General features: G+C 33.7%; 2 pseudogenes; both read left to right on the top strand.

Annotated features, from left to right (window-relative positions):
* The first annotated feature begins 37,688 nt into the window (after positions 1–37,688).
* LOC149577396 (uncharacterized) lies at positions 37,689–40,080 on the top strand (annotated as a pseudogene).
* Positions 40,081–56,400: 16,320 nt separating this feature from the next.
* Positions 56,401–58,741, top strand: LOC149577395 (uncharacterized; annotated as a pseudogene).
* The last annotated feature ends 13,348 nt before the right edge of the window (positions 58,742–72,089 follow it).

Raw genomic sequence — 72,089 nt, 5'->3', positions numbered from 1 at the left:
ATAGAGAGAGTAAGGGATGGGAGAGAGTAGGTGGTGGGAGAGGGAGAGAGGGGTGGTGTAGTGTGTGTAAGAGAGAGAGTAGGGGGTGAGAGAGAGTGTGAGAGTGTGAGAGAGAGTAGGTGATGGGAGAGACAATGAGAGTATGGGATGGTAGAGAGAGAGAGAGAGAGAGAGAGAGAGAGAGAGAGAGAGAGAGAGAGAGAGATGGTAGTGGGAGAGGGAGAGAGAGGGGGGATGGGAGTGTGTGTGAGAGATCTAGAGAGTAGGGGATGGGATAGGGGAGAGAGAGGGGGGGGATGGGAGTGTGTGGGTGTGTGAAAGAGATAGAGTAGGGGATGGGAGAGGGGAGAGAGAGTAGCCAGAGAGAGAGAGAGAGAGAGAGAGAGAGAGAGAGAGAGAGAGAGAGAGAGAGAGAGAGTAAGGGATGGTAGAGAGAGAGTAGGCAGTCGAAGAGGGAGTGGGAGAGGGAGAGAGAGTAGGAGGAAGGGAATGTGTGTAAGAGAGAGAGAGAGAGAGAGAGAGAGAGAGAGAGTAGGGGATGGGAGAGAGTGTGAGAGTGTGAGAGAGAGTAGGGGTGGAAGAGAGAATGGGATGGGAGAGAGAGAGAGTGACAGTAGGGAATGGGAGAGTGTGTGAGAGTGTAGGGGATGGGAGTGTGTGTGAGAGATCTAGAGAGTAGGGGATGGGAGAGGAGAGAGAGAGGGGATGGGAGTGTGTGTGAAAGAGAGAGTAGTTGATGGGAGAGAGAGAGTAGGTGGTGGGAGAGGGAGTGGGAGAGGGAGAGAGAGAGGGGAATGGGAGTGTGTGTAAGAGAGAGAATAGGGGATGGGAGAGAGTGTGAGAGTGAGAGAGAGAGTAGGGGGTGGAAGAGAGAGAGAATGGGATGGGGGAGAGAGATAGAGAGAGAGTAGAGGATGGGAGAGAGAGTAGACTGTGGGAGAGGGAGTGGGAGAGGGAGAGTGAGAGAAAGAGAGAGAGAGAGAGTAGGGAGTTGGAGAGGGAGAGCAAGAGAGAGTAGGGGATGAGAGAGGAGAGAGAGAGTGAGAGAGTAGGGGATGGGAGAGGAGAGAGAGTGAGAGAGAGTAGGGGATGGGAGAGAGAGTGAGAGAGAGTGGGTGGTGGGAGATGGAATGGGAGAGGAGAGAGAGAGCGATAGAGAATACGGGATGGGAGAGGAGAGAGTAGGGGATGGGGGATGGTGGGCTAGGGAGAGATTTATTTTTCACATAGTGCATATGTGCTATAGTGTGTACGCGCTATAGTGCATACACACTATGTGAAATTACCAAAAAATGGTCATAAAGCAAGTTTGGGTCCCCATTGATCCATATTCTACTTTTTGTCTATTGTGCATTTTTTTGTTTTGATAGAAAACATGGGTTTCAAGTTTTTGGAAGTTAGCAAACACTATTTGAAGACTTTTTGAAGCTAGCAAATAGCAAATTCAATCAGTGGATACGCTATTTGAAGGCTTTTTGAATATTCTTTCTATAGAAAAGGTTAGTGTAGTCCTTTTTAAATATTGTTTGTTGGTATATAAAGACAAATTTGATTATTATTTGACATGTTGTTTAATATATAGTGAATTCATTGAAATTTGCATGTTTGAATGAATTTTTATTTTGAAATGGTTAGAAATTTGGCAAATTTTTTAATATATATTGCGTATTTATTAAAATAATTGTAATTTTTATATGTATTTGAATAATTTATAATTTACAAATTGTAAGTAATTCAAAGGTTTGAATAATTTGACATATAGAAATCATCATCATGCCAAGGAAGAAACCAAAAACTCAAACAGAGGAAGAGAGGGAGACAAATTTGGCAATTAAAAGAGATAAAATGAAACTACTACGTGAACAAAGAAAATTGCAAACCAATAATGAAGAATTAAATTTTGAAGAGGAATAAGAAACACCAATACAAAGAAACAAAGAGGAAGAACTGGAAAATCAAAGAGAACAAATGAGACTGTTACACTCAAGAACACAATTGAATTGTGAAGCTACACCATCTTCCAATGTTGGAGTCATATCATCCTCTCACATTGAAGAGACTTTAATTTATAGATTTGACGATGTACACAATCCATCATGTCATGTTGAAGGCACAACATCAACATATCAAGTAGGTGATATTCCATCTTTTGCATCTTATTGCCAAAATACATCATCTTTGGTTCAAGGTACACAAAACACTCAACCTTATGTTGATGTTCAAAATGTTGAGAGAATGGAAGAGATTATATAACACCTTCTAGAATTCATTTTAGAAGAACAAAATATTAGATTGATATTGATACTAACATTTTGAAATCAATGCTTGACAAGATTAGCAAGCATACTTTTCAAAGAAAAGTTAATCGTATGTGGAGATTATTCTTTGAAGAATTAAATATTACAGGTCAATGCAAATTATTTGTTGAAATGATGAGGAATTTGAAATTTAAGCCTATCATGAAGATTCTTGGGCTAAGAACGATGGATGATTCAAATGAAAAAAGCATTGTAAAGAATCTAATGAGTGCTTATGAAAAAGTGGGTTCTAAATCATGCACCAAAGATAGTAATATCACAAGACAAGTACTTACATCAACAATAGTAAGTACCCAAATGAAGAAAGCTCAACTCATGAGAAAGACAAGAAAAACATTGAAAACTAGTAGAGGTACTCTAAGGAAAGTCATCCTAAGGTGTGAGAGATTGGAAGACACAACAAAAAATGAGTTATGGACATTTAGCAGTAGACTATTGTGAAAGGATAAAAAAATTAGTTAAGCTTTGAAATCATTGATTGAAGAATTCTGGAAAAACAACACACGTGTTTCTCCTAATCAAAGAGATGTTGTAAGGAGGATTTCTAGCCAAAATCATGACCCACATGTGAAACATTTTTTGTACTCAACTCAGACACAATTTTTTGCAAAATTTATTGGTATGTATCCTCAAATTTGAATAATTCAAAGATTTTTTGAGATGGGTAAACCCTTTTATGTGAAGATAAATCACACATGCACAACTTGTTGTTGTAGGATACATATTAAACTTTCTAACCATTTTGATGTTTTTAGGCATATATGTATTTTTTTGCATTCTAAGTTTGTTTTGCAGCATTGTGACATGAATGAGCCACCAAGATCTTCAAGGGAATTTATATCTAACATTTTATGTGAAATAGGAGATAGCCAACAATTTTACAAGACATCATGCTTGGATGGTACATGCTTATTTTGTAGTTCTTTACAACTTTTATCAACTTGTGAACATATGGATAATACATAGGTAATTGGAAATGAAATAGTAGATTACAAAAAAATTAAGATAGTGACATATGCTCTAAAAGATGGAAAATAGGGTAAAAGATGTGATTTAGTCATTGAAAAGATTCCAGTGTATGAGTTCATAAAGATGTTTTGTGAAAAGATTATTTACAAGTATGCAAGGCATACACATAGATATCGATGGCTAGATTTGCAATTCAGGTTGTGCAAGGATACATTTCCATTGGATACCATTGTTTTAGTTGTAGACTTCTCAATGAAAATCACACTATAACCACAAAATGAGGTGCAAGTAAAGTATTATACTTCTCAACAGGTTTCCATATTTTTTCACATAACATTCATGCATTCACCTACAAGTATAGAGGATGATAGGAAGATTTTGAGGGAGTACCATTTTTACATCAGCGATGATCAATCACATTCTATAAAGTTTGTACATGATTTTTTCAACTATTTTATGGAGATTTGGCTAGCAAGGGGATACCATATCATTAGCACATTATTTGGTCAAAAAATTACTCATCTCAATTCAAGAATGCACAGATGTTCTAATGGTTGAGCAGGATGCACAGGTTGTGTAGAATTCAATATATGTGAAATTTCATAGAGAATGGTTATGGAAAGGGAGAGCACGATGGTTCAGGTGCATGCATTAAAAGAGCCTTAGCTCATGAAGAACTAAAGTACAAAGATAGAGCAATATTAACAGATGAAAAATTCATAATCTAGTGGTGTAATGCTACAATGGGTTCAGGTAAGGAATGTGAGTCTATAGTTTGTAGTTTTTTTGGTTGATAGATAATACTGACATTGCACCATATGAGGATTGTTGCACACTAATAGGATCAAGTGAGTTGCACACTTTTAGAAGCTCTGATGCAAGTTCATGGAGTATCCACACATGGCATGCTATTTTCCATCATATGCAAAAGAAAATTGGGATGACTATGAGTTGACTGAATGGGTGGGAAAATGGGATATATAGGTTGTGGACCCAATTGACACCTATCGTCCCTCACAAGCACTGGAAATGGTAGAGATGGATTCGTCTATTGAATTTGATTGCTTTCTAATCTAGTGCAACTTGGTAATGTATATAATTATATATCTTTGTAATTTCCATATGTAACTTTATAAATTTTACCTATGTATTTTCTGACTTAATGACTGTATTTTGTACATTTATAACTATAGGCCATGTTTTTGATGTTATTACACCTGAAAAAAATGAAGAAGGGACAGATTATTATTTTTGTTGTTGTGTCCAAGCCAAACAAAAATTTGATCACTCAGTCATAAGTGGTGAAGGTTTAGAGTACCATATCAGTGCTTGTAACTGGCACATGTCTTAGACAATATTCTATGAAGAACCCTAACTTGTGGTTATTCAAGGATTGGCAAACAGAGAGGAAGATTCTTCATTATTCAAACCTTGTTGTCGCATCAAATGTCCACTTGATAAAATACGATCGAAAACCACATAATAAGAATCTTTGGAAAGTTCACGAGTTAGACCATGAGGCAATACTTGAGACATTAAAATGTAGAGCAGATCCAGTTGGTTCATTAGATTGAATAGTGAGAGAGGGAGAGAGAGAAAGAGCGGTCAATTGGATCCTTGGTGTCATTATAAGCATGGATACCAAATTGAATGAAACGTCGAATTTGAGGAATTTGAGTTATTTTGTATGAAATAAGAAGTTTTTAGGTCTTTAGATAGATTTAAATGCCTTGGGGTCTTTGGGAAAAGATTTAGGTGTCTAGGAGGTTATTAAAGCAAAAATGTCAATGTTGTCATGCAAAAAAAATGCAAAATGATAACTTTTCTTACTAAATAATTGAAAAGGAAGTTCAACATTTGAATAACCATTTGAATGATGGTTATGAACATTGGAGGCAAGGAATAAATTTTTAAAAATGTTGTACATGGAGAGGGCAACATAGTTGTACGGACTGGTGAAAATTTACATGAATAAAACTCTAATTTTCCACCTTTTTCTCTATTTTCTTGAGTTGTACGGACATGTATGGATTGGTGAAGGAGATCAAGTGTCATGGTTGGATAGCCTAATGATCTAGGTATCATTTGCATTTGGTTTGAAGGTTATATCTTTTCATTTGCTTAAGTTATTGCAGTTTTTGTGAAGGTTGCTTATTTGGGCTTGAATTCAAGGGTTTCGGCAAACATGTGTCTCTAACTTGCAAAACCACAGTTAGAATTTAATGCATCTTTGAGGGATGAAATTTAGAGGAGTGTACTTTGATATGGTAGATTTTCAAACCTAGAGGAATTGGTTTGATAGTTTTACTGGCCGGCCCTAGGCTAAACATCCCTATGTGTTCAGCCAAGAATTAAAGAAGTGGCATTTACACTTCCAAATTGATTGTCTGAATCTAGGTGAAGGGTGAAATGGAGTTTTGGGAAAGAGAGGAAGATTCCCATGGGTTTGAGTTGATTCTATGAACCGATCTTGAAGCACTTCCTTTGGAAACCTAGCCTAATTAGGCCTATTAGGTCTACAGACTAAAGTGGAGTTTGGGTATGCTAGAATGGAGTCAGTCCTTGATCTTTTGGAGTATTAAAGAACTAGGTAAAAGGTATTTGAAAAGGTGATAATTTTTCCTTTTCCTTTAGAAATTTTGGAATTTTTCCAAGGAAAACTAAATTTTGACCTACTAGGATTTCTAGGCCTAAGTTAGGGATTTTGATCCTTTGAAGGTGTTGGGGCCTTGAAAGTGCATGAATCCTAGTGTTTTAGTCCTAGAAATGCTGAATAAAGTCTAAGTTTGAAGTCTTGAAACCTTTTTACTTTTTTTTTCTTAATTGGCCTAGTTGAGGGCAAGTGTCCCTAAAGTCATATTTTGATCCAAGTTTGCCAAGAGCCCTAGGAAAAGGGAAGGACCTTAGGAGAGTGGAGTCCATTTGGATAAGTAAAGTTCATCATTTGGAAAAGGCTGGTAACCAATGCTGGTAACCAATGCATCTTCTTGAAGTGGGTTTGGGTACCCTTAGAGGTTTAAGAAGCAAGTAGCAAAAGTAGGTTCTGTGCTCTCCATCAATAAGGGTCATTAGAACTAGGTGTGATAGGTAGGGTGTAGGAAGTCACAATGTATTTGTTAGAGTCACTAATTGGCCTAAAGGTCAAGGCATACCTTACCATAGGGAAATGAGAAACTTAAGGGATAAGTCTCTAGCTTAGGAAAGGTTCCCTAGCATGGAATTGCTAAGGGATAGCTCATTTAACAAGTTGGAAGTGTTAGAAAGTATTTTGCATGTAGTAGAAGTTTGAATTATATAGGTGAGGATAGACAAGATTAAAGAACATATGAAGCAAGTGAATTTAACAATGCACATATTATTTCATCTTAAATAACAAAGTATATTGAGATCTAACTTTCTTTAAAAAAGTTCAAAGGTAGATTGAAAGTCATCATCAACATTATTTTTGTTTAACATAACCTTTCAATATGTTCCTCTTGATTTTTGGTCAGTAAGAATTAAGTATAAATCTACACAAAAATCAATTTGCATTGTGGCTCATGTCTCTTAGTGGTGTAGGAGCACTCTCACATGGAATGATGAAATAAGGGTGTTTGGGCCTCTTAGGTTCATCTTTAACCCTTTTGTGTGGCCCATTAGCAATTTGCGTATATTATGAACTCATTGCTCAATGAGGTCACAAGGGAACAATTTATGTAATTTGAATGCATATACTTATAATCTAGGTTCAATTAGTTTTTTTGGGTCAATCTAGACTCATTTGATGGTTAAAATGCCTTTTAGGCTGTAAAATGTAAAAAATCCATTAAAAGTGCAAAAGTTGCAATGCAACTTTGCAACTTTTTGCACAACATAGAAAAAATGCTTCTAATCTTTCCTCCAACAGTCAAAACCTTTCAAATATGGTTGGATCAGTTTGGTAAGACCTTTATGTAGCCCTTTCAGATGGGCAGAAGGTACAATGTACATTTTTGGCATTGAAATCAATAAAAAGAACCTTGTTTTCTGCATTCTAGGATTTTTTTACATGGTACAGTCATGTACAAATTCTTGGGGATCTATGCTTGGTATGGTTGGATAGATATTTGAATCAAATTTCTAATGCAATTGGTTTGAGGTCTTTAAACACTATGGAACTCAAGTTATTCCTATTTTAGTGCTAACAGCTTGAAATTCAAGGGTTTCAAGGGTTTTGATTAAAATCAAGATATAATGTGAGATTCCATTGTAGGAAAATTATGGCCTTGGGTGGAATCCTTGTATTTTTAATGAACTTTAAGATTATTTTGGTTTCAGGTGATAAGATGCAAGGAGAAGGAAGAAACATGATGCCCTAGATGCATATACCTTGTATGCATCAATACACAAACTTGTTGTCCCGACATGTTAAGGTTTCAAAACTCTGTATTATGGTCTATAACTTGGTAATAAGAACACTTGGATCATTCTTCAACACCTCGAATTTGTCTCATGTTTTTAGCATGCATTTAAATGGTACCTCCTTTGTAAATGTGGCCTAATTAGCCCTTATGTCTAAATGTTGTCCCCATGGGTTTTGACAATTTTCTTGCTAATGGGATCTCTCCACTTTGGAATTTGATATTACATTAGAAATAGGAAGTAATATTGGTGTTAGTCTTTTATTTTCATGCTAATTGTACAAGTCGCGGTCCTAAGTCTCATTCCTTGGGCTAATAGGAATCCAAGAGGTTAATGAAGGAACTATGTCCTTTTCTTAGTTTGGGGTCTTCAAGTCTAGTCCATATGCCTATGCTGATGTAAGAAAATCATTTCTTGAGTCTAATTTCTTGGTTCTATTTTTGGTGTAGGTTTCTTGTATTAAGCAATTTTTTTTGTCAAGGTGCAAGTGTGGGGTCTTGAGCCTTGTTTGGGCTATCAAACCTTGTTAGGTTGTTCTTGAAGATTTTACTCTCCCAATCTACCTTGTTAGTACCCTACCACTTGTATCATTTAGGCCCTTTTTTAATGCCTTTTAATGCTCTTGCATTATCCTCATAGTTACTAGTGTATAGGTTGATATTTGAATCTCAACATGTGAATAGTTTGTCTTAGTTCTCATATGTAGTCAAGGTCCTTGACATCAATTACAAGTCATAATTTACATGCATTAACAAAATGAAATTGGTTCTCAAAAACTTGATTGCAATTTTTCTCATGCCTAAGTGGTTGTCAGGCCTAAAGATCCAACCAATAAGGCATCCTTCTATGTTGATAGGCATGCATTGTAATCAAGTCTCTAGGAATTGATTATAAGCTCTTTAAGCATATTCATATGTCATTGGGTTAAGTATTTCATCTCTAAAATCTAGTCTTGAAGACCTAATTGCATATCACCCTCTTAACACAATCATAGTTAAGTATTTGAGACTTGACTACATATCAACATGTATTGAACTTACAACTTGTAATGTAGCTCTAAGACCCAATTACATATTGTATCTCTTCTACACTTGCAATAAAGTCTTTAGGGTATGAATAAATATATTCTTTATAGACACTTATAGGCAAACTGATGCAAAGAAAGATGGGGCCTTCCAAGTTCTATGAGAAAATACACCAAACAATGTGTTTTGCCAAAGGTTTCCAAATGCAACCTTAAGGCTTAAGTTTCCCAAATCAGGTAAATGACTTATCCAAAGACTTCTTAGTAATATAATGCTTTTGAATACCATAATACACCCCAAATAAACAGTTTATCAAATACCAAGAGCCTATCTCTAAGGTAAACCAATCATCCTAGCCTACTAGGCCTACAAGCCCCAATTAGCCCACAAATGCTGTCCTCTTGCATTTTTCTCCACATTTTTCCATAACATTAAGAAAATAAATTAAATATTAGGATACCCATTTTTCTTCTCTATAATATATCAAAATATGAGGTATGGTTGTTTTGGACCAAGTCTCTACTGTTACACTATGGTCCACTTTTTAGGCATAAAAACCCCTCCATTTACAAAGGAACTATATGGAATAATTATCCCCCAACCATAAAACTTGGTAAAGTATCTTAATATGATCCTAAATGGAGGATTCTTCAATTTCATTGAACCCATAAACTCTCTATATGTGATTTTTATGAAATCCTCACCAAATAAGGCTAAAAACTAGGGCCTCTTCAAATCTGACGAAGAAATCCTCTTGGACCTATTAGTTGATCCTACACCTTGTTTATGATGATTAATTTGAATTTTTACATAAAAACATGGCCTCCTTTAGGAAGATCTCTTGCTGCTATAACTATACCATCAAATTTAATGCATTTTCATGTACCCAAGCACTCCAAACTTATCTAGTTGGATGATCATCTACATCCTATAACTATTCCCTAAATTAGTATGCATAATTACATATGATAAATGTTAATAATCCATCCCCAAGTCATAGCTAGAACAAAAAGTAAATGGTTACATCATTTTTCTTGAAGGAAACTAGTGCAAGGTAGCAAGGAAAATGGATAGTGGTCTTAGTTTTGGATTTGTAACATTAATAAGAATGTTGTAAGAAGACCAAAATGTAAGGTCAATTGGGCTCTAGGTGCCATTATAAGCCAGATTGCCAAATGGTACCAATGGGTCAAAAATAAGAAATTTTGGTGGTTTTTAAATGCAAATAGGATTTTTGTGATCCTGAGAAGGTTTTAATGGTCCTTAGGGTCATTTGGTCAAGTTCTAGGTGTATAGGAAGTTAGTTGTCAAAAATTGTCAAACAAAATTGCAAAAATGCTGACAACTTTGCAATATGGTTGCAAAAAATGGTTTTACGTTGGCATAACCATTTGAAATATGTTATGACCATTGAAGACATAGAGGAATTTTTTAAATATGTTGTACATGAAGATGAAAACATGAGGGTATGGATTGGTGAACATTTGTATGGAAAAACCTCTAATTTTCTACCATTTTCACTATTTTTTTGTGCTGTACAAAACTGTACGGATTGGGAGACGAGATCAGTTGACATGATTGGATAGCTTGATGGACTAGGCTTCATTTTTTTTTTTTTGAAGAATTTATCTTTTCATTTGTCCAAGTTATTGCATTTTTTGTTCAAGTTGTTTGTTTGGGGCTAATTTTGAGGGTTTTGGCAAACATGTGCCTCTAACTTGTAATCTCACAGTTGGAATTGGATGCCACTTGGAGGGATGCAAGTTAGGGGAGTGTAATTTGATATGGTAGAGTTTCAAGCCTGAAGGAGAAGGTTTCATATTTTTACCAACTGGCCCTAGGCTGAACATCCTTATGTTTTCAACCTAGCTTTGTAGAAGTGGTGATTAGACTTCCAAACCAACTGATCTAACCCAAGAAAAGGGTCAAATGGAGATGTGGCATGGCAAGGAAAAGTTCCATTTAGTTGTGCTAGTTCTATGAAACCATTTCCTAATGCTTTCTTTGGAAAGCTAGCCTAATTAGGCCTATTAGGTTTATGAACCAAGTGGGAGTTAGGACATGCTAGAGTAGGTTCAACCCAAGATATTTTGAAGTCTTCAAGAACCTGGTAAAGGGTATTTAAAAAGGTAATTTTTTTGATACCTCATATGGAAAGTTTGGAAGTTAATCATAGAAAATAAAAAATGACCTACTAGGATTTCTAGGCCTGATTTTGGGAATTTTGCCTTTTGGGGGTGTTAGAACCCTAAAAGTGCATGATTCTCTATGGTATGAACCTAGTGATGTTGATCCTAGCCTAAGTTTGGATTTTGGAAATTAGATTTCATATTTTGCCTTATTTGGCCTAGTTGAAGGCTAGTGTCCCTAAAACCTATAATTGACCCAAGTTTTCTAAGAGCCCTAAAGAAGGGCAAAGACCTTATAAAAGTGGAGTCCACTTGGAGAGACAATGGTCAGCATTGGGTAAAGGCTGGTAAGCCTGACTAGCATCTTGCAATGGGTTGAGTGCTACTAGGCACTTAGGAAGCTTTTGGTGAAAGAAGGTTGTAAGCTCTGCATCAGAAACAATGTGAAAATGACTATCTACAACATTTTGTCTAAATAAATGAAAACTTAAAAGTGGACCTAGGTGTGGTAGTATGGGTATTAGGTGCCATTTATTGCAAACTTGCAAACACGAAGAGTTTTATTGATGCATTTCACCAATCTCATTGTGTCCATGGTCATTGTTCTCTTTTCATTCATGTTTGGGGGTATGTTCTTGGTGCAGAGCACCAAGCTACTTTGTTTATATTTTGGTTTTCATTTTTTTTTAACCTACTTAGGGTAGAATAAACAACCCTTGGATGAGAAGTCCATGGTGTCAAAGAAAGACACCATTTTGTATGCTTAAGGCACTTTATGCAATTTATAAGAAAAAGTTGCTCATTAGGAAAATTTTGGATTTTTAATGTTTGTGGTCAAGAAATCCTAGGACTGAGTTGTTTTTAGTTGGTTTTAGGTATGTTGGAACCTTTTCCAAGTCCTAGAAGTGGAATCAAGTGAAAAATGTAAAAATTGCACTTTTTGTGCAAAGTTGCATTGTTGAAAGTTGTAAAACTTACTCAAATTTGCAACTTAGTGGGAAAAGGGTTATAAATATTAAAATATTAGTTCTAACCACTAAAATATACATAGGATATATATATATCTCATTTATGAGGTCTGCGGGACATTAATATATAGATTGGAAGAAGTTGCAAAGAAAGAAATTTAGTTTTTGAGTCATTTTTACTGTTGTTTTCACATTGCACAATTTTTTTGGACTTTCATACTAGATATGATGGATTTTTCAGATAGATCTTTTAATCAGCTTTCTTTTTCTTTTGGTCTCATCGTTTTACATGTTTTCCAACTCAAGTTATTGTATTTTTAGTGAAATTACATTTTTAGGATAACATTTTTGTGCACACAGCAAAAATGGGCCTCTAAATGCAATTTCCTTGGTTGAAATTTCATGGCCACTTGAGAAATGGTAGTTAGTAGGGTCCTTTTTAAGATTCTAGGGTTTCAAGATTAGAGGATATGTTTTGTGATTTTTCCAATCGAGCCCTAGGTCAAGTACCATGAAGGATTTGACCTCTTGTAGCATGTTGATTTGTGAATGTCGGGAGTTTGAGAATTGGTGAAGGCTGAACATTTGGAAATAAGTTATTTTAGTGTTGTCAAACCTTTATGAGCATTGAGTTTATTTCCATGACCTCGTTTCCTACTGGCTTCTTTGTAAATCAATCATCCACTTGATTGGGATATGTTTGGGAACTAACAATCTCCATTTAAGCTGAAGTCTCCATTTAAAGGTGGCAATGAGATTTTTGTTTTTTTTTAAGATCATTAATATATTTCAATGAGAACTTTGAGGGATCATGCCCAACTTGAGTATCCTGGCTTCCCAAGTCATGTAAATGCATAGTTGGAATGTTGCTCAAAAAGTTGCTTGAGCAACTTTTGCAACTTTTGCAAAAAAGTTGCAAATGGAAGTTTGGGAAGTTGTAACTATCCATGCTCAGGTATATGAGCATGTGAAACATTTTTTTGAAGGTTAGAAGGTTTCCAGTCAGAATTTCATTTTTAAGCAACTTTTACAACTTTTGCAATTTTTGCACATAAATTGCAACTAATGCAAAGTTCACTAGATTTCACTTCTAGGACTTGGAAAAGGTTCCAAACTATTAAAAAACAACTAAATACACCTAATCCTAAGATATCTTGACCAAAAACTCAAAAAGACTCAATTTGGCCTAATTAGCAACTTTTTTTCATATCTTGCACAAAGTGGCCTAGGCATATATATCTTGCTCATATCTCTCTCACTATTCATCATGGCATCAAATTGTCTATTCTGTTAGCTCTGGGTGGCTGAGTAAACCCTTGCCCCAATCTCATCCCATCCCATTGAGTGCTCGAACATTATCAGGCATGTCAAACTAAAATGTCCCTAAGGGTCACTAAATGCCATAGGGTAGCGACTTTGATGAGGCATATCCTTTATCTTGTGTAGGGTATGGATGTGATTCTAGGTCCTATAGAAACATGTTGCAGAGACCTACAATAACCTCTCTCACTATTTGGACATCATACTCCATTTTGATTTTGTAATACCATCTTGGGTGATGTTGAAACTCATAGTGTTGGCCAGTACAAAGTTGCCAATTGCCAAATCTCCCTCACCATTCATCATGGGATCAAACTATTTGTTCCATTAGCTCTAGGTGGCCAGCTAAACCCTAGCCCCAAGCTTTTCCAGTTCTCTTGAGCATTTGAATATTCTCAGGCACACCGAACTAAAAAGTCCCTAAGGGTTACTAAATGCCATAGGGTAGCAATCTTTGATGAGACATATCTCGAATCTCGTGCAAGGTATAGATGTGATTCTAAGTCCTATAGGACCATGTTATGGAGACCTATAATAACCTCTCTCACTTTTTAGAGATCTTACTCTATTTTGATTTTGCGATGCCATCTTGGGTGATGCTAAAACTCATAGTGTTAGCTACTACAAGGTTGCCAAATACCAAATCTCCCTCACCATTCACTGTGGGTCCAAATTGTCTATTCTATTAGCTCTAGGTGGCTAAGTATACCCTAGCATAAATCTTTTTCAGTCCCATTGTGTGCTTGAACATTCTTAGGCACATCGAACCAAAACGTCCCTAAGGGTCACTAAATGTGATAGGGCAGTGATATTTGACATGGTATATCTCGGAGCTTGTGTGAGGTATGGATGTGATTCTAGGTTCTATAGGACCATGTTTTGGAGACCTATAATAACTCTATTTTGATTTTGTGATGCCATCTCGGGTGATGCTAAAACTTGTAGTGTTGGCTAGTACAAAGTTGCCAACTGCCAAATCTCCCCCACTGTTCATCATGGGATCAAACTATCTATTTTGTTAGCTCTGGGTGGCTAGGTAAACTCTAATCCCAAGCTTGTCCAGTCCTGTTGTGTGCTCAAACATTCTTGGGCATGCTGAACTGAAATGTCCCTAAGGGTCACTAAATGCCATAGGGTAGCAATCTTGGACGAGGCATATCTTAGAGCTCATGCAAGGTATGGATATGATTCTAGGTCCTATAGGACCATGTTGTGGAGACCTAAAATAACCTCTCTTGCTCTTTGGAGATCTTACTCTATTTTGATTTTGTGATGCCATCTCAGGTGATGCTGAAACTCGTAGTATTGGCCAATACAAAGTTTTCAACTACAAAATCTCTCTCATTGTTCATTGTGGGATCAAACTATCTATTCTATTAGCTCTAGGTGGAAAAGTAAACCCTAGCCCCAAGTTCATCCAATCTCGTTGAGCGCTCAAACATTCTTGGGCATGCTGAACGGAAATGTCCCTAAGGGTCACTAAATGCCATAGGGAAATGATCTTTGATGAGGTATATCTTGGAGTTTTTGTGAGGTATGGATGTGATTCTAGGTCCTATAGGACCATGTTGCAGAGACCTACAATAACCTCTCTTTCTTTTTGGGTATGTTACTTCATTTTGATTTTGTGATGCCATATCGGGTGATGTAGAAATCCATAGTGTTGGCCAGTACAAAGTTGCCAACTACCTAATCTCCCTCACCATTTCTTGTGGTATCAAACTATCTATTATGTTAGCTCTGGGTAGATGTGTGAATCCTAGCCCCAAGCTCATCCCATCCTGTTGAGTGCTTGAACCTTCTCGGGCATGCCAAATCGAAACATTCCTAAGGGTCACTAAATGCCATAGGGTAGCAATTTTTGATGGGGTATATCTCAGAGCTTGTGCAAGGTATGAATGTGATTCTAGGTGCTATAGGACTGTGTTGTGGAGACCTACAATTATGTCTCTCACTTTTTAGTGATCTTACTCCATTTTGATTTTTTGATGCCATCTTGGGTGATGCTGAAACTTGTAGTGTTGGCCAGTACAAAGTTGCCAACTGCCAAATCTCTCTCACCTTTTGTCATGGGATTGAAATGTCTATTCCATTAGCTCAGGGTACTTCAAACATAAACAATAAAAACAAGATATATATTATGATGTTGGTACCCAATATAGACATAGTTTAAAAAAAATTAATTTATGGTTTTGAACCACTTTGAACTAAGGTTCAAAGTAGTTTGAAGTGGTTCAAAGAGGCATCTTGCAGGTTTAGTTCAAGCAAAGTTCAAAATCCAAATTTGATTTAACACCAGAATTCAGTGGTGTCAAGATTGAAGTTTGGCCTCTAGTTTCAGTCTAATTTCAAAAGGCTCAAGAGTCAATGTTCAAAAGATCAAATACACATTTTTTCTCAATTCCATGTGATGCAGGAGCATTTTGCATTTGAAATAAAGGGGGCATGTTGAAATTTAAAAAAAATTAAAAAAAATTTCTTTTAAAAATTGTGGAGGAGAGAGAAAGTGATGAAAATAGAAGGAAAAATAATAATAAAATAAAATAAGGGAAAAAGGAGAAAAAAGAATAAAAAAAAAGAATTTCTATTTTCAAGGTGCATAGGTGGCATAATAGAAAAATAAAATAAAAATGGTTGTCATTCCATTTATCAAGGTGTGTAGGTGGAATTCTAGAAGGTTGTGGATAAATCATGCATTGGGTGGTAAGTGCCTATTTAAGCAAGGCATATTAGCATTTCTAATCAAGCTTGGGAAGGTCAAGCTTCAAGGCGTGAAAGCTCTTAAGGTGTAGATCTTCAAGTAGAAGTTCTTGGGTGGAAGCTTTGGAGGTGAAGGCTCTTAGTTGGGAAGTCTTTCTTGGTGAAGCTCTTGGTGTGAAGATTCTTCTTGTGGAAATTCTTATTTGCGAGTTCTCTTATGTTGAAGAATTTGTAAACTTCTTTTTTTGTAGAAGTCATATCTATGATATCATCTTGTGGATATTGTAAGGATTTTCAAGAACAATAAAATTGTTGCTAGTGACGATAGAACTGATCATGAGGAGAGACCTATTAGAATTAGGGCTAGTCAGTTTTTCTTGACCTAGATCTTAGTTGAAGCTGAAACATAAAATGGAGGCTTCTAATTTTTTAGGTACTTTGAATCTTGAAGACCTGATTGATTGGATTGGTGAATTAGAGGACTAATTTAAGCTTGAGGGTATTGAAGATCCACCGAGAGTAAGGTTGGCACAAACTAAGTTGAAGGGACAAGTGTCTCTTTGGTGGAAGGAACTGAAAAGAAATAGAGAAAAGGAAGGTGAAATGAAGATCACTAGATGAAAATTGATGGTGACTAAGTTGAAGGCTAAGTTCATTCTTGTTGATTATAAACTTGAGTTGTTTAAGAAGTTGCAGAATTTGAAATAGAAGGATATGACTGTGAAGGATTACACTGAGGAGTTTGACAAGTTGACTATTCAGTCTAGGCATAGAGAATTACTAAAGGAGAAGGTAGTGTAGTACATTAATGGTTTGAGATTCAATATTCAAGATAAGGTTGGTATGCTAAATATTTCTTTAGTTGAGGATTTTTATCAATATGCTTTGAGAGCAGAAGAGAAGCTAAAGGGGAAGAATCAAGGTAGTTCTTGAGGGAAGGAGAAACAAGATAGTTTGGCATAAGCTAAACCAAAAGCAAAAGGTGAACCAAAACCTATTGAACAAAGAAGAAGGACAAGTAGAGGTGTATTCAGAGGTAATTGTTTCAAGTGTGGTCAAGAAGGGTATAGATCTTTTGAATGTCTTATTGGTAGGAAAACTACTGTTAAGAATGAGGTTGAAGTCCAAGAAAGTTAGCCTAAAGGAGGAGAGAGTTTGTTGGCTCGACGAGTACTAATGGGTAAGAAGACATTGGATTCCTATCAGAGGACTAGTTTGTTCAAAACTTGTTGTAAGTCTAGAGGCAAAATCTGCAAGGTTATTATAGATTGTGGTAGTAATGATAACCTTGTTGCTAACAAGATGGTTTAGAAACTTGATTTGAAGAGATTGAGACATCCTTATCCTTATAGGATTGGATGGTTGCAAGGTGAGCATGCTTTGGAAGTGAGGGAGCAATGCCTTGTTGATTTCTAGATTGGGTAGTATAAGGATCAAGTATTGTGTGATATTATGGATATGAACAATTGTCATGTGTTACTTGGTATACCTTGGTAGTATGATTGTAGGCCTATGCATGATTTTGTTAGGAATGTGTTTACCATTGAGAAAGGTAGTAGGAAGTTTTCCTTGATTCCTTTGTAGAATGAAGAGCTCGAAAGGAGGAACCTAAGTATTGACAATTGAGTTGAGTTGGCATATTCTGAGAAGATTTGAAATTAGCATAGGAAGCAGACCTATGGAACACCTGTGGTGGATGTGAAGGAGAAGAAGAGAAATAGGGGAAAGAGTGTGCAAGTTGTAGACTTGGAGGACATATATGTAAAGAACTAGTTTGGGATTTATGTGCTAAATCTCAGAAGATGTTCTTCTAGTTACTAGAACATCTTTTTCGAACTTGGAGAGTCTGATGCAGGAGCATCTTGCATCTGAAATAAAGGGGGCATGTTGAAAGTAATTTTTTTTTTTTAAATTTAAAAAAAATTGTGGAGGAGAGAGAAAGTGATGAAAATAGAAGGAAAAATAATAATAAAATAAAATAAGGGAAAAAGAATGAAAGAAGAATTAAAAAAAGAATTTCTATTTTCAAGGTGCATAGGTGGCATAATAGAAAAATAAAATAAAAATGGTTGTCATTCCATTTATCAAGGTGTGTAGGTGGAATTCTAGAAGGTTGTGTATAAATCATGCATTGGGTGGTAAGTGCCCATTTAAGTAAGGCATATGAGCATTTCTGATCAAGTTTTGGAAGGTCAAGCTTCAAGGTGTGAAAGCTCTTAAGGTGTAGATCTTCAAGTAGAAGTTCTTGGGTGGAAGCTTTGGAGGTGAAGGCTCTTAGTTGGGAAGCTCTTCTTGGTGAAGCTCTTGGTGTGAAGACTCTTCTTGTGGAAATTCTTATTTGTGAGTTCTTTTATGTTGAAGAATTTGTAAACTTCTTTTTGGAGAAGTCATATCTATGATATCATCTTGTGGATCTTGTAAGGATTTTCAAGTATAATAAAATTTCTTGGGAAGAATTTTATCTCTCTTTGTCTCCATTGTTGCATTTTTGGTTATGAGTTAGTAAGGGTGGTGTGGCCCTTCATCACCATGTGTGATGTCATTGAGGGAGATTCAAGCTAAGTGTTAAGAAGAAAAAATACATTGAATCTTTATATACAAAGCAATGGTAATTATAGTTTTCTATCATGAGATGATTGGACATTGATAACTTATAGAGATTAAAAGTAGAAACTCAAGATCTTTTCTTAAATTCATGGAACCAGTTGTGAAGACCAAATTCATGAGGTATGCTAGGAAAATGGACTTAAAGAATATGCAGAACTATCACTTTTTGGAAGAAGAGAATAAAGTGCATTGGCTACCATTAATATCATGAGAGGCACCAAAAGCATTTATACATTCACTCAACAAGTAGTACAATTTTAAATACAAAGTAGATGAATCTAAAAATATGAGGAATGATGATGTCAGGTTGCAAAAAGAGACACTCATTATTTTGGGATGTATTGATTATTCCCCATTTTCTATTCCCATGGCCAAATACAATAATGTAGATACACTCTTTCTTCATCATAACTTGTTTGTTTGAATATTGGTGGAGATTCATTAGAATGAATAAAGAGATTTGAGTACATTATCTCATGGATGGAATCACTCTAGGGTGATTAGCATCTTGATCTCCACCAAGCAATTCACATGAAAGATGTAGGTTAGCTGCCCCACCAAGTATGGAAAGATATAATAGAAATAAAAGCCATTCTACAATGACTAATTGGGACCCACGATCCCCTCTAAGAGGCACAAATTGGTTTGGTGGTTTTTAACACCCAAATGGAAATCAGAGTTTATAATTTAACATTAAAAGGTGAGATTCAATGCCATAATCTCCATCTTTGAAACACTCACAAGTAGAAACACAAGTGTGAAGAATTGTAAATTCATATTCACCATTCGATTGGCACATCTCGAGTTGAGAAGTTGGACTTAACATGAAGCCTCAGCAAGGAGGAATCTCATATTTCAATAAAAGAAAGAATATTGATGCTCATCTTCTACCATGAAGAGACAAACTTTTCTAGGGAGAATTGATTAGTCTCATTGTATAATCATCCCTCCTTGCTCTACACCATTCCACCTGTGGGTTTAAAAACAAAGCCAGTGACCCAAGTATAGAAAAAGATCATTAGATCGAACTTATTATGATGACTCTTCTTTCAAATACTGGCAGTATAAAATCTTCGCTAATGGGATTGGATCAAGCCTTACATAGACAAATTAAAGTTTAACATGCATCCATCAAGTGTTGGTTAAAACATCTATGCACTTGCATTGAACATGATCTAACCCTAGGAGAACTCACAGACAAAGTAAAAAGAATGGGTGCTAGATTTCATGTAAGGTTCACCAAGCCATAGAAGACAACCACTGTATAAGCAACAAAGCACTTGTGATCTTGAGGGAGATATGAGTGTACAAGAAATTTTGAACTACCATCAACTAATGTATTTTCCTTTGTCTGAAGTTGGACTGGTGGTGAAAATGTTTCAGTCATTAATACAGATTGAGAGGAGGAATGTTTGAGAATAGGTATAGACATGGCTATAGAGAAGGTTGATGATCAAAATTCATCTTCAGAAAGTATATTAAAATCCTTCATATGGACAAGAATATCATAATTCATTGTCAAAATTTTTTTAATATGGATAAGAAGAAAAAAAATTATTCAAAATACTCACTCCTACTATCACAAGAAAATGACACAAAATACTAAGATGAAGGATGTAGATAAGGAAGTAATTGAGCTACTAAGATGGTTAGCATTGTCCCAAGACAATGCATGAAGAGTCAAAGACATGGCATTGAGATAGAAGGTAGGAATTTTTCATGACAAGTCAAGTTATTAAAGATTCGAAGGAATCACAATTTATGGAGCACCCTTAGCAAGGTTGAGCCTTGTATTCCTCATCGAAAAATGACTGTCACAAAGTAGAAGTTGTGGGAACCGAAAGAATGTGGTGAAAAGAAAATGTGGTGTTGGTAAACAATGACATATGGAGGTTAATATACAAAGTACAGAGATTCTTTTAAACAAGTGTCATTACTTATTTCCTAACCAAATATAAATATGAAGATGCTATCCATTCCATACAAAAGAAGCCAATGTAATGCTAGAATTGAATCATAATAAAATGTTTAATTATCAATTAAGCTTTATGCACATATAGAAGTATAAGAGAACAAAGGGAGGTGGTTTTCTTTCAAGAATCAGTTATTATAACTAATAAGACCCATCAAAAAGATGAAAACTTATATAAAGGGAGAGAGCCAGGGGTAGAGGGTTCCACTTTTCTTTCTCGGAGGTAGACTGGGGTGCTAGAGTAGGAAAGAGAGACAATAGATTATGGGACTATAGGAGAGCTGATTTTTATTGTCTTTTATGAACTTTGTGTTAGTAAGAATAGGAAATTTTGATTTTAGCTATAATGAAGGGAGATTCTATTTTATTTTAGATAGTGATTCTGATGCAATATGTGTTGAGGTCTGTATAATCTTATACATGTTAGTGAAGGGAGATTTGGGAGAAAATTGTATACCAAAACTTTGAGTTTGGGTAGATTTCTTTCCACTAATTGTTATATTTATCTTGGTGTAACTTTCAGTTTTCTCTAAAGGCATTTAATATTGCTATTTCTAGAATATATTTGATTTGAAGATACCTTTAAAGTTCTAATTCTTCTCTTTCTCAGTATTTTCATTCATTTTGTAATGCAACATCTAGACAAATAGACTTTGTGTTATTTCCTATTCTTTTCTTTTAGTCACTTAGTTTCCACATCTATTTCATGTTTACAAGTAGATGTCTATAAACCTTTTGTGCTTTTTGGTTAAAAGAATCCATATTTAGTTCATTGTAAATAATGTATAGGGACTTGTAATTGATAAAATTTAGAGGAAGGTTATCAATTAAATGATAACCTATCCAACTATTAGTGCTGATTCAATCTTCTTATCTTGGCATTTAGAGTTAATTTGTATTTATTTCTTTGGAGGATAATCTGTTCACTACCATATGTTAACCAATAATTTTATACATGAACAAACATATAATATACAAGGTTTCATGGGGTTGGGGGTACTTGGGGTACTTAGGGTACAAGTATGGGTACAACTATTTTTAATAATAGGGGACGATGGTACTTGGGTATGTCAAACTTTATTTTTAATTATACTTTTATATTTATAAAAAACCCGACTTTATGAGTCATGACAAAAGATTTTTAAAATCAAGAATAGTGATAAAGTTTGCAAATGTAATGTATTATTTTCAGTTTCAGATTTTTTATATGCTTTTAATAATAATTTATGATAAATGTTTAGATGCATAACATAGAAGGAAGACATTAAACATGAACAAGAAGATCATAAATCATATGAAAATGACATATTGCAAATGATAAATTTTTGGCTTTAACACCGATAAAGTTTATTTTTGATCAATATTGTATCAAAGTTTCAAACTAGGTATTGAATTAAGCTTGATAAACAAATAACAGAGAAGGAAAACTTTAAACATGAACAAGATCATAAATCATATGACAATGACATATTGGAAATGATAAACTTATGCTTGAACAATGATAAAGTTTATTGTTAATCAATATTCTATCAAAGTTTTGAACTGATTAGGTATTGAATTAAGCTTGATAAACAAATAATAGAGAAGGAAAACTTTAAACATGAACAAGATCATAAATCATATGATGATGACATATTGGAAATGGTAAACTTGTGCTTGAATAGTGATAAAGTTTATTGTTAATCAATATTCTATCAAAGTTTTGAATTGATTAGATATTGAATTAGGCTTGATAAACAATGAGGTGATACACAAACAAAAAATTGAATATAATAATTAGAAATCTCAATCAAGGTCCTTAGCTATGATGCTCTCTAATGAGTACCTGGAACTTGGGATACGTATACCTAGTACTTGGGTACATGGGTACGATTACCAGAGGTGTGGGTACAATTACCCATGCAAACTCATTATATATTATGATAACCAATAATTTCATAAGTCTAATAATGTCATGCATCAAATATATGTCATATATCAAATATAAAATGTCTTATATACATCAAATGTATATCGAATATGTCCACTAACATAAAATCCAACATATATGTCCATTGATGCCTATACATGTGTGTCTATCAACCATATCTTCTCCTTCCCATGAGGAGAAGGAAACAAATACCCATAGGTCTCTAGTTGTCATGTGGAGGGAGATGATGGGATGATGGGGTCTTCCTCACATGCTCGCTCGTCCTCTTGTTTAGGCTCTTTTCTAACTCAAGCTGATACAAACAAAGTAGATATGAATCAATAATTATTATACATTGAAATCAAATATATGTACACACAAAATTAATTATTTTCTTACTGCCATCAAATAGTCACTCTGCAAGTCCACCTCAAAGGCTCACAGATGATCGGGTGTAACAAGGCCCTACAAAAAGTCAATCAATATAATCACTTATAAATAACATTAGAAATTTTCATACTAACTATTATAAACAACAACTCAATCCAAGAAAATTCTTTCATACCTCAGTCAATGGCTCTGAACTAGCCATAGTTGTAGCAACTCCACGATCGATGGACTGTTAAAGATGAGGAGGAGTCTCAGATGTCAAGAGCTGTATGTCATACAATACAAATTATATGTAACATGAAATATGAAACAAATCTAATCAAATGAATTAAATTAACATGAAACAAATGTACCTCTACGAAGCTCATATCACACCTAGGCTCGGAGTCCCTAGTGAATGTTGATGGTCCAGTAGAGAACTGATGCACATGCATAATTTTTTTGTAAATCCTTCATATGATTGCTTAATAAATATATGTATTAATTTAAATGATTAAATTGATACACACCTCTAAACTTGTCGATGGGACAAAAAATGGGACTGGGGGATCTCTACTAGGGCCACCAACACTTTGACCTTGAATTTTGAACAATGTCAATACATGCTAATTAATTAGTCATTCACTATACATATGAAATGTGATCAAATTAGTTTATTATAATTGTAATTTACCTATGTATGAATCCCAAATGTCTCATTTAGGAACTTATCAGTGACTAGCCCATCATCCATGTTATCCTTAGCATGATTGCCAAATGTGCATAAGGATCTGCATGATGTGCACATGTGACCACGATGCATAGAAGGATCCTTCTCAACTAATGGACTCGTGCAATGAATGAGGGTCTATGTCAAAGCATTAATAGTCCCTAGAGTGTTGGTCTCTACATGTTCCTTCAAAACTAAAGGAATAATCACATGCTCACCTTGTGGCTTGCCAATAGGTGCCCTAACTACATTAGGGTCATGACATGCCCTCGACCTCTCAAATGATGACTCCTCACCTCTACCCTGAGTATCTAATATATCAAAATAATTGGGGATCTCCCTAAGGACAAATTCACAATACAATTTCTTTAAGAAATACATTGGGACCTCGTGATTATTGCAAGGAGGGGCATAAAAGTCCATCCACCATCTATCCCAAAAATTATTTCTAATACCATCGTGTATGCACCAATGGATGTGGAACCATTTAGTTGTCTCTCTAATAGTATTTTTTTCACTAGGCTTTCTAAACAATGCACAAATACTACAATTTGGTATATCTTTTTTTTTAACATCTTGATATGATAATTTGTTTGCATAATATCTTTTTTGTTCCTCACTTTTAACATGCCTAATATCCAACTAACCACTAACAAAAGCTACATGGATCATAATGGACTCAAGGGAGGATGCCAATTGTGCTCTCATTAGATTGGTTTGTCCACAAGATTTCAACCTACCAATGAGTGCTTCTAATTCATTTTTCCCTCTTTCTATTTCATTTATTATGTTGTCTTGTGTGTCAGGAGGAGGTCTTCCAATTGATGCAGGTTCTGGAATTTCTTGTTCTTATTGTGGAGGGTTTTGATTCTCATCTGGTGGAGGGTTTTGGTTTTGATCTTGTTGGGAATTTTCCAGTTCATTATTCACATTTCCTAATAAGAAACCAATTGCAATCTAAATAAATAAATAAATTTAAAGAAAAATTGAAAAAAACCTACAAAACAATGCAAAAACAAGGGTAGCAAACATACGGCATGATCTCAATCTCAAAATTTAGCAATGAGGAGACATTTTGATGAGGTAGGTGGCAAAAATCTTCAATTCCTTCAACTTGCATACACGCTATGAGGAGGAAATCTTGCAAAATCAAGTTAAAATGAAATGGGTTGCAGCTTTGTAGCCCATTTATAAATTTTTTTGTTTTACAAAGTGCATACACGCTATAGCATGTCCGCACTATGTAAAACTAGAAAAAAAGAAAAGAAAAAAAAAGGTGTCATCTTTTTGGCACCACAACTTGGTGCACTTATCCATATATATATATATATATATATATATATATATATATATATATATATATATATATATATATATATATATATATATATTCTCACACACACACATACATATATTTATATATACCCATGGTATATATATGCATATATACATGATACATATACGTACATGATATATATACATACATTAAAAAACATATAAAATTAAACTAAAACATATAAAATGATACCAAAATCATATAAAATTTAACTAAAATCATTTTAAATGGATTAAAATTTGAAAAATCATACCTTTTCCAAAGTTTGATAATTTTAGATGCCTCTCTCTATACTTCAAATTGAAATTGTAGCCCGACTATCAAAAATGATATGTGGGGTCACAGTGACAATATTTCAAGTTTCCATTGTTTTAATAGTTTTGATAGAAACCTAAATAACTAATTTTGATTGAAACTAGCAAGACAAAGACCAAGGTTAAAAAAACCCATCCAGGCTTGGTAGTTTTGATAGAAACTACATAAATAGTTTCGATTGAAACTATCTATGTAGTTTCTATCAAAACTATGTGGCACAAAAAGGTTCTATCAAAACTTGAAGAATAGTTTGTTTTGATAGAAACTAAATAGTTTCTATCAAAAAATTAATAAAAAAAATTATTTCAACTAAGAAAAATGAAAATTGGTTGTTGCAAAATTTTGGAGGAATTTCTTCCTCTAAAATAATTTTAGGATAGGATTTAGGGTTTACTTTTTAAGATTTAGATTTAGTATTCAGGATTATTGTTCAGTGAATTGGGATTCAACATTTAGGATCAAGATTTTCCATTTAAACCCTAATTAAAAACCTAATCCATATATCAAGTGTAACCGTAACTCAAAATGTAATATAAACCCTAACACTTTAGAACCAAAACTCTAAGCATAATCATAACACTACCTATATTGCTAACTCAAGTCATAAACTTAATTGTTATCCTAATCATAACCTAATCCCTAATGCTAGCACTAAACATAAGTATTTATCTGAACTAAGATTGATTTTGATACAATGGTCTAATACAATATTTTGAAGGGGTTTTAAGTTACGCGCAAGTTATTTATATTTATAGTGTTAGATAATTTTGTGTTCACTTTGTTAATTTAGAGTTATCATTCAAATTTTTTGGTTTATTTCAGGTTTTGGATCTCCCTATAAAACCTATTTCTACCTTAATCCAAAAAATAATGTCTATTGTTAACTATTCTCAGTCATTGTTATTGTCAAATGCTATAATACATATTGTAAGATTTAAGGTTGACATCAATGGAAATACATAACACTAACCAAAATGTCATATCAGAGTTTGTTTCTCTAGCCCTTAGTATGCATTATCAAAAACCTCGATGGTCAAAACCACATCCATGAGTTTATCAAACTCTGTAATATTTACTATTTATGATGAATCTCTCATCCATTATGGATGATATACCCACATTATTAGGTTTAACTAAATTTATAAAATTTACGAGTTTGATAGAATCTTGATCCTTATTTGAAATGTGGAAATGCAATTATTAATATTTATTTAAATATGAATTAATTCATTTTATTAATCTAGTAATCTCCTAAACCACTTGTCCCATCATCTTGATATTTTTCAAACTTCAATACCTTATGAAGCATTTATATAAAGAAAATAAAATTTTATGCAAATAAAGTGAAAATGTAAATATTCCAACACTATGAGTTTCTAGGATCAATATATGTATATGTATGTGTGTGTGTGTGTGTGTGTGTGTGTGTGTGTGTGTGTGTGTGTGTGTGTGTGTGTGTGTGTGTGTGTGTGTGTGTGTGTGTGTGTGTGTATGTATATATATATATATATATATGTATATGTATATATATATATGTATATGTATATGTATATGTATATGTATATGTATATGTGTATATGTATATGTATATGTATGTATGTATATGTATATGTATATATGTATATGTATATATACATTTAAAATTAATTCAAATATAAAAGACACATGCATACATAAAATATGTGTACATTAAAAATATTTATATGCATGTAACACATGTGTATACATAAATATAAACACCTAAAAATTAAAATTTAATATAGACCGAAACACTTTAGAACCAAAACTCTAAGCATAATCATAACTCTAACTATACTGGTAACGTGAATCATAAACATAACTGTTATCCTAATCATAACCTACATGTTAACCCTAGTACCAATCTAGATGAAAAAATAGGTTTCCATTACATAATTACAAACCCTTACCCTAACTATGACATACATTTTAAGATGTTTAAATAGTTTTAAAGAAATGTAATTACATTTATATGTTTTAGATTTTTTAATTAAATAGTAATTATGTAAATTTTTTGTCATGTATACATATATGTAGATTATATTTGATGGATGACATATTTAGTGAGGACCCACCCCCACCCTTGCCCCTCCATCTCCACTCTCACCTCCACTCCAACCTCCATGATCACCTATTCCTCCTCAACAACCTACCCCAAAGGAGTTGCCAGAGATCATGAAGCGCATCCTCCATGACCTCATGAGAGACATTGAGACCATTAAGTGTGAAACCCATCCCCCCCTCTCCTAGCTACGTCACCTCACATATAGCATGCAAGGCATTGTATAGTGTATAAAGCACTTAGAATATGACATAGATAGTTTTAGAGCATTTCAAAAAAAATTGTGTGCCTTTTCATCTGATGGCCTATGTTATAAACATGTCCATGAATAGAAAATAAATAACAAACAATTAAAATGATATTTTAAGATCCCAAAAATGGGTGAAAAGATAAGTGACAAGAAGCCATGTATCAATATTAGATGATGTAAACACCCCCACATATCACATCATTTTTGGGAGCAGTGGTGGATGGTATTTGACCATCCACCACATGCTAATCATGAGCTGCCCATTTAGTTTCTTAAGAAATTATAAGTAAAGTTTGAATTGGGTATGAAACCCAATTATTTTGATATACAACTATTTTAGTGGGTTGATGGAGAGATTCCTTAGGATTGGCTTGGGGAAAAGCTTAGTGATAATAACATGAATCACCAACGTCCTCAACCTCTTTTCACTCTTCATGCACTAGTTGTTCCAATACCTCTCCATCATCAAGAAATTTCATCTTCTCTTAGTTCATTGAGTTCCCTTTTAGGAAATTTAGTACAATGATGGATTCAAGAGAGGGATATTTTTTCCCTTGGAGACATTTGTACCAATTGTGGGGATATATGCAAAAGCCCCTAGAGTGATGCAGATATAGCATAGGATGCTCATGCTTCTGAGGGTGGTGATTTTGATGATCAGGTGTATGCCACTCATGGTGCTACTAGTGATGATATTGATGTGTCCTCATTTGTTGACCTTCTTTATTATAGAGGGAGATAATCAAGAGTGGTAGGTAAAAAATTAATTAAAATTTATAAAGTACATTATTATTTACTGTCTACATATGCATAATTGTATTAACCATAATGTATGTTTATTTTCAATTCAGAGAGGATGGATGATATTGTTCCTCCTAGGAGACAATATAGTCTTTTTTCAAGACCATTAGATGTTGGCATCCCTCATATGGTATAAACTTTGAATTACACTTAAAATAATGTACATTGGAACTTGAATTTAATAATATGTGCTAATGTATTCTTTTTTCTAATTTTGTGGGCATTGTCATCAATTACATAGTTAGATGCTTCTATAGGTCTTGAAACATCCACTAGTCAAGCATAGCCTCAAATACCTATGGTATGAACTTTTAGATAAAAATGCTTTTTACTATTTTTATGTACATGTTATTTTTAACTTAGCTTCAACTTTGATTCATGTATAATAATGTATATATTTCTTTTACAAATAGGGTATGGATGTTAATATCCTATCTAGACCTCACTATATTCTATTTTCAAGTCCTTCGCCTTTTGGCCATTTTAGACATGTCAGTGCTTCTAGTGGTAAGGTTCAACCTCAAATACCTACTATATCTACTTTTTCAAGATTTTTTTGTTTCATATTTATGCTTACTAAATTACATCTACAACTTTGATTCATCATTGTGTATTGTAATTGTAGGCCATTGGAGGGTGTTATCATCATGGTAAAACCATATCTCTAGACTCATGTATGACATTGGCTCGTACTCAAGTATGATATATATGCTTTTAGTTCAAAAAAGTGTAGTACAAATTATGTACTTTTGAATTTACATACTTTTAAATTAATGTATATATAATTTTGACTCAAGGTTTATGTATCCATGATTTTAGGAGGATATCACCATGAGTTTTTGTGGGAGTATAGGACTAAGCCAGATGGAGGTACATACATCATCCTTTGTAAACCTTTCAAGTATGACTATTCTTCAAGTAGTTCCAACATTTCATTTGGACTTCCTTCTAGAATATTCATATTTTCATTTTGTCCTTCAATGTATCACAAATGGTGACAAATCCTTTAGCCACATTAGAAGATCTCATGTATATCTCCTTTCAGAGAAGTGTAATAACTACTTCAGCCATTTTAAAATTGGCAAACATACTTTTGGTGGCCATTACTAAGTAATCCCATGAATCCAACAATTAGGTTAGTAATAACATACACTATTCTTCTTCACTAGTAAACAAGCCAATAGATGTTAACTATGAAATCATCATATTAGATGAGTTTAGATTATCTGTGACTATCATTCCTCTATGAATATTTAGATACTCCAAATTATTTCTCAAGATGATCTTGTTTAGCAATGACTTTCCTTGATAAATGTATTCCAACTTCTTCTATAAAGAATGTACAATTTTATCTTCATAAACTATAATTCTCAATCCCCTTTGCAATGTATCATTTTGATTTGCTATATCCTAGTCTTCCTATTTCACATATCAAGGTTTGTTTCTAGACACGTCAATACACATATCTCGATCAACTAGCAGGTATGTGCAAGATCATGGTCAACCAAACTATGCCCTTAAGTGGCAATGAAAAATCAGCAAATTAGGGTTATGTCAACTTGACGTGAAATTTTGAATTTTTTACAGAATTTCAATCAAAAAGTTGTGATAAAAGAATCTGTATGAAATTAAATTTAGCTTTTGAACTATTGGGCCTTATCTAAAGAAAGAAAAATTTGATTGGTCAAAATTTTGAACTTTAATGCAATTGTACAAAAAAATTAGGACAAAAATAAGAAGTATATGTATGTCAAACCACCTTAATCATAATCAAATGATAATACTTTTCAATAAGATTTTACATATAAGAAGTAGACTCAAACCTAGATGTGACACATCATTTTTTGTATTTTTATTCTAAATAAATAATAATTAGTTATGAATTTTTTACTATATAGTGTTTTCAGAATAAGAAAATTCTCATGTCTGACCACCTTAACTAATTCAAAAATTTACAAAATTTAAATTTTCTTTTACTTTCTTTATAATAGAAGAGGTATATAATGTGACCCATCTTTTGGATTCGAAAAATGTTATACTGTTTGAAGGTTATATTTGTTTTTCAATCAGTGTAAATCAACATTTTATGCATAACTCCTTTAGAAAATGAATAATAATTATTTATTGAACTCATAATTTGATAGATATTACATTTATGGAAATATAAGAACATTCTTAAGAAACCTTTTTCATTTTATCAAATTTGGTTGGAAAAAAGTCATCAGACACATGTTTGAAGTAAAAGAACACACAAGAACATGCCAAAAAAATGTTTTTGGGACATTTTTAAAGTTGACCATGTAGGGTTGGTATCAAAAGAGATACTAGGACTTATAAAGGTATTAATATTTTGGTTTGGTATCAGAATTGGCAGGAAAATTTTTAGAATAGATTTTGTAAAATACTTTGAGGTATTTCATAACTCCATATTTTTTAGATCGCCACGTTTGGCACACCATGATTCTACACATACCCTAGTCTATCTTCAAGTTTCCACAACTCAAAGATTTTTTCTGTTGAAAAATTCAATTTTCACTCATCTTAACATGCTAACAATCTCTATTTACACACAATAACTTTGCAAACCTTTACTAAAACCAAATAGGTGTAAATGACCAACCTTGCTCAACTATGATGACTAGAATGGGTATGACTATGACAAAACTTTCCAGAAAATCTATATTATGAATACATTTTCAAAACACCAACTTCACTAGGACATAAGAAATAGTAAATTTCAAACACAAAGATGTGCAAGGACACGAGAATATGAAGATACCAAGAACACAAGATACATAGAATTATAAAATAAATTACATGGTAAACCCTTTGGAAAAAAAAATCAACCTACAAAAAACTTAACTAATTCTTTGTATTATATTGATCAATGTTACATGCAAACACAACTAACTTTTGCATAGGCTTAGGTTTCATTAGAAAAAATAGTGATTTCACACCAAATCCACCTATGAAACATGAAATAGTTTATACACTACAAATTATTATAAAAAAATATAGTGCATTGACTATCACTTTACAAAATGGAAACTCACAATGCTAGCATTTCTCCATCTAACAGTCATGACAATTACTCATCTGTCCAAGCATCTTGATGGTCACTCCTCTACCGATGATCCAAACCTTTGTGTAGACACTACACTCCATCGCAAAACTGTGTACATGTCATGATACTATTGTTAGATTATATGATGTCTCCCTCTTCATATAGTGTCTGAAATTACCTATCTGTGCTCATCATTCTCAACATAGCTAAGATCATAGAACCAACGCAATTGTTACATAATCTACCAGTGGGTATAAACATGTCATCAATTAACTCTCCTTCTACATAATGGAAAAAATATCCAATTTTGTTCACCACTAGATTACCTTTAGAAGGTTTATTGAAATTATTGACCATTAATTATATGAATTTATTAATAAAATAATTCAAATATGAATATTAAAAATAGGATTTGAAATTCAAATGTCATTAAAATAACATAGAATGATTGAAGAATTCATTACAAATTTAAAGAAAGAAATATAATATTGTGACTTAAATAAATGTTTCATTTATTTAAGAAACTACAAAGCCTAGATTAATTGATAATAAATGAATTAAAGTTTCTTCTTTATTAAGACGATAGGATTATATGTTCTAACGAGAACATAATAAGCAATTTAGAAAGTTACTAAAATACTGAATGTTCTAACAAAAATATGTCCATAATATTATCAATAGGAAATCATAAAGTTGCTAACTAATTTTAGAGGTGTAATTGTGAATTTCATTTCTATATACATTTTATTTAATAGGCATATAAATGTAGAGTCATGCTCTAACATTAAAGTTGGAGATGGTTATCTATTCTTTCATTCTATAAAGCTGAAATATACAAACAAGACATCAGTATCCTCAAATTATGTTATTTTTCATTTTTTATATCAACCTTAACATTAAAACTAAACATTATAAACTATAATAGTTTATAATATAATACATTCTAAAATATTTTATGATAATTTTTTCTTATTAATAAATATTGCAATATATTTGTATAAACGTTAACAAATATTGAACATCTTTTTTAGATTAAATATTTAATTTTATGATCAGAAAATTCTTAGTATATTAAATGGTGCAATTTATAATGTTTATAAAATCAAATTGTAAAACAACATTGTTTGGATTATAGAAATCTATTTTTAATTAATTTAAAATATTTTAAAGTTTTTTATGATAAATTTTATTTATAAATAAGTATTACAATATATTTATATACCTTTTTAGATTGAATATTTAATTTTATGATAATTCTTTTAATGTTTTATTAAAATTCAATAATGACATATATTTTGGATCAATATATTTGACTTTAAAAACTACATAGTTAAGTTTTGGTAGAATACTATAATTTTCATTTCATTTAAGAAATTATTTGAAATAATTAATATGAAAAAATACAAATAATGATTTTTTTTTTACTTATAGAAATTTTAACAAGATATTTATGTAAGAAATTAGAATATTAGATTTTAACACATATTTCTAAATTAAAATAGTACTGAAAAAGAGCAAATAAGATAATTATGAGTGAACTATTTTAAATTAATTTGATTTCATATAATTGCGCAAATAGAAAAGGAGAAACTCCCCTAAAAGGCAATGATATCTCCAGCAACTCCCGCTAATCATCTTCTTGCTGCTTGAACCCTGTTTAGCCTTCAGGGCTCAATACGGCCATGTGGTGCTCATATATTCCTCACAGGTTATGTGGTATACAATGGTGTATTGGAATGGTTAGATTATATTGTTGTAGTTTTTATTACATATGTTCACAATATAATTGAAATGTAATTGTTGTAGGAAGATGGTTAAAAAAATTGTATTCTTCTTTTTTCAAAACTTTGATATTTTTATTTTAAATATACAATTTCACTCCCAATTTTATATATGTAACTTTTATATTTATATTTTAAATACTTTTCATTATTTTTATAATTAATAATATGTTTCTTTAATTTTATGATTAGATAAATAAATGATATAAAAAAATTTATCTTGTTTTATAACAATTTTTTTTCTAAGTGATCATAATTTTTATTTATTTATTTTCTATTATTTTCATAGATCAAACAGATATAAAACTTTTAGTGTTATAAAAAGATGATCTCGACTTGTGGTTAGGCACTCAAAGATTTTGGGATATCAAAGTGTCTCACTACTACAAGGAGGTCGATTCAATCACATATTTGTTACCTAACTTGGGGGCGGGCCTATAACAAGGGTCTATGTGAAGAATAATGATGTTCAAAATTCATAAAAATTTCAGTCCCACCATTAATGTTCCAGTTCAAAATAAAGATTCTCATGAGTGATTATGGTCCCATAGCATGATTTTTGGTTGGATTATATAGTTTAATGAAATAAATTTTTGATTCCTGGTCTTCATTGTAATATGCAATCATGCAACACCATATTAGATTGCATATTATAAGGAGAACTATTGTCTCATGTAGTTAAGATTCTCATTCTTCAACATGAGATTTGTGAACTCCTCGAGATAGTTCATATTAGCTTTTTCTAAATAATACTTTTAAATTTATATAACTGCATTCACATAAGACAAGTGTTATAATAAAAAATACATCCTTTATGTTATTGCAAAAATAGGGCCTGCTTTGTTTGATATTATAGGTTACTTATTTGTTAATAATTTATTGATATTCGTATATTTGATTGTAGAATATTCATTTTTTAAACATGCTTTACATATTTTTTTGTGTCATTTCAAACATATTTACAAAAACTATCTAACTTGGCATGTATAGCTCCTGATGCTAGGCTCTACTTCTTCTTTCATGTCATCCCTCGGCATGAACTTGACTCTACAATAACTAAATTGACATTCTGAATTAGTCGGTATGTGTGGCCTCCTAAATCACTCAGAAACCATTGAAATGCTTGGCAACATTTGTGCACTTGTGCATGAAAAAATAGTTACACGTGGTTGACTAATTGGACATTGGTTAATGCAATATATACTGCTACAATAATAAAATAAACAATGTGAGAATGTTTTATGTGTTGAAAGTTGATTTTCAGGATAAGTATTTTATACTGCAACTCGGTTACAATAACATAATAACTATAAGGTAACATTGATTTTTTATGAGTTCACCGAGTGATATCCTTTGATGTTAATTATTAAGCTATATAGCTACTAAAATGTTTTAAAGCCCTATAAGATAACTAGATATAATGGATTCACCCCCCCAAAGGTAGGGATTATTTAATTGATACAAAAATGGATAGGGTACAAACATGACCAATAATGCAACTTCAATTCAAAACAAATGAAATGAAATGAAGTCACAAGAATTAAATTAAAACAACTAGCTAAATGAAAAAAATATGTTGGAACTATTAACAACAAAAAACTAGTTATCAAGGATAGTAAACCTACATAAAAACAAAAACAAAAAAAAAAAAAAAAAAAAAAAACGAAGCCAATATGGGGATAAGGAACCCTTTCCTAGTATTCATTAAGATCCTTCAAATTATAAAATACAAAGGATTTTTTTAGACAATGAAAAAGCTTTGAAAGAGGACACATCATCTTTGGCATCAACCTCCAAGATTTTATCTCTTTTTCTACTTATTTCCTTATTTTCCTCAATCTCCAAGTGTAAGAAATTAATTCATAGGGTGGTCTTTTCAAACATATCATTTCTATAGGTAGAAATGCCCTAGATTTCTATTTAGACAAGAGAGATTCCCCTTCATAGCTTCTAGTGCACACACTTTTATTTTTCTCCTCCTCTATGGTAATCTGGTTCTTGAGATGTTTTATCGACTCTTTCAATTTTACCTAGTTGTTGAATTTTTTAGTGGAATCATTAGAAATTTCCCTATCCTCTTATCAACCTTGCCTAGAATCTAATTCTTCACTTTTTTCTTTGCTTCAACTAAAACCTCCAACCTATTAATTTGATTCCTTATAATTTTGAGTTTCAAATAAGCCATTTACAAATGAGATTATAACAATTATAAAACACAAAAATATCTTCCAAAATTCTCCTAAGTGTGTCCAAATGATAGAGAACTTAAATGTTTACATCAGTATCCTCTCTAGTTGGGAATTTGTTTTTACATACGACAAGGTCTTCAAGGTAATCTAAGTACACTACATCAAGGGAGGGGAAATTTCTGGACCAATAATGAGAATTAGAAACAATGTTATCAAGAACACAAAATGACTTTGTGAACTAGGGTCAAATACTATATTTAGAAACCTCAATTTGGTCATCATTAGATTTTTCTAAGCCTAGATCTTTGTATTTGGCCTTTATGAGGGTATTACCTATTGTTGACCATAGGTAGTAGCAGTACATAATAATTGGCCGGTAGATGGATTGTGGAGAAAATAGGGTTGAAACAATATATAATGAAGGATGGAGAAGTGATCACTTGCAAAGTAAGATCTAGGTATAAGTCATATTGACATAGAATGAGACAACAGTAAAGGGGGGATCATCCTTACTCTTACATTTAGAAATAGATTAAGATTCAAATAGAAGTGAAAGTTAAATTTGACAAACTAGAAAAAATGATTAAGATTAGGAATTATATGAGAGTAGAGTATTTTGAGTCTACCTTCCAATGTGATGAACTTGAATAGAATAATTTTCACATCCTTCCATTACCTGCATAGCTCAAGCTAGTTCAAATCATTTTGTAACTAGATGCAACACTCTCTCTTTATGGTTTAGAAATTTTTTGATGAATGGTTTGCAATGCCCCTTAAAAAGAAAAGGCATCCCTTTACCCTCTATAATAAGTGTCATCAATGGATCAATAGTTTCTGTCAAGACAACAAATAACACTTCTCCATCACAAAGTTTTTCACAATCCCCAGATATTGCATTCTTTTAAAAAATATTTTAGGGTTCGATGCCTTCATATCATTCATGTACTTGTCAACATGGCCCTTATCAATGACTTTATACACCTTCCAGTTACTCTTAAAATCTTTTTAGGATAAAATTTGATTTGATCTAGCTCTTCACCCATGTTGTTAATAAAGAAACGGTAAATCAAGGAAATAATAGGTGAAATGAGAATCGGGAGCTAAGATAAAATTAAAATATTAAATCTCAATCTCAAAGTAAAGTATTGTAGCTTTTGCATCGTCATTAACTTGACCATGAGTATCATTATTACCAAGCTTGGTAGTATCTTTGGAAATTTCCATATGAACCACGTTGGGAAGATCTTTGAACCTATCTAAACATATGAATACTTTTATGAAATGACCCATAGCTACAAGCCTGTTAACGATGTCACTTGCCTCCCTAAAGATGTGTCAACATTTGTAACCATCTAATATAGGAAGAAGATATTTAATTTTGTCAATGATTCAAACTATTTCCCATCTTATTGTATTTTTCTCTACTAGTAACACAATGGCATTTATTTCATCACTCGACTATTAATTTTGTATAATGTCATTTGATTGCCAACTCCATTTAATGATAAGTTACGTACACTTTAGCCAAGTAGAAATCCTATGAGGCAAGGTTAACAAAATAGCCACCATCATGTCACCCAACATGTCTGAGATAAGATCACCAGCTCTTTCTTGACCCTAATTATCAAGTGATGAGTTGTCAAAGTTTAATTTGACCCCACTAGGGATCTGGGGGGACCACTTAACTGGGTTTCTTACTCTTATATTGTGTCCAATCCCTAGAAAGAGGGCTCTTATGAGTAATATGGTAAATATTGTTTATAATTTCCTTTATGTTATTTATTTTCAAATGAATCAAACTTTTCTCTTAAAGCCAACATTATTCCTAAAAACCTGACTCTTAATAGATTTGCAAATTATAAGGAATTTATATATCTCTTTTAGTCATAAATGTTTATAGCTACCTTATTATTTGGATGTATTTCTTCACCAAAGAAAAATTCTATTATTATTATTATTATATATAATGTGTAGATCTAAAAGCATTTAAGTTGAATTGTTTAGTGTTAAGAAATGATTTATTGGATTGGTAATAACTTGTGATGAAGACATTCCACATTCTCTCAAACATGATTATGTTGATTATTACACCTGATTATCCTCCTTTATATTAAAGGGCTTATTTTTGTAATGATGTATGCGATCAATAGAACAAAAGTTTTCCAATTTATATTCCAGATGTCTCACAGACCAAATGCGCACCCGAACGCAATTGCTAGTTTCATACACGGTGGCGATATTGAACGACAATGGGTGTTAATGGAAGAATCTACTCTAATGGAGGAGAATGACGTCATAGGGTAGCATAATATATCGTGTCAAATTGAGCTTATTGGCAAGCACGGGGAAATAAATTGGCAACATAGATCCATTAAGGTGAATTCACTGTACCCAGCTACGAGCTAAGGAAGCTGTATTATCTATAAAGAAAAGATTAAGTAGTCTTCAGGGTTAACGTCACTAAATTCTTCAAAAAATGAATACCATATCGACCTTCGTCGATGCTTATGAAAGGGGTAACGCAGTCGCTACAAGAAAGTTGCTCGGACAGCTTGAGCTGTCAAGCTTAATTCAAAAGAAAACCTTGGAAGGAAGAACATGTTTCCATATGGTGGTAGTTGCAGGGGATCAAGGTTTTCATGTCTTAAAATCCACTCTTCTTTTAGTTAGAAGCCTATTCTTGGCTTATTTCTCTTGTTTAACTACTCTTATCTCATAAAACACAGATTTGTTGCGGGATTTGGCAAAAAGGCTACGAGATTCGGGTCATTCTCTTCCTAAACTCATTTTCTATAATTCGCAAAGCTATGCCTTATTTGTTTGTCCTTCTTAATTGCGTGATTCATGCAGGTTTGATCAACATAATAGAAAAGGCCGATGAAAAAGGAGACACGGCTTTACATTTAGCTGTGAGAAAAAATCGCGTGGAGCTAATTAAACAATTGGTAGATTTGAATGCCAATTTGTGTGAGTATACAAATAATGAAGAAGAAACTCCACTAAAATTGGCAGTAACCCGGGTATCCAGAGAACCTATAGAGCTTTTAATAACTCGCACATCAAATGCCCTGCACTACATTGTGGAGCTTAACCAAGTCAAGCTTGTGGAACATTTAATTAAGAAAACGGTAAAGTTGTCAGTGCTTATCAATCAACATTACTACCCTCCAACAAATCCGCGTCCAGAAAATGAAGGTAATGGTGCTACAATTCCCCACCATCTCACGGAAAGTGACCAGCCAGGTGTTCAGCGAGGGTACACTCCTTTTTACATTGCTGCAAGGAACAAATATGCGAGCATAAGAAACTTTTGGGGTCTTAATGCCCACCAATCTTCACTTTTTAAGGATACTTTTGTTTTGAATGGATCTAATTGATATTCTATTGTTTTCCTTTGTGGATTAGATGGTGAATTTACTGGTAAAAGTGCCCAGGGTGAACAAGCTTGCGCGGAACAGTGAGGAGAAGACACCATTTGAGATTGCAAGAGAAGTCACCGAGTACCATGAATCATTCAGGATTATTAAAAAGGTGGGAGATTTTAGAGGGAAGCACCATGAATCATTTAGGATTATTAAAAAGGTGGGAGATTTTAGAGGGAAGCAGAAGCATTTCATGTACTGTGTACCACAGGTGAACCTTAAAAAGTACAACAATGCGAGGTCAATGGTAAACAAAGCCTACGAAGAGAGACACAACGCAGAGCTCGTTGTGGCGGCACTTTTGGCCACCATGACATATGCCGCTCCTTTCACAGTCCCAAGCGGTTTTCAGTCTGGTAATCAGTCCGGTGCTAAAGAGGATCTTGGGAGCCCTCTTCTTATATCCTTCACTTCGTTTAAGCTCTTCATTATTTTCGACTGCATAGCCTTCTTTCTCTCCCTCTTTGTTTGTATCATTTGGGAGATGAGCCCTCAGCTTACAATAGAGAACAAGATGAACAAGATGTTGTTCATGACCATCAACAGATTAGTGGTTTGCTACAGCTTTGCATTCACCGCATACGGTTTTATGTCTACGGTTCGTTTGGTTCATGGAATTTAGAAAATCCGGATTTCTACAAATCTTGGTTTAGCCAAATCAAGGTTTTGTATATCTTCATTCTGTTTTTTGGGATTTTACTGAAACCGTTCGTTTCACTCGAAAGATGCGTGTGAAGACATATAAAGGCAAATTTCAAAAAATAGTCCAATCTATTATTTTTACACTCCTTAAAAAACAAAACCAGGTTTTTATTTTCAATTCCTACTTTTTTTAGGACGTTGGAAAACCTGATTTTGAGGCAAAATTGGAAGTCCTATATAGTAATTCCATTTTGCAAATTTTGAAAGAAACGTACAAATTTTCAAATCCAGGTTTTGAAAAAGCCAATTCCTGTCATATTCATTATATTCGACTGCATAGCCTTCTTTCTCTCCCTCTTTGTTTGTATCATGTGGGAGATGAGCTCTCAGCTTACGACAGAGAACAAGATGTTGTTCATGACCATCAACGGTTTAGTTGTTTGCTACAGCTTTGTATTCACCGCATACAGGTTTATGTCTACGGTCTATGTGATGATGGCTCGTAAGGTAAAGACCTTCTCTTGGGTTATTTTGGGAAGTCTCATTGCCATTACTTTGTGTGGGGTTCTCGCATTTGTGCATCAATTGATACACTTAGTAGTGAAGCGGGCAAGATTTCATCGGCTCCTCAGTGTATCTCTTATACTGGATGAAATTGCTCAAAACGTATGGTTGGTAGTAGAATAGTGTGGGCTTCTCAACGGTCTCCATTCCGCTGATGAAGTTATTCATGATTTTATCTCTGGGCATTGCAAGTTCAGTGGACTGCGTCAGGAAGATGAAGGTAGCTTCAACCAGGCTTAGCTTGCTATTGGAAATTACATTTGATGTTTGATTATTGAGATGAGAAACAATATGAAATTAATGTTAAAATATGAAAAGTTATTAAAACAAGAGCTCTTTGAGCGCTGGAGTCCCTCCCTCTAGGGAAAGAAATTGGATGTAATATTTGTTAAAATTATGGTTTTGAAAAGAGAAGTTATAAATTTTAGCAAATTTACTTTAGATTTTTAGTTAATATTTTAAATTTTAATTTTATAGAATAATGTGGCGACTAGCCATCGTCTAAAAATATACAACATAATGTAATGCATTGTAAAATTGCGAGATTTGAGTAAATAAAATTTTAACTAAGAAATTTAAGATTTTTAGAATTTTTTACATAAGTTAAATTAGGAGATTAATTGTTTTTAATTTTTTTAATTGATATATAGTAAAGTTTATATATATAAAGCAATACAATTCTTAATAGCAATAATATATTTTAATAAAAAATCAAATTTAGTAATTATTGATTTATATAAAACCAATTTTTAAAATAATATAAAATATATTAACATTTTTAAATACTATATTCAAAACTAAAAATTGTGATATTAATATTGATGAGACATTCTTTTTGTTGTGAAAGATAAAAAACATGACTTTTTAATAAATCTAATCAACTTGTGACAAATATCTAAAAGATAAAGTTGTAATTATTTTATGACTCTAATGAACTTGTGACAAATATACAAAAGATAAAGTTGTAATTAATAATGAAATTGTCACAAATATGTAAAAGATAGAGTGCAGTTAATGAATTCATTAATGCATGTTAGAAAATATTGTATTTTTTCAAATGGAAAAATAAATAAACCCCACCAAAAATGTAATGGACCAATTAGAAAAAAGTAATAAATCAATATAAGTTAATTTTAAAATAGAAAGTTTGTTGAACTTTAGGCATAACTTTAGAAATAGAGTAATTGTTCTCTGAAAATTAATAGAGGGGGGGTAAAAAAAAACATTAGTACCCTGCCTATTGGGACTAATAATATATAATTGTTTCTATTATTTAAGAGTTAATGTGTTAGGTTAAAATACGACATTATTGTTGAATCAATAATGTTCAAGTTTTAATGGTAGTTAATATCTGAATTTAGGATCCTACCTTTGGTTTGGTTGGAAAGTTTCAATGTGTTTTTAGAAGTTGTTTCAAATGTTATAAATGATAATATTATGAAATTATAATTTTTTTTTGATTAATTTTGTTGATTGGTAAGACATTTAGATGTTGGAATCCTTAATTTTATTATGAAAGATTTAATAATTTATTATAAAATCAGTCATATTTCTTTTTAATTAATACTTTTAATATTAATAAAAATATATTTTAAGGAATTAAATTAATATTTTAACAAAAAAATCTGAAATAGGATTGCCCTCATTATCATTCCTCTTCCTAAATTATTATTATGGTGAGCTTCACAAATTGTTATTTAATAAAATTTTCATTTTATTTAATTTTATAGTTCTGTTAAAACATTTGATCTTAATTATTAAATTATTTTTAAATTGGTGCATATTGACTGATTGGTTCTTGTATCATAATTTATTTCGACTACAATTAAAATAAAATTATAATTTTACATTTCAAAATGAAATTAAATACTTTTAAATAAACAATAATTTATATGTTGAACATTTGAATTGAAAATAAAACAATTGTAAAACAAATCAAAGTAATGATTGAAACTATATAAATAATAAGAAATACATTCTTATTTTAATTGATATTATTTTGAATTTTGAAAACTTTATTATATTCTATTTATTTATTTAATACATTGAAACATAATGTTTTATAGTTCCACCGTGTTTGGGGAATAATTATTTATTTCAAATTGCTTGCAGTTTTGGTAAAGTGTCATTCTGTCAACTCGACTCGGAAGACATTGCAATTCCTTCTGTCGAGAACATTCACCTTGTGCTCTTTCATTATTATTCCTTTCGTTGAACCATGGTGAGGTTTTATGTTCCTAATTGACCACATACATGCACACAACTTAAATTTATGGATTATAATTAATTTTTAGAATACTTTTAATTTCTTAGCATTCCAATGTGCAAAACTTCAAAGCTTAATTTTACTGTATCATGTTGTCCAGCTGTAGCCATCTTTTGTATATATGCCTTATACTCTAGTCAACGTCCATCCAACACTTGCAAGGCGTTGTAATGTATGAACAGATTTGATAAAAGTTGATTAAGAAAACAATTTGATTTTATAATACTATAGATTAAAGTTGAATATAAAATAGAGTGATATTTAATTTTAAGTTAGATATAATTTAATTAGTATAGTTTATAATAATTAGGTAAAAATGTAGGTGAATATTATTAAAATGAAGTGAGAAATATAAAGTACAAGTTGTGGGCCTACTAAAAGATAAGAAACAAATGATTTTTAAAAAAAAGAAGTCTCAAGCATCAAGATTACATAATCTTGTTCTCTAACACTAATATTTTTAATGTCTCCATATTATCACAAGTAAACCCACCCCTCTCTTTAATATCTCAGCCACTAACATGCTCTCAAGCCCACTTAGTCAAGTAATCATCCGCTTTGTTCTAATTTATGAGAAAGTGGTAATAAGATACAAATTTGAAGGAGTGGCTTTGGCTAATCATTCATGTAAGGGTGACAAATGTGAACATTGGACTACAAATGTGCACATATTTAGGGGAGTAATTAGGCTAGTTGGAGAGAATTATGGGGTGGTTTACTTTGGAGTTAGCAAATGTAGGAGGATATTTCACATTAATGGGTCGAGGCTTAAATAAAAATTAATTTAAATTCTATCTAAAGGAAGTAGCTAAATGAATTGAATTCAAAGGACATGATAATTTACTTAATTTCATAGTCAAAGGGAAGAGCAGATATTTATTTAACAAAATTAATGCAAAAATTTATTTAATCAAATCTACTGTATGAGACATAAGAAAAATTAATTAAATAATGCTAAGATATTTTATAAAAAAATGGTTCTATTAAAGGAATAACTGAAACCTAATTTATTAATTAAATATAATCAAATTCATTAATTTCCTAGAATGATTTCTGACCAATCCATGATTTTATTTAGCTAGGCCAATCACGATTCTTTAGCTTGTAAACCCTTTTGATATGAGATTATGTGGCACATGCACCCTCATTTCAAGGAGTGCATCAAGTAGAGGTGCAACATTGGAGTGCAAGATACAATTATTATAGAATAGCTGGAAAATTAGAAAGTATTAAAAGGGAGGTGAGTACTTGGATGAAATCCACTTTTGGGGACATTTTTAAACACAAAAAGATATTACAAAGAAGCTTGAGGATACTCACAGTGCCATGGCTAATGGCGATCACTTTGAGGATATTAACAAGGAAGAAAGGGAATTAAGAAATAAATGGAAAGAAATTTTTCATTGGGAAGAAATCTCTTGGAGGCAAAGATCCTACATCTAGTGCCTTCCTAAGGGGGATAGGAATATTGAATTCTTTCACATGTATGTATCAAGGCCTTAGGCTCGGATGGCTTCCATCCCGTCTTCTTTCAAGAATTTTGGGACATCATAAAGTATGACTCGACTCCTGTGGCTAGAGACTTTATCAATGAAGGGAGATTGTTAATAGAGTTTAATCAAAATTATATTATTATTGTTCACAAAGTTGGTGAGCCAACCAAGATGAATAATTTATGATCTATCAACCTCTACAATACAATGTACAAGATCCTCTCTAAATCCTTGTCAAACACTAAAACCACTTCTAGACATGTTGATTATCCCACCTCAAAATGGCTTTGTCCCTAGACACTAGATTTTTTTATCCAATTATTACTTCTCATGAAGTCCTACAATCTATATAGAGGAGTAAGAACCCGAACATGAAAATGAAATTGGATGTCTCAAAGCCATATTAAAAAATGTGATGGGATTTTATATTTGAAATCATTGCTAGACTTGGATTCGAAGAGAAATTTATGCACTTTCTAAAGGAGACGTTCAAGTTTGTCCTATTTTTTGTTCTCCTTAATGACACTCTTTGGAAGTTCTTTAAAACCTCTAGAGGGTTTAGGCAACTTGACCCCCTTTTCAGCTATTTATTTATGATTTTTGTTGAGCTCCTTGGAAGAAATTTTATGACTATGGCTCAACAGGTTTAGATAAAAGACATCAAACCTACTATGATCCTTTACCAAGAGGTTCTTCAATAGTTTTTCGATGATAATTTCTTTAATGGAATTTCTTGATTAGAAAGGCTAGATGCTGGAAGAAGCTCCTTGATTGTTATGTCAAGGCTTTGGGACAAAATTTTAACATTTCTTTAGCTCTGAGAGAGATCTTCAAGGCTTGAATATAAGGGAGTTAAGTTCCTAAATGGCTATCCTTTCTGACACTTATCTTGGACTACCCATCACTTTAAAGTAGGTTACTCCCCAATTTATGAACTTGATAGTAGTCTATGTAAATAAAGTTGGCAGGATGGAAAGTGAAGGTTCTTAGTAGTCTTGACAAGTTAAAATTACTCTCAAACCTCATTACAGGGTATTCTTTTTATTTCTTATCCCTACTCAAAATTTTGTGAAGTACAACAAAATTTCTTATGGTCAAGAAGATAGGAGATTTCCAGTATGAGCCTTGTTACCTAGGAGATGGTTTGCAAACTAGAGCCTTGAGGAGGGTGAAACTTGAGAAATGTTGTTGATCTTAATTGAGCTCATAAAGTGAGTTGGGGGTCGATAATGAATGTTTTGGGATGGTGTAGAATTATGAAGGCCAAATATCATAGAGGCTTACCTTCCCAATATCATTTTCCATTGTTGACCTCTCGACTAGATCAACAATATGGACCAACACTGTTAGTAACAGAAAACTTCTAAGGAAGGGTGTGAGATTGATGATTAGGAATGACAACAATATGAGATTCTAGGATGAAAATTGGATTGGATATACCTTATGTAGAACCTAGTATAATTTAGTAAGGGATTCTTATATAAATTAGTTTGGTATATGGCTAAATAACTATATTGATAACAACAGGAAATGGGAAAAGCTTCACCAAATCTTTATAGAAACAAAATTTGATCCTAGAGCTTCAAAAAACTAAGCATGCCAAATTTTTAGATACCCTATCGAGGATTCTATAGCATGGGATCAAAATACCTCTAGGGATTTTAGTTTCAAATATTCGTATGATATTATAATTGACCATGTGGAGGGCATGGACTGGAATTTTTTTGGAACTCAAGCATCATCCCAAAGATTGACTTCTTGTAATGTCCTCATTTTAGCAGTTGACCAAGTGTGTGTGTGTTAGCCTTGTTCTACATGGTCCCGAGGGCTAACGAAGGGTTTAATGGGATCTTGGAGTGTTTTGGCCTAGTCATTTCCAGTTTGGGCCAAAACTAAGTTGATTTACTCAGTTTCAGGCATAATTACTATTTTTAGTAAGTCAGCAGGACATAGTGTAGGTCAATTTTGGTGATTGGATTTGATTCTCCTCGGTGAGAGCTTTCTGATGAGCTATCATTCGCATTATTCGAAATCCGATTGCTAATACATTTTAATGCTTGAAGTTTTATTAAAGTAACGTCTAATTTAGTTGTAAAATATTAAAGTGTTACTTTAATATTTATTTGATGGGGATGTGTACCCAAGGGAGACATAGGGGGTATTTTAATATATGTTTTATATACTACACATCTTTTATCCCACATTGCCCATATGAGTTGAGCGGACCCTTGGAAATAGAATAAAAGGAAGCATTTGTGGTTTCATTAGGGAGGTTGAATATGAGAAGAAATTTGTGTGTGAGTTGCAGCTCCATTCTTGGAATTTGAGGACGTCTATCCTCTCTTGTAACATTCTAGACGTCATTCCCTTGGGGTTTGGCCTTTGGAATTCTTTGTTATTGGCTTCATTATCAGGCAATTTAGTTGCATTTCTAGTTACAGGCAGATTTGGTATTTTGTTTATATCTTCTTCACTACTTTTTTGATGCTTATGCCGCTTTGAGGGAATGATATTATGAAGGTAGTGGACTAATTGAAGGACAAAGCACTATAGCGAAAAGTTCGAAAGCATGGGCTGGAGTATTATGTCAATACTGCTGAAGTAATTAGTGAGTTGATAAATCTGCCATGTATTTAGTTTTATGAATTCTGAAAATAACATTTTATTAGTAGCAGTTCATTTCCACTTTGCATATTATTGTAGTTTCTTTCTTGTTTATGTTGTATGTTACCAATTCCATGCACAAAACACAACAAAAAATTAAACGTTTGATTTCCGGAGTTATAAGGGGTTTAAAACATTAAACGGAGAAATAAGAGGTTGAATGCAAACTGTTTGACAAAATTCCTTTCAGCAAATTGGTTTAGTTTTTTGGGACATCCAGGATGCCCATTACACTTCTTCCTATGGGCAACACTAGATGGAAGCGTACTCTTTCTTTGCTTCTTTTAGCTATTCTTCATTTATTTTTATTCTCACAAACCACTCCACTCCAAAAATGCAGACTTTCAGGGAGAGCTAGAAGAAAAGTTATGCGACCAAGGTTATTCTTTGCGTAACATATTTGGATAAATTAATGGCCCGAGCTTTATTTGACTGTCTTGCTTATTAACCAGACGATTCATGCAGGTTTAATGAACCAAATACAAAACATGGATGCAAAAGGAGATACAGCTTTGCATTTAGTTGTAAGAGAAGATCTCGTTGATTTGGTGAAAATATTGGTAATGGAAGTTTGTATAATTGCGCAAATAGAAAAGGAGAAACTCCCCTAAAAGGCGATGATATCTCCAGCAACTCCCGCTCATCGTCCTCGTGCTGCTTGAATTCTGTTTAGCCTTCAGGGCTCAATACGGCCATGTGGTGCTCGTATATTCCTCTCACAGGTTATCTGGTATACAATGGTGTATTGGGATGGTTAGATTATATTGTTGTATTTTTTATTACATATGTTCACAATATAATTGAAATGTAACTGTTGTAGGAAGATGGTTAAAAAAATTGTATTCTTCTTTTTTGAAAACTTTGATATTTTTATTTTAAATATACAATTTCTCTCCCAATTTTATATATGTAACTTTTATATTTATATTTTAAATACTTTTTATTATTTTTATAATCAATAATATGTTTTTTTATTTTTATGATTAGATAAATAAATGATATAAAAAAAATCTTGTTTTATAACAAATTTTTTTCTAAGTGACCATAATTTTTATTTATTTATTTTCTATTATTTTCATAGATCAAATAGATATAAAACATTTAGTGTTATAAAAGATGATCTCGACTTGTGGTTAGGCACTCAAATATTTTGGGATATCAAAGTGTCTCACTGCTACAAGGAGGTCAATTCAATCACATATTTGTTACCTAACTTGGGGGGCGGGGCTATAACAAGGGTCTATGTAAAGAATAATGATGTTCAAAATTCATAAAAAATTCAGTTCCACCATTAATGTTCTAGTTCAAAATAAAGATTATCATGAGTGATTATGGTCCCATAGCACGATTTTTGGTTGGATTATATAGTTTAATGAAATAGGTTTTTGTTTCCTAGTCTTCATTGTAATGTGCAATCATGCAACACCATATTAGATTGCATATTATAAGGAGAACTATTGTCTCGTGTAGTTAACATTCTCATTCTTCAATGTGAGATTTTTGAACTCCTCGAGATAGTTTATATTAGCTTTTTCTAAATAATACTTTTAAATTGATATAATTGCATTCACATAAGACAAGTGTTATAATAAAAAAAATGCTTTATGTTATTGCAAAAATAGGGCCTACTCTGTTTGATATTATAGGTTACTTCTTTGTTAAGAATTTATTGATATTGGTATATTTGATTGTATAAAATTTATTTTTGAAACATGTTCTACATATTTTTTGTGTCATTTCAAACATATTTATAAAAACTATCTAACTTGGCATGTATAGCTCCTGACGCTAGGCTCTACTTCTTCTTTCATGTCATCCCTCAGCATGAACTTGACTTGACTATAACTAAATTGACCTTCTAAATTACTCGACATGCATTGCCTTCTAAATCACTTGGAAACCATTTAAATGCTTGGCAACATTTGTGCACTTGTGCATGAAAAAATAGTTACACATGGTTGACTAATTGGACATTGGTTAATGCAATATATACTACTACAATAATAAAATAAACAATGTGAGAATGTTTTATGTGTTGCAAGTTCATTTTCATGATAAGTATTTTATACTACAACTCAGTAACAATAACATAATAACTGTAAGGTAACACTAATTTTTTATGAGTTCATTGAATGATATCTTTTGATGTTAATCATTAAGCTATATAGTTACTAAAATGTTTTAAAGCCCTATAAGATAACTGGATATAATGGATTCACCCCCCCAAAGGTAAAGATTATTTAATTACTACAAAAATGGATAGGGCATAAACATGACCAATAATGTAACTTCAATTCGGAACAAATGACACGAAATGAAGTCACAAGAATTCAATTCAAACAACTAGCTAAATGAAAAAAATATGTTGGAATTATTAACAACAAAAAAATAGTTAACCTACATAACAAATTTAAAGAAAAAAAAAAACTAAGCCAATATGGGGATAAGGAAACCATTCCTAGTATTCATTAAGATCCTTTTAATTATAAACTACTAAAGAGGACACATCATCTTTGGCATCAACCTCCAAGATTTTATCTCTATTTCTACATTTTTCCTTGTTTTTCTCAATCTCCAAGTGTAAGATATTTATTCATAGGGTGGTCTTTTCAAAAATATCATTTCTATAGGTAGAAATGCCCTAGATATTTCTATTGAGACAAGAGAGATTACCCTTCATAGCTTCTAGTGCACACACACTTTTATTTTCTCCTCCACTATGGTAATCTGGTTCTTGACATGTTTACTTGACTCTTTCATTTCAACCTAGTTGTTGAAATTTTTAGTGGAATCATTAGCAATTTCCCTATCCTCTTATCAACCTTGCCTAGAATCTAATTCTTCACTTTTTTCTTTGCTTCAACTAAAACCTCCAACCTATTAATTTGATTCCTTATAATTTTGAGTTACAAATAAGCCATTTACAAATGAGATTATAACAATTATAAAACACAAAAATATCTTCCAAAATTCTCCTAAGTGTGTCCAAATCATAGAGAACCTAAATGTTTACATTAGTATCCTCTCTAGTTGAGAATTTCTTTTTACAGACAACAAGGTCTTCAAGGTAATCTAAGTAGACTACATCAAGGGAGGAGAAATTTCTGGACCAATAATGAGAATTAGAAACAATGTTATCAAGAACACAAAATGACTTTGTGAACTAGGGTGAAATACTATATTTAGAAACCTCAATTTGGTCATCATTAGATTTTTCTAAGCCTAGATCTTTGTATTTGGCTTTTATGAGGGTATTACCTATTGTTGACCATAGGTAGTAGTAGTACACAATAATTGTCCGGTAGATGGATTGTGGAGAAAATAGGGTCGAAACAATATATAATGAACGATGGAGAAGTGATCACTTGCAGAGTAAGATCTAGGTATAAGTCATATTGACATAGAATGAGACAATAGTAAAGGGGGGATCATCCTTACTCTTACATTTAGAAATAGATTGAGATTCAAATAGAAGTGAAAGTTAAAGTTGACAAACTAGAAAAAATGATTAAGATTAGGAATTATATGAGAGTAGAGTATTTTGAGTCTACCTTCCAATGTGATGAACTTGAATAGAATAATTTTCACATCCTTCCATTACCTGCATAGCTCAAGCTAGTTCAAATCATTTTGTAACTAGACGCAACTCTCTCTCTTTATGGTTTAGAAAACTTTTGATGAATGGTTTGCAATGCCCCTTAAAATTAAAAGGCATCCCTTTACCCTCTATAATAAGTGTCATCAATGGAACAATAGTTTCTGTCAAGACAACAAATAACACTTTTCTATCACAAATTTTTTCACAATCCCCAGATATTGCATTCTTTTAAAAAATATTTTATGGTTCGATGCCTTCATATCATTCATGTACTTGTCAACATGGCCCTTATCAATGACTTTATACACCTTCCAGTTACTCTTAAAATCTTTTTAGGATAAAATTTGATTTGATCTAGCTCTCCACCCATGTTGTTAATAAAGAAAGGGTAAATCGAGGAAATAATAGGTGAAATGAGAATCGGGAGCTAAGATAAAATTAAAATATTAAATCTCAATCTCAAAGTAAAGTATTGTAGTTTTTGCATCGTCATTAACTTGACCATGAGTATCATTATTGCCAAGCTTGGTAGTATCTTTGGAAATTTCCACATGAACCACATTGGGAAGATCTTTGAACCTATTTAAACATATGAATACTTTTATGAAATGACCCATAGCTACAAGCCTATTAACGATGTCACTTGCCTCCCTAAAGATGTGTCGACATTTTTTACCATCTAATATAGAAAGGAGATATTTAATTTTGTCAATGATTCAAACTATTTCCCATCTTATTGTATTTTTCTCTACTAGTAACACAATGGCATTTATTTCATCACTCGACTATTAATTTTGTATAATGTCATTTGATTGCCAACTCCATTTAATGATAAGTTACGTACACTTTAGCCAAGTAGGAATCCTATGAGGCAAGGTTAACAAAATAGCCACCATAATGTCACCCAACATGTCTGAGATAAGATCACCAGCTCTTTCTTGACCCTAATTATCAAGTGATGAGTTGTCAAAGTTTAGTTTGACCCAACTAGGGATCTGGGGGGACCACTTAACTGGGTTTCTTACTCTTATAATGTGTCCAATCATTAGAAAGAGGGCTCTTATGAGTAATACGGTAAATATTATTTATAATTTCCTTTATGTTATTTATTTTCAAATGAATCAAAGTTTTCTCTTAAAGCCAACATTATTCCTAAAAACTTGACTCTTAATAGATTTGCAAATTATAAGGAATTTATACATATCCTTTAGTCATAAATGTTTATAGCTACCTTATTATTTGGATGTATTTCTTCACCAAAGAAAAATTCTATTATTATTATTATTATTATATATATAAAGATATATTATTCCAACTACAAATTGCTATTCAGCCAATACATTTATTCGAAAACAAATTGTTAAAACTAATCCCTAACACATAGATCAAAATATAGATTGGGAGTTCTGACAGTAGTTTTAGCATTATTCCATGCCTATGATTAAGGATGGGAGAAGAAGTAACTAAGACTAAACTAAAATGCATTCAAAAATATCATCTAATGCATGCCATATGTACAGCATGCTTCTTGTTTAAACTACTCCTAAACTGAAGTATTCTAAAAATTATTTATAGAATGGTGGAAATGGAGCAGTGGAGCTGGAGTTTGAAGTGAAGATCTCAGCATCAATCTTCATACTCCCCCTTGATGCTGAGAGGACTCACAATCTGATCTCTGAGTACCAAAAATTGATCTTTTATAACTGCCTTTGTGAAGATGTCTGCAATTTGCTCTTTTGTGCTGATGTACTTCAACTCAACTGCTTTATTTTGTACCAAATCTCTAATAAAATGTTGTTTAAGATCAAAGTGTTTGGTCCTGCTGTGATGAACCAGATTCTTGGCCAATTTAATGGCACTTATTTTGTCACAAAAAATCACAGTAGGCTGAACCTATATCTCTCCAATTTCTTCAAGAAGCTTTCTAAGCCATAAAGCTTGTGTGCCAGCTGAAGTGACTGCAACATATTCCGCTTCTGTAGAAGAGAGAGCAACCATACTTTGTTTCTTTGAACTCCATGTAATTAAACTAGAACCCAAAGAAAAACAATTACCAGATGTAGATTTTCGGTCATCCAAACAACCTCCCCAATCTGAATCACTAAAGCCGACAAGCTCAAACTTATTAGAAGAATAGTGAATGCCAAAATCTACCGTGCTTTTCACATACCTCAAAATTCTCTTGGCTGCCTTCATATGTTCCTCTGATGGATTTTCCATATACCTTGAAACCAATGAAACTGAATAAGAAATATCAGGCCTTGTGTGAGTTAAAAACATCAAACTCCCCACAGTGCTCCTGTATAATGTCTCATCAACAATTTTAGCACCATCATCTCTACATAATGTAACTCCATGAGCAATTGGAGTGGAAAGAGGTTTACAATCAGCCATATCAAATTTTTTCAACATATCTTTTGCATACTTTTCTTGACAAATAAAAATTTCATCTTTACCTTGATAAATCTCCATGCCAAGAAAGTACTTCATGAGACCTAAATCTTTCATCTCAAACTCATTCATCATAGAAACTTTAAATTCATCTTTCATCTTTGAACTACTACCCATATATAACAAATCATCAACATACAAACTCACAATGAAAACAAACTCACAATGAGAATATCATTACCTTCTTGTTTTTAGTAAAGGGTAGGTTCACTCTTACTTCTTTGAAAGCCATTCTGCTGAAAATATCCATCAATTCTTGCATACCATGCACGTGGTGCTTGCTTGAGGCCATACAAAGCCTTCTTCAACTTGTAGACATAATCTTCTTTGCCTTGAATCTCAAAACCTTGTGGTTGTCCCACATATACCTCTTCTTCTAAGTACCCATTCAAGAAAGCACTTTTCACATCCATGTGATGAATACTCCATTTCTTTTGAGCTGCAAGAGAGATTAGCATCCTAATAGTTTCTTGTCTTGCTACTGGTGCCAAAGTTTCTTCATAATCAATGCCATACCTTTGAGTGAAATCTTTAGCAACCAATCTTGCCTTGTGTCTTTCAACACTCCCATCACTATTATACTTGGTCTTATAGACCCATTTTGTGCCAATCTTCTTCTTCTTATGTGGAAGATCTACAAGCTCCCATGTTTCATTCCTATCAATGGAATCCATCTCTTCATTCATTGCTTGCATCCAAACCTCATTAGCACATGCATCTTCAAAACTTGATGGCTCAAAATCAGCTTTAGCAAGTAATGCAAAATTTACTGTCTCACCTATTGGATCTTCTTCATGTGCTTGATTTTGACACCTCTCATAAATATCACTCAATCTTCTTACCTTCCTTGGAGGACTAGAGGATGGACTTGCTCTTGGTATTGGTGAGGGGTTTTTTGGTGGGCTTGGTGATCTTGAAATAGAACCATTAGCTGGCTGCTCATTATCATTATCAGCAATATCATCATCATCAAAAACTGATTTTGGGTTTCCAACATGTTGTTTTTGATGACCATAAACTCCCCCTTCATCAAAAATCACATCTCTTGAAACAAAAATCTTATTAGTAATAGGATTGAATAATCTATAAGCTTTGCTTTCTTCACTATAGCCCACAAAAATACATGATTCACTTTTAGCATCTAGCTTTTGCCTATTCTGATCAGGGATCTAAACATAAGCCAAACAACCAAAAACTTTAAAATGATTTACATTGGGCTTTTTCTCATACCATGCTTCATATGGAGTCATCTTGTGGAGGGCACTTGTAGGACTCCTATTGAGAATATATACGGTTGTAGCAACTGAATTAGCCCAATAAGAATTGTTCAAACCCTTGGTTTGTAACATGCTCCTTGCCATTTCTACCACTGTACGATTCTTCCTTTCAGCCACTCCATTCTGTTGGGGTGTGTATGCAGTTGTGAGTTGTCTTTTGATGCCATTCATCTCACAAAAATTCTGAAAATTGTTTGAGCAAAATTCTCCTCCTCGATCTGTTCTCAAACATCTTATTGTGTTCCCTTTCTCATTCTCTACACGAGCTTTAAACTTGTTGAATGTATCAAAGGCTTCATCTTTAGTCTTCAAAAAATATACCCAACACATGCGTGAGTAATCATCAATAAAAGTAATGAAATATGACGACTTACCCAAACTTTGTTTTTGCATTGGACCACAAATATCTGAATGAATAAGTTGAAGTGGGTATTGGGCCCGCCATGCATTTCCTTTTGGAAATGATTCCCTTGAATGTTTCCCTTTTGCACACCCTTCACAAATCTGTTTATTCTCTTCAACCTTAGGCAATCCAAGAACTAATGCATTTGATGTTAGATTCTTCAAACTATTGAAATTTAAATGGCCATACCTGAGATGCCACAACCAACTTTTATCCTCATAAGCCATATTGACAAGCTGATTATCATTTTGACCAAACTTCAAAGGAAACATCCTATTCTTTGTCATAGGAACAACTGTAATAACTTGGGAGTATAATAAATATCTTGAACACTTTTCATACCTTCCTTTGTCTGAACATCCATGGCTCCTTTGGCCGCAACATCCACAATATTGTTATTACCAAGGGTAATATTGGATTTGTAACTATTATCAAGCTTTGAAAATATTTCTCTGTTGCCAGACATATGGTTAGAGCATCCAGAATCCAAATACCAAACATCATTCATAGTACTTTCACCTTTCCCATAACAGAAAAATAAATTACCTGAGGAAGGATCCTCATCTTGTTGGGTATAATTTGCACTATTGTTACCTGATTTCAGTCTACACTCTCTCTCAAAATGTCCATACTTATTGCAATGATAGCATTGTATGTTCCTTTTATCAAATCTGCCTCTACCTCTGCTTCCTTGAGCACCTCCTCTTCCTCTAGATCCTCTTGAAAAATTCTGATTTTGGCCCCTTCCCAAGCCTTTGTTGTTGTTACTACTGCTGCTAGCACCATCGTTCTTTGAAATTTGCAATTGGGAAGCAAAAGCCTTCTCATTAACACTGATAGATGTGTCCTTTATTCTATCCTCATGTGATATAAGAGATCCAACCAATTCATCATACTCCATGGTAGCTAAATTTTTGCTTTCTTCTATGGCAATTACTACAATATTCCATCTTAGGGTTAGAGATCTCAATACCTTTTGTATTATTTGCTCTTGAGCAATAGATTCACCCAAAGTGGCCATTTTATGAGTCACATCTTTCACTCTCACACAGAAATCTCCCACACTCTCTGTCTCCTTCATCTTCAAGTTCTCATATTCTCTTTTCAAAGTTTGTAGCTTCACAACCTTGATCTGATCATTGCCATGGTAAGCATCTTTTAGAGTCTTCCAGGCCTCTTTTGCTGTCTGTGCATCAAAAATTCAAGGAAACAAGCTCTTATCAAGAGCCATCTGAATGTGAAACAATGCCATTGCATTCTTCTTCTCAGCTTCTTTCTTCAATGTCCTGTCATTAGGTTGGAGAGTATTCCAATCTGCAGGCTCTTCATATCCAGATTCAACGATCTCCCAAAAATCTTTCCCAATCAAAAAAGTCTTCAACTTGATTGACCAATATTGGTAATCAACTCCATCAAACTCTGGGATTTGCAAATTGTTTGCCATGCTACTGTCTTCCAAACACCTTCCGCTCTGATACCAAATGTAGGATTCAAACAACAACAGCAACACAAAAGAAAAAAAAATGATAATATTCAAAACAAGGAAGGCTCTAAAACTGATATATTATTCCAACTACAATTTGCTATTCAGCCAATACATTTATTCAAAAAAAAATTGTTAAAACTAATCCCTATCACATAGATCAAAATATAGATTAGGAGTTCTGACAGTAGTTTTAGCATTATTCCATGCCTATGATTAAGGATGGGAGAAGAAGTAACTAAGACTAAACTAAAATGCATTCAAAAATATCATCTAATGCATGCCATATGTACAGCATGCTTCTTGTTTAAACTACTCCTAAACTGAAGTATTCTAAAAATTATTTATAGAATGGTGGAAATGGAGCAGTGGAGCTGGAGTTTGAAGTGAAGATCTCAGCATCAATCTTCATATAATGTGTAGATCTAAAAGCATTTAAGTTGAATTGTTCAGTGTTAAGAAATGATTTATTGGATTGGTAATAACTTGTGATGAAAACATTCCACATTCTCTCAAACATGAGTATGTTGATTATTACACCTGATTATCCTCCTTTATATTAAAGGGCTTATTTTTGTAATGATGTATGTGACCAATAGACCAAAAGTTTTCCAATTTATATTCCAGATGTCTCACAGACCAAATGCACACCCAAACACAATTGCTAGTTTCATACACGGTGGCGATATTGAACGACAATGGGTGTTAATGGAAGAATCTACTCTAATGGAGGAGAATGACGTCATAGGGTAGCATAATATATCCTGTCAAATTGAGCTTATTGGCAAGCACGGGGAAATAAATTGGCAACATAGATCCATTAAGGTGAATTCACTGTACCCAGCTACGAGCTAAGGAAGCTGTATTATCTATAAAGAAAAGATTAAGTAGTCTTCAGGGTTAATGTCACTAAATTCTTCGAAAAATGGATACCATATTGACCTTCCTCGATGCTTATGAAAGGGGTAACGCAGTCGCTACAAGAAAGCTGCTCGGACAGCTTGAGCTGTCAAGCTTAATTCAAAAGAAAACCTTGGAAGGAAGAACATGTTTCCATATGGTGGTAGTTGCAGGGGATCAAGGTTTTCATGTCTTAAAATCCACTCTTCTTTTAGTTAGAAGCCTATTCTTTGCTTATTTCTCTTGTTTAACTACTCTTATCTCATAAAACGCAGATTTGCTGCGGGATTTGGCAAAAAGGCTACAAGATTCAGGTCATTCTCTTCCTAAACTCATTTTCTATAATTCGCAAAGCTATGCCTTATTTGTTTGTCCTTCTTAATTGCGTGATTCATGCAGGTTTGATCAACATAATAGATAAGGCCGATGAAAAAGGAGATACGGCTTTACATTTAGCTGTGAGAAAAAATCGCATGGAGCTAATTAAACAATTGGTAGATTTGAATGCCAATTTGTGTGAGTATACAAATAATGAAGGAGAAACTCCACTAAAATTGGCAGTAAGCCTGGTATCCAGAGAACCTGTAGAGTTTTTAATAACTCGCACATCAAATGCCCTGCACTACATTGTGGAGCTTAACCAAGTCAAGCTTGTGGAACATTTAATTAAGAAAATGGTAAAGTTGTCAACGCTTATCAATCAGTATTACTGCCCTCCAACAAATCCGTGTCCAGAAAATGAAGGTAATGGTGCTACAATTCCCCACCATCTCATGGAAAGTGACCAGCCAGTTGTTCAGCGAGGGGACACTCCTTTTTACATCGCTGCAAGTAACAAATATGAGAGTGTAAGAAACTTTTGGGGTCTTAATGCCCACCAATCTTCACTTTTTAAGGATACTTTTGTTTTGAATGGATCTAATTGACATTCTGTTGTTTTCCTTTGTGGATTAGATGGTGAATTTACTGGTAAAAGTGCCCAGGGTGAACAAGCTTGCGCGAAACAGTGAGGAGAAGACACCATTTGAGATTGCAAGAGAAGTCACCGAGTACCCTAAATCATTCAGGATTATTTAAAAGGTGGGAGATTTTAGAGGGAAGCATAAGCATTTCATGTGCTGTGTAACACAGGTGAACCTGAAAAAGTACAACAATGCGAGGTCAATGGTAAACAAAGCCTACGAAGAGAGAGACAATGTAGAGCTCGTTGTGGCGGCACTTTTTGCCACCATGACATATGCCGCTGCTTTCACAGTCCCATGCGGTTTTCAGTCCGGTGATCAGGCTGGTGTTAAAGAGGATCTTGGGAGCCCTCTTCTTATATCCTTCACTTCGTTTAAGCTCTTCATTATTTTCGACTACATAGCCTTCTTTCTCTCCCTCTTTGTTTGTATCATGTGGGAGATGAGCCCTCAGCTTACAATAGAGAACAAGATGAACAAGATGTTGTTCATGACCATCAACAGTTTAGTGGTTTTCTACAGCTTTGCATTCACCGCATACGGTTTTATGTCTACGGTCCGTTTGGTTCATGGAATTTAGAAAACCCGGATTTCTACAAATCTTGGTTTAGCCAAATCAAGGTTTTGTATATCTTCATTTAGATTTTTGGGATTTTACTAAAACTGTTTGTTTCACTCGAAAGATGCGTGTGAAGACATATAAAGGAAAATTTCAAAAAATAGTCCAATCTATTGTTTTTACACACCTTAAAAAACAAAACCAGGTTTTGATTTTCAATTCCTACTTTTCTTAGGAAGTTGGAAAACCTGATTTTGAGGCAAAATTGGAAGTCCTGTATACTAATTCCATTTTGCAAATTTTGAAACAAACGCAAAAATTTTCAAATTCAGGTTATGAAAAAGCCAATTCCTGTCATCTTCATTATTTTTGACTGCATAGCCTTCTTTCTCTCCCTCTTTGTTTTTATCATGTGGGAGATGAGCTCTCAGCTTATGACAGAGAACAAGATGTTGTTCATGACCATCAACAGTTTAGTTGTTTGCTTCAGCTTTGCATTCGCCGCATATGGGTTTATGTTGGCGGTCTATGCGATGATGGCTCGTAAGGTAAAGACCTTCTGTTGGGTTATTTTTGGAAGTCTCAGTGCCATTACTTTGTGTGGGGTTCTCGCATTTGTGCATCAATCGATACACTTTGTAGTGAAGCGGGCAAGATTTCATCGGCTCCTCAGTGTATCTCTTATACTAGATGAAATTGCTCAAAACGTATGGTTGCTAGTAGAATAGTGTGGGCTTCTCAACGGTCTCCATTCCGCTGATGAAGTTATTCATGATTTTATCTCTGGGCATTGCAAGTTCAGTGGACTGCGTCAGGAAGACGAAGGTAGCTTCAACCAGGCTTAGCTTGCTATTGGAAATTACATTTGATGTTTGATTATTGAGATGAGAAACAATATGAAATTAATGTTAAAATATGAAAAGTTATTAAAACAAGAGCTCTTTGAAAGATGGAGTCCCTGCCTCTAGGGAAACAAATTGGATGTAATATTTGTTCAAATTATGGTTTTGAAAAGAGAAGTTATAAATTTTAGCAAATTTCAAAAAATAGTCCAATCTATTGTTTTTACACACCTTAAAAAACAAAACCAGGTTTTGATTTTCAATTCCTACTTTTCTTAGGAAGTTGGAAAACCTGATTTTGAGGCAAAATTGGAAGTCCTGTATACTAATTCCATTTTGCAAATTTTGAAACAAACGCAAAAATTTTCAAATTCAGGTTATGAAAAAGCCAATTCCTATCATCTTCATTATTTTTGACTGCATAGCCTTCTTTCTCTCCCTCTTTGTTTTTATCATGTGGGAGATGAGCTCTCAGCTTATGACAGAGAACAAGATGTTGTTCATGACCATCAACGGTTTAGTTGTTTGCTACAGCTTTGCATTCACCGCCTACAGGTTTATGTCTGCGGTCTATGCGATGATGGCTCGTAAGGTAAAGACCTTCTCTTGGGTTATTTTGGGAAGTCTCATTGCCATTACTTTGTGTGGGGTTCTCACATTTGTGCATCAATTGATACACTTTGTAGTGAAGCAGACAAGATTTCATCGGCTCCTCAGTGTATCTCTTATACTGGATGAAATTGCTCAAAACGTATGGTTGGTATTAGAATAGTGTGGGCTTCTCAACGGTCTCCATTCCGCTGATGAAGTTATTCGTGATTTTATCTTTGGGAATTGCAAGTTCAGTGGACTGCATAAGGAAGATGAAGGTAGCTTCAACCAGGCTTAGCTTGCTAATGGAAATTACATTTGATGTTTGATTATTGAGATGAGAAACAATATGAAATTAATGTTAAAATATGAAAAGTTATTAAAACAAGAGCTCTTTGAGAGCTGGAGTCCCTACCTCATGCATTCACCTACAAGTATAGAGGATGATAGGAAGATTTTGAGGGAGTACCATTTTTACATCAGCAATGATCAATCACATTCTATAAAGTTTGTACATGATTTTTTCAACTATTTTATGGAGATTTGGCTAGCAAGGGCATACCATATCATTAGCACATTATTTGGTCAAACAATTACTCATCTCAATTCAAGAATGCACAGATGTTCTAATGGTTGAGCAGGATGCACAGGTTGTGTAGAATTCAATATATGTGAAATTTCATAGAGAATGGTTATGGAAAGGGAGAGCACGATGGTTCAAGTGCATGCATTAAAAGAGCCTTAGCTCATGAAGAACTAAAGTACAAAGATAGAGCAATATTAATAGATGAAAAATTCATAATCTAGTGGTGTAATGCTACAATGGGTTCAGGTAAGGAAGGTGAGTCTATAGTTTGTAGTTTTTTTGGTTGATAGATAATACTAACATTGCACCATATGAGGATTGTTGCACACTAATAGGATCAAGTGAGTTGCACACTTTTAGAAGCTCTGATGCAAGTTCATGGAGTATCCACACATGGCATGCTATTGTCCATCATATGCAAAAGAAAATTGGGATGACTATGAGTTGACTGAATGGGTGGGAAAATGGGATATATAGGTTGTGGACCCAATTGACACCTATCGTCCCTCACAAGCACTGGAAATGGTAGAGATGGATTCGTCTATTGACTTTGATTGCTTTCTAATCTAGTGCAACTTGGTAATGTATATATTTATATATCTTTGTAATTTCCATATGTAACTTTATAAATTTTACCTATGTATTTTCTCAATTAATGACTACATTTTGTACATTTATCACTATAGGCCATGTTTTTGATGTTATTGCACCTGAAGAAAATGAAGAAGGGACAGATTATTATTTGTGTTGTTGTGTCCAAGCCAAAAAAAAATTTGATCACTCAGTCATAAGTGGTGAAGGTTTAGAGTACCATATTAGTGGTTGTAACTGGCACATGTCTTAGACAATATTCTATGAAGAACCCTAACTTGTGGTTATTCAAGGATTGGCAAATAGAGAGGAAGATTCTTCATTATTCAAACCTTGTTGTCGCATCAAATGTCCACTTGATAAAATACGGTCGAAAACCACATAATAAGAATTTTTGGAAAGTTCACGAGTTAGACCATGAGGCAATACTTAAGACATTAAAATGTAGAGCAGATCCAGTTGGTTCATTAGATTGAATAGTGAGAGAGGGAGAGAGAGAAAGAGTGGTCAATTGGATCCTTGGTGTCATTATAAGCATGGATACCAAATTGAATGAAAGGTCGAATTTGAGGAATTTGAGTTATTTTGTATGCAATATGAAGTTTTTAGGTCTTTAGATAGATTTAAATGCCTTGGGGTCTTTGGGAAATTATTTAGGTGTCTAGGAGGTTATTAAAGCAAAAATGTCAATGTTGTCATGCAAAAAAAATGCAAAATGATAACTTTTCTTACTAAATAATTGAAAAGGAAGTTCAACATTTGAATAACCATTTGAATGATGGTTATGAAAAATGGAGGCAAGGAATACATTTTTAAAATTGTTGTACATGGAGAGGGCAACATAGTTGTAGGGACTGGTGAAAATTTACATGAATAAAACTCTAATTTTTTACCTTTTTCTCTATTTTCCTGAGTTGTATGAACATGTATGGATTGGTGAAGGAGATCAAGTTTCATGGTTGGATAGCCTAATGAGCTAGGTATCATTTGCATTTGGTTTGAACGTTATATCTTTTCATTTGCTTAAGTTATTGCAGTTTTTGTGAAGGTTGCTTATTTGGGCTTCAATTCAAGGGTTTCGGCAAACATGTGTCTCTAACTTGCAAAACCACAGTTAGAATTTAATTCATCTTTGAGGGATGCAATTTAAAGGAGTGTACTTTGATATGGTAGATTTTCAAACCTAGAGGAATTGGTTTGATAGTTTTACTGGCCGGCCCTAGGCTAAACATCCCTATGTGTTCAGCCAAGAATTAAAGAAGTGGCATTTACACTTCCAAATTAATTGTCTGAATCTAGGTGAAGGGTGAAATGGAGTTTTGGGAAGGAGAGGAATATTCCCATGGTTTTGAGTTGATTCTATTAGGCCTATTAGGTCTACAGACTAAAGTGGAGTTTGGGTATGCTAGAATGGAGTCAACCCTTGATCTTTTGGAGTATTCAAGAACTAGGTAAAAGGTATTTGAAAAGGTGATAATTTTTTGTTTTCCTTTGGAAATTTTGGAAGTTTTCCAAGGAAAACTAAATTTTTACCTACTAGGATTTCTAGGCCTAAGTTAGGGATTTTGATCCTTTGAAGGTGTTGGGGCCTTGAAAGTGCATGAATCCTAGAGTTTTAGTCCTAGAAATGCTGAATAAAGTCTAAGTTTGAAGTCTTGAAAACTTTTTATTTGTTTTTTCTTAATTGGCCTAGTTGAGGGCAAGTGTCCCTAAAGCCATATTTTGATCCAAGTTTGCCAAGAACCCTAGGAAAAGGGAAGGATCTTAGGAGAGTGGAGTCCATTTGCATAAGTAAAGTTCATCGTTTGGAAAAGGCTGGTAACCAATTCTAGTAACCAATGCATCTTCCTGAAGTGGGTTTGGGTACCCTTAGAGGTTTAAGAAGCAAGTAGCAAAAGTAGGTTGTGTGCTCTACATCAATAAGGGTCATTAGACCTAGGTGTGATAGGTAGGGTGTAGGAAGTCACAATGTATTTGTTAGAGTCACTAATTGGCCTAAAGGTCAAGTCATACCTTACCATAGGGAAATGAGAAACTTAAGGGATAAGTCTCTAGCTTAGGAAAGTTTCCCTAGCATGGAATTGCTAAGGGATAGCTCATTTAACAAGTTGGAAGTGTTAGAAAGTATTTTGCATGTAGTAGAAGTTTGAATTATATAGGCGGGGATAGACAAGAGTAAAGAACATATGAAGCAAGTGAATTTAACAATGCACATATTATTTCATCTTAAATAACAAAGTATATTGAGATCTAAATTTCTTTAAAAAAGTTCAACGGTAGATTGAAGATCATCATCAACATTATTTTTGTTTAACATAACCTTTCAATATGTTCCTCTTGATTTTTGGTCGGTAAGAATTAAGTATAAATCTACACAAATATTAATTTGCATTGTGGCTCATGTCTCTTAGTGGTGTAGGAGCACTCTCACATGGAATGATGAAATAAGGGTGTTTGGGCCTCTTAGGTTCATCTTTAACCCTTTTGTGTGGCCCATTAGCAATTTGCGTATATTATGAACTCATTGCTCAATGAGGTCACAAGGGCACAATTTATGTAATTTGAATGCATATACTTATAATCTAGGTTCAATTAGTTTTTTTGGGTTAATCTAGACTCATGTGATGGTTAAAATGCCTTTTAGGCTGTAAAATGTAAAAAATCCATTAAAAGTGCAAAAGTTGCAATGCAACTTTGCAACTTTTTGCACAACATAGAAAAAATGCTTCTAATCTTTCCTCTCACAGTCAAAACCTTTCAAATATGGTTGGATCAGTTTGGGAAGACCTTTATGTAGCCCTTTCAGATGGGTGGAAGGTACAATGTACATTTTTGGCATTGAAATCAATAAAAAGAACCTTGTTTTCTGCATTCTAGTATTTTTTTGCATGGTACGGTCATGTATAAATGCTTGGGGATCTATGCTTGGTATGGTTGGATATATATTTGAATAAAATTTCTAATGCAATTGGTTTGAGGTCTTTAAACACTATGGAACTCAAGTTATTCCTATTTTAGTGCTAACAGCTTGAAATTCAAGGGTTTCAAGGGTTTTGATTAAAATCAAGATATAATGTGAGATTCCATTGTAGGAAAATTATGGCCTTGGGTGGAATCCTTGTATTTTTAATGAACTTTAAGATTATTTTGGTTTCAGGTGATAAGATGCAAGGAGAAGGAAGAAACATGATGCCCTAGATGCATATACCTTGTATGCATCAATACACAAACTTGTTGTCCCAACATGTTAAGGTTTCAAAACTCTGTATTATGGTCTATAACTTGGTAAAAAGAACACTTGGATCATTTATCAACATCTCCAATTTGTCTCATGTTTTTAGCATGTGTTTAAATGGTACCTCCTTTGTAAATGTGGCCTAATTAGCCCTTATGTCTAAATGTTGTCCCATGGGTTTTGACAATTTTCTTGCTAATGGGATCTCTCCACTTTGGAATCTAATAGTACATTACAAATAGGAAGTAATCTTGGTGTTAGTCTTCTATTTTCATGCTAAGTGTACAAGTCGCGGACCTAAGTCTCATTCCTTGGGCTACTAGGAATCCAAGAGGTTAATGAAGGAACTATGTCCTTTTCTTAGTTTGGGGTCTTCAAGTCTAGTCCATATGCCTATGCTGATGTAAGAACATCATTTCTTGAGTCTAATTTCTTGGTTCTATTTTTGGTGTAGGTTTCTTGTATTAAGCAATTTTTGTTGTCAAGGTGCAAGTGTGGGGTCTTGAGCCTTGTTTGGGCTATCAAACCTTGTTAGGTTGTTCTTGTAGGTTTTACTCTCCCAATATACCTTGTTAGTAACCTACCACTTGCATCATTTAGGCCCTTTTTTTATGCCTTTGAATGCTCTTGCATTATCCTCATAGTTACTAGTGTATAGGTTGATATTTGAATCTCAACATGTGAATAGTTTGTCTTAGTTCTCATATGTAGTCAAGGTCCTTGACATCAATTACAAGTCATAATTTACATGCATTAACAAAATGAAATTGGTTCTCAAAAACTTGATTGCAATTTTTCTCATGCCTAAGTGGTTGGCAGGCCTTAAGATCCAACCAATAAGGCATCCTTCTATGTTGATAGGCATGCATTGTAATCAAGTCTCTAGGAATTGATTATAAGCTCTTTAAGCATATTCATATGTCATTGGGTTAAGTCTTTCATCTCTAAAATCTATTCTTGAAGACCTAATTGCATATCACCCTCTTAACACAATCATAGTTAAGTATTTGAGACTTGACTACATATCAACATGTATTGAACTTACAACTTGTAATGTAGCTCTAAGACCCAATTACATATTGTATCTCTTCTACACTTGCAATAAAGTCTTTAGGGTATGATTAAATATATTCTTTATAGACACTTATAGGCAAACTAATTCAAAGAAAGATGGGGCCTTCCAAGTTCTATGAGAAAATACACCAAACAATGTGTTTTGCCAAAGGTTTCCAAATGCAACCTTAAGGCTTAAGTTTCCCAAATCAGGTAAATGACTTATCCAAAGACTTCTTAGTAATATAATGGTTTTGAATACCATAATACACCCCAAATAACTAGTTTATCAAATACCAAGAGCCTATCTCTAAGGTAAACCAATCATCCTAGCCTACTAGGCCTAGAAGCCCCAATTAGCCCACAAATGTTGTCCTCTTGCATTTTTCTCCACATTTTTCCATAACATTAAGAAAATAAATTAAATATTAGGATACCCATTTTTCTTCTCTATAATATATAAAAATATGAGGTATGGTTGTTTTGGACCAAGTCTGTACTGTTACACTATGGTCCACTTTTTAGGCATAAAAACCCCTCCATTTACAAAGGAACTATATGGAATAATTATCCCCCAACCATAAAACTTGGTAAAGGATCTTAATATGATCCTAAATGGAGGATTCTTCAATTTCATTGAACCCATAAACTCTCTATATGTGATTTTTATGAAATCCTCACCAAATAAGGCCAAAAACTAGGGCCTCTTCAAATCTGACCAAGAAATCTTCTTGGACCTATTAGTTGATCCTACACCATGTTTATGATGATTAATTTGACTTTTTACATAAAAACATGGCCTCCTTTAGGAAGATCTCCTGCTGCTATACCTATAGCATCAAATTTAATGCGTTTTCATGTACCCAAGCACTCCAAACTTATCTAGTTGGATGATCATCTACATCCTATAACTATTCGCTAAATTAGTATGCATAATTACATATTATACATGTTAATAATCCATCCCCAAGTCATAGCTAGAACAAAAAGTAAATGGTTACATCATTTTTCTTGAAGGAAACTAGTGCAAGGTAGCAAGGCAAATGGATAGTGGTCTTAGTTTTGGATTTGTAACATTAATAAGAATGTTGTAAGAAGACCAAAATGTAAGGTCAATTGGGCTCTAGGTGCCATTATAAGCCAGATTGCCAAATGGTACCAATGGGTCAAAAATAAGAAATTTTGGTTGTTTTTAAATGCAAATAGAATTTTTGTGATCCTGAGAAGGTTTTAATGGTCCTTAGGGTCATTTGGTCAAGTTCTAGGTGTATAGGAAGTTAGTTGTCAAAAATTGTCAAACAAAATTGCAAAAATGCTGACAACTTTGCAATATGGTTGCAAAAATGGTTTTACGTTGGCATAACCATTTGAAATATGTTATGACCATTGAAGACATAGAGGAATTTTTAAAATATGGTGTACATGAAGATGAAAACATGAGGGTATGGATTGATGAACATTTGTATGGAAAAACCTCTAATTTTCTACCATTTTCACTATTTTTTTGTGTTGTACAAAACTGTACGGATTGGGAGAAGAGATCAGTTGACATGATTGGATAGCTTGATGGACTAGGCTTCATTTTTTTTTTTTGACGAATTTATCTTTTCATTTGTCCAAGTTATTGCATTTTTTGTTCAAGTTGTTTGTTTGGGGCTAATTTTGAGGGTTTTGGCAAACATGTGCCTCTAAATTGTAATCTCACAGTTGGAATTGGATGCCACTTGGAGGGATGCAAGTTAGGGGAGTGTACTTTGATATGGTAGAGTCTCAAGCCTGAAGGAGAAGGTTTCATATTTTTACCAACTGGCCCTAGGCTGAACATCCTTATGTGTTCAGCCTAGCTTTGTAGAAGTGGTGATTAGACTTCCAAACCAACTGATCTAACCCAAGAAAAGGGTGAAATGGAGATGTGGCATGGTGAGGAAAAGTTCCATTTAGTTGTGCTAGTTCTATGAACCCATTTCCTAATGCTTGCTTTGGAAAGCTAGCCTAATTAGGCCTATTAGGTCTATGAACCAAGTGGGAGTTAGGACATGCTAGAGTAGGTTCAACCCAAAATATTTTGAAGTCTTCAAGAACTTGGTAAAGGGTATTTAAAAAGGTAATTTTTTTGATACCTCATATGGAAATTTTGGAAGTTAATCATAGAAAACTAAAAAATGACCTACTAGGATTTCTAGGCCTGATTTTGGGAATTTTGTCTTTTGGGGGTGTTAGAACCCTAAAAGTGCATGATTCTCTATGGTATGAACCTAGTGATGTTGATCCTAGCCTAAGTTTGGATTTTGGAAATTAGATTTCATATTTTGCCTTATTTGGCCTAGTTGAGGGCTAGTGTCCCTAAAACCTATAATTGACCCAAGTTTTCTAAGAGCCCTAAAGAAGGGGAAAGACCTTATAAAAGTGGAGTCCACTTGGAGAGACAATGGTCAGCATTGGGTAAAGGCTGGTAAGCCTGATTGGCATCTTGCAATGGGTTGAGTGCTACTAGGCACTTAGGAAGCTTTTGGTGAAAGAAGGTTGTAAGCTCTGCATCAGAAACAATGTGAAAATGACTATCTACAACATTTTGTCTAAATAAATGAAAACTTAAAATTGGACCTAGGTGTGGTAGTATGGGTATTGGGTGCCATTTATTGCAAACTTGCAGACACGAAGAGTTTTATTGATGCATTTCACCAATCTCATTGTGTCCATGGTCATTGTTCTCTTTTCATTCATGTTTGGGGGTATGTTCTTGGTGCAGAGCACCAAGCTACTTTGTTTATATTTTGGTTTTCATTTTTTTTTTAACCTACTTAGGGTAGAATAAACAACCCTTGGATGAGAAGTCCATGGTGTCAAAGAAAGACACCATTTTGTATGCTTAAGGCACTTTATGCAATTTATAAGAAAAAGTTGCTCATTAGGAAAATTTTGGATTTTTAATGTTTGTGGTCAAGAAATCCTAGGACTAAGTTGTTTTTAGTTGGTTTTAGGTATGTTGGAACCTTTTCCAAGTCCTAGAAGTGGAATCAATTGAAAAATGTAAAAATTGCACTTTTTGTGCAAAGTTGCATTGTTGAAAGTTGTAAAACTTACTCAAATTTTCAACTTAGTGGGAAAAGGGTTATAAATATTAAAATATTAGTTCTAACCATTAAAATATACATAGGAGATATATATATATATCTCATTTATGAGGTTTGTAGGACATTAATATATAGATTGGAAGAAGTTGCAAAGAAAGAAATTTAGTTTTTGAGTCATTTTTGCTGTTGTTTTCACATTGCACAATTTTTTTGGACTTTCATACTAGATATGATGGATTTTTTAGATAGAGCTTTGAATCAGCTTTCTTTTTCTTTTGGTCTCATCATTTTACATGTTTTCCAACTCAAGTTATTGTATTTTTAGTGAAATTACATTTTTAGGATAACATTTTGGTGCACACAGCAAAAATGGGCCTCTAAATGCAATTTCCTTGGTTGAAATTTCATGGCCACTTGAGAAATGGTAGTTAGTAGGGTCCTTTTTAAGTTTCTAGGGTTTCAAGACTGGAGGATATGTTTTGTGATTTTTCCAATCGAGCCCTAGGTCAAGTACCATGAAGGATTTGACCTCTTGTAGCATGTTGATTTGTGAATGTCGGGAGTTTGAGAATTGGTGAAGGCTGAACATTTGGAAATAAGTTATTTTAGTGTTGTCAGACCTTTATGAGAATTGATTTTATTTCCATGACCTTATTTCCTACTGGCTTCTTTGTAAACCAATCATCCACTTGATTGGGATATGTTCGGGAACTAACAATCTCCATTTAAGCTGAAGTCTCCATTTAAAGGTGGCAATGGGATTTTTGTTGTTTTGTTAAGATAATTAATATATTTCAATGAGAACTTTGAGGGATCATGCCCAACTTGAGTATCCTGGCTTCCCAAGTCATGTAAATGCATAGTTGGAATGTTGCTCAAAAAGTTGCTTGAGCAACTTGTGCAACTTTTGCAAAAAAGTTGCAAATGGAAGTTTGGGAAGTTGTAACTATCCATGCTCAGGTATATGAGCATGTGAAACATTTTTTTGAAGGTTAGAAGGTTTCCAGTCAGAATTTCATTTTTAAGCAACTTTTACAACTTTTGCAATTTTTGCACATAAATTGCAACTAATGCAAAGTTCACTAGATTTCACTTCTAGGACTTGGAAAAGGTTCCAAACTATTAAAAAACAATTAAATACACCTAATCCTAAGATATCTTTACCAACAACTCAAAAAGACTCAATTTGGCCTAATTAGCAACTTTTTTTCATATCTTGCACAAAGTGGCCTAGGCATATATATCTTGCTCATATCTCTCTCACTATTCATCATGTCATCAAATTGTCTATTCTGTTAGCTCTGGGTGGCTGAGTAAACCCTTGCCCCAATCTCGTCCCATCCCATTGAGTTCTCGAACATTACCAGGCATTTCAAACTAAAATGTCCCTAAGGGTCACTAAATGCCATAGGGTAGCGACTTTGATGAGGCATATATTTTATCTTGTGCAAGGTATGGATGTGATTCTAGGTCCTATAGAAACATGTTGTAGAGACCTACAATAACCTCTCTCACTATTTGGACATCATACTCCATTTTGATTTTGTAATACCATCTTGGGTGATGTTGAAACTCATAGTGTTGGCCAGTACAAAGTTGCCAACTGCCAAATCTCCCTGACCATTCATCATGGGATCAAACTATTTGTTCCATTGGCTCTAGGTGGCCAGCTAAACCCTAGCCCCAAGCTTGTCCAGTCCTCTTGAGCATTTGAATATTCTCAGGCACACCGAACTAAAAAGTCCCTAAGGGTTACTAAATGCCATAGGGTAGCAATCTTTGATGAGACATATCTCAAAGCTCGTGCAAGGTATGGATGTTATTCTAAGTCCTATAGGACCATGTTATGGAGACCTATAATAACCTCTCTCACTTTTTAGAGATCTTACTCTATTTTGATTTTGCGACGCCATCTTGGGTGATGCTAAAACTCATAGTGTTAGCTACTACAAGGTTGCCAAATACCAAATCTCCCTCACCATTCACTGTGGGTCCAAATTGTCTATTCTATTAGCTCTAGGTGGCTAAGTATACCCTAGCCTAAATCTTGTTCAGTCCCATTGTGTGCTTGAACATTCTTAGGCACATCGAACCAAAACATCCCTAAGGGTCACTAAATGTGATAGGGCAGTGATATTTGACATGGTATATCTCGGAGCTTGTGTGAGGTATGGATGTGATTCTAGGTTCTATAGGACCATGTTTTGGAGACCTATAATAACTCTATTTTGATTTTGTGATGCCATCTCGGGTGATGCTAAAACTTGTAGTGTTGGCTAGTACAAAGTTGCCAACTGCCGAATCTCCCCCACTATTCATCATGGGATCAAACTGTCTGTTTTGTTAGCTCTGGTTGGCTAGGTAAACTCTAACCCCAAGCTTGTCCAGTCCCGTTGTGTGCTCAAACATTCTTGGGCATGCTGAACTAAAATGTCCCTAAGGGTCACTAAATGCCATAGGGTAGCAATCTTTGACGGGGCATATCTTAGAGCTCATGCAAGGTATGGATATGATTCTAGGTCCTATAGGACCATGTTGTGGAGACCTAAAATAACCTCTCTTTCTCTTTGGAGATCTTACTCTATTTTGATTTTGTGATGCCATCTCAAGTGGTGCTGAAACTCGTAGTATTGGCCAATACAAAGTTTTCAACTACCAAATCTCCCTCATTGTTCATTGTGGGATCAAACTATCTATTCTATTAGCTCTGGGTGGCCTAGTAAACCCTAGCCCCAAGTTCATCCAATCTCGTTGAGCACTCAAACATTCTTGGGAATGCTGAACTGAAATGTCCCTAAGGGTCACTAAATGCCATAGGGCAATGATCTTTGATGAGGTATCTCTTGGATTTTGTGTGAGGTATGGATGTGATTCTAGGTCCTATAGGACCATGTCGTAGAGACCTACAATAACCTCTCTTTCTTTTTGGGTATGTTACTTCATTTTGATTTTATGATGCCATATCGGGTGATGTAGAAATCCATAGTGTTGGCGAGTACAAATTTGCCAACTACCTAATCTCCCTCACCATTTCTTGTGGTATCAAACTATCTATTATGTTAGCTCTGGGTGGATGTGTGAATCCTAGCCCCAAGCTCATCCCATCCTATTGACTGCTTGAACGTTCTCGCGCATGCCAAATCGAAACGTCCCTAAGGGTCACTAAATGCCATAGGGTAGCAATTTTTGATGGGGTATATCTCAGAGCTTGTGCAAAGTATGAATGTGATTCTAGGTGCTATAGGACTGTGTTGTGGAGACCTACAATTATGTCTCTCACTTTTTAGTGATCTTACTCCATTTTGATTTTTCGATGCCATCTTGGGTGATGTTGAGACTTTTAGTGTTGGCCAGTACAAAGTTGCCAACTGCCAAATCTCTCTCACCTTTTGTCATGGGATTGAAATGTTTATTCCATTAGCTTAGGGTACTTAAAACATAAACAATAAAAACAAGATATATATTATGATGTTGGTACCCAATATAGACATAGTTTAAAATAAATTAATTTATGGTTTTGAACCACTTTGAACTAAGGTTCAAAGTAGTTTGAAGTGGTTCAAAGAGGCATCTTGCAGGTTTAGTTCAAGCAAAGTTCAAAATCCAAATTTGATTTAACACCAGAATTCAGTGGTGTCAAGATTGAAGTTTAGCCTCTAGTTTCAGTCTAAATTCAAAAGGCTCAAGAGTCAATGTTCAAAAGATCAAATACACATTTTTTCTCAATTCCATGTGATGCAGGAGCATTTTGCATTTGAAATAAAGGGGGCATGTTGAAATTTAAAAAAACCTAAAATTTTTTTCTTTTAAAAATTGTGGAGGAGAGAGAAAGTGATGAAAATAGAAGGAAAAATAATAATAAAATAAAATAAGGGAAAAAGGAGAAAAAAGAATTAAAAAAAAAGGAATTTTTATTTTCGAGGTGCATAGGTGGCATAATAGAAAAATAAAATAAAAATGGTTGTCATTCCATTTATCAAGGTGTGTAGGTGGAATTCTAGAAGGTTGTGGATAAATCATGCATTGGGTGGTAAGTGCCTATTTAAGCAAGGCATATGAGCATTTCTAATCAAGCTTTGGAAGGTCAAGCTTCAAGGTGTGAAAGCTCTTAAGGTGTAGATCTTCAAGTAGAAGTTCTTGGGTGGAAGCTTTGGAGGTGAAGGCTCTTAGTTGAGAAGTTTTTCTTGGTGAAGCTCTTGGTGTGAAGATTCTTCTTGTGGA

Source organism: Cupressus sempervirens, chromosome 1, assembly GCF_028749045.1.
Source record: "Cupressus sempervirens isolate cs-2001-9-10 chromosome 1, ASM2874904v1, whole genome shotgun sequence".
NCBI lineage: Eukaryota > Viridiplantae > Streptophyta > Pinopsida > Cupressales > Cupressaceae > Cupressus > Cupressus sempervirens.
This window is presented reverse-complemented; position numbering and strand designations above follow the sequence as displayed.